A 72,089-nucleotide genomic window follows, 5' to 3' on the forward strand; every position below is an offset into this window, starting at 1 on the left:
ATGATTTTTTGGGTGTGTGGTATTGATAAGCTATGGTATTGGCCCATGGTATTCTAACAAAATTTATTTACACAAAAAAAATCTTTATGGTAAAGTAGAGATAAATCTTCATCATTACGAATTTGACTATATGTGTGTGTGTTTTTTAAATTTATATATAATTGGCCTATTTATTAATTATTTTTATAATTAATTATAATAATAATAATAAAATAACTTAAAATAAAGTTATGATTTTTTTTTGTTTATTTTTAATTTTAACAATATGAGATGTATCATAATTAAGTATTTTGATGCTTGTCATGAATTAACATGTATTGGGTTTTACCAACAATTTACTTAAATGACTCTTCTAGTTACGTAATAATCACAACTAACTATTATTACAAAGTATTTATTTATTTATTATTTTATTTTATTTTCTCAGAATTTTGTAATATTACACTCACATACAACATATCTTCTCTATATTAACTTGTAAATTGTAATTCTTAACACACACATATATACTCTCACATAGAAAATACCTTTTTATATTTCATATAAGGAATATGCTTGTTCAACGTTTTTGGGTTATTTATTAATTTGTAAGATGTATCAATGACTATCCATTAATTTGTTATATATATGTGTGTGAGAGAAAATATATTTATGTTTTAGGCATTATTCATTCTCAATAAGGTTTAATGCTATTACATCAAAGTTCATCATATTATTTGTGAGAATTGAATTTGTGTAAGAAATTACCCAAATTGAACAAGCCTTAAAGCTATTACATCAAAGTTCATCATATTATTTGTGGGAATTGAATTTAAGTGAGAAATAACCCAAATTTTTAAGTGAATTAAAGCATCATCTCAATCATTCTTAATAATTGCGCCGAGAGGAGGCGCTCTACAACCCAGTGTACGAGGGAGATGTTGTCACGTAAAAAAATAAAAAAAAATATGAAGGAGATGTTGTCATGTAAAGTAACTTTACATTAAAAAAAAAAAATGTGTCGGCTAATATATTGTATACGTTGAAGATATGTGTAACATTACTATATATGTGTCGCTAGTACATATTGTATACGCTGAAGATATGTGTAACGTTACTTTAAAATTTAAAAAATAATAATAATTAAAATAACAAAGAAAATTAGGTAAAGGAAGTGGATGATTAGATTGGGCATATCATGTAATAATAACTAGGCAAATTTCATGGCGTTTAGGTTTTCTGTTGTGTGATTTCTATAATATTAATAACCCCGTAAATTTATATTTCGTTGCGTTCTAAGTTTTCGGTTGTGTGATTTATGTAATATTGTAATAATAATAATTAGGTAAATTTTAGGTTTTGGGTTGTAGGAAGGTAAGCTCAATATAATGGAAGGTGATTAATAAAATTAGTAGGAGTGAGGAGAAATATTGAGTAGAATGTAATATTTAGAGTGGGGTGTGACCTAAAATATTATGTCAAATTTAATAATATTACATTTTAATTAGTATTTCTCCCCACCCCTCCCACTATTTATTAGGTGGGGTGGTTATAAATATTGGGCAACATATAATATTTTAATATTATATTTTATGTAATCAATATATTTGTAACAATTAATATAGATGTGTTCCATCTATAAATTTAATTAATAAGCGTATAAAAACTTAATATTTACAATATGACAAGATTTTTAATCATGAATATTTACCATGGATATTATTAACTTCTAAGTAGGCTTTTTTACAATACCATGGGCCAATACCCACAAGAGAAAGATAGAGAGGGAGAGGAGGGAAGAAAATTATAATACCATGGGCTACTACCATGATTTATCAATACCATGGGTCATCTAGACTTTTGATTATTATGTTATGGATCTAAGATTTTAATTGTTACAATACCATGTCTTATCAATACCGCATGCCCAAAAACAATCACTTATTTAAAATTAAAAAATATTTTACAAATACTTTATTTTAATTTAATTTTATAACATTTTTTAATTAAATCTAAGAGCAAATTGGTTATAATTACTGTTGAGGTATATCTAAACCCTCCATCCTCACAACTACTAACAATATTTTCATAGATATTAAATGGAGCTTTTAAAAAATTAAAAAATGAGAATACTTTTATATATACATATGTGAAATTTATATAATATAAATAATATTATAATGAACTAGAATAGATGCACCTTAACCAAGGATCCAAGTGAAGTGAGAAAGCAAAGTGATTGATCCGAATCGGATCCATAAACGACTGTCAAAGAACCATGACTGAATCAGGTCGAACAAATCCTTGAAGAATCTAAAACAGCAATCGAAAACACCCTGAACCAGTGGCCATGGCAGCCGGCGTGGAACGACGAGGACCTCGGTCAAAGCGCGCTGACCGAGGCCCATGGAGACTACGCGGGATGCCAAAATAGCCCCTGGGAGCCCTAGATCGGGAAAAGGAGCTGATTTTCGATGCGCCATTAGCGCTAATCGCGCATTGCTGGGCGAACAGGGCCAAAATGGGAAAACCTGAGCACCCGGTCGCGTGGGGGGGGGGGGGGGGACCAGAAAACCGCAGGCGGAGAAACGAAAAGTGCCAACATACGAAGGTGGGACCCATGACCTGGAAACCGGCGGTTTTGATCGGGGCACCCTTGAACGATAAGAGGTTTTGGACAGGAGAGGAGCGATCCCATACACCGAGTGACGCGTGGCGGTGGAGGAGAGAGAAAAACCGTTGTTGATCGCGCGCTATCGGTCGAGCAAGTCAACCGCGCTCAACGTGCGTATGACGTCGGATCTTGAGGAGCCCATATCGGACAGCTGAAGATTTCGCCCGATAGAAAGAAGCGGAATCGACACAGAATTAAGTCACGTTCTAAAGGGATTGGGAATCCGTTTGACCGCCGCGGTGGAGAAAGAACGTATCCACGACATAACTAAAAAAACGAATCGACGAGCAGGCTGGCGTTGTTTCGATGGGGACACGTGGCTACTGCCTAAGCGTTCGTGCTGATGCCGAACAAGGAATTCCAAGCGCAGCTGTAGAAGGCGAATCGCCGCAGGTGGGAGAGGAACTGAACAGGCATAGGGATCGAACAACTAAAAGCCATGAACAGAGACAATCGGAAGGGAGATCAAGTGGTAAGAGACAAAGAGAAGATAAGAGTTAATTGGAAACCTGAATTGAGAGGAGTCCAAGCAATTAAGGGAGACAGTGAACATAGAGAGCAGTAAATCCAAGCAGAGGAGACAGAGGGCCGAGCTGACCACAGGTAGCATCGAGCACCAAAGAGCTTGAAGATTCAAGCCTTCCCATAGAGGAATCTATCCGGACTGAGCATCACAGTTAGCTCTTTCCACTGTAGACCAAGGGTCACAGAGCTGGTAAGAAGAAAAAGAGTCTGTGAACTCCGAGTGGCTTGGGGAATCCAAGAACCACCCTACCAAGCAAAATCTGCTTCAGGAGAACTCACATTGAGTCCCTGTATTGTAATTTCTCTGCTGTAAGACACAATAAAACAAGGCCACCACTGAAGCTGGACCGGAGACGTAGCCCTAGAGAATAGGGTGAACTCCTTATTAAAAACTGTTTGTGTCTTTGTGTTGCTTACTATATTTCTCTGCTGTCTTTCCACTTATTTTCTGTGTATTGGCAATCTGATCGATCTGTTGCTTAAATAACACAAAACACACACCATCACATGAGTCTGTAATACCTTTTGTTTAATAAATTTTCAACTGAGGTCACTCATAGGGTGATTATCATATCAAGTGGTATCAGAGCTCTAGGCTATAAGGTTAGACAAGCTTTGTGTTGGTTTAGCTGTGAATGCTCACTAGATCAAAGCTCAAACTAGGAGAAGGAGAGTTGGTGGAAACTAATCATGAAATTTGGAGAGTTTATTCTCGGAAGACAATGTCAGAAGAAGGTTCTATAGGGCCAGACCCTCAATTCATAGAAAGTTTCCTAGCTATAAAGTCTATGGTAGAAGAAATGTATAAGGACTTTAGAAAGCATAGGGATGAAGATTCATCAGGCTCTAAACAAGATAAAGAGGAAGATAAGTCTCATTGCCATGATCACTCCAAAGGAAAGGGGAAAAAGGAAAGCTTTCTCACACCTCCTAATAGCCCTATGCATAATAAGAAAGCATCTTTGATTAAACTAGATGTTAAATTTGATTTGCCTATATATGATGGAGAGCTAAATGCTGAAAAGTTGGACAATTGGATTAGACAAATTGATGTGTATTGCAGGGTACAAAACATAGACTCATACAAGAGTAAGATTCAGCTGGCAAACCTATGCCTAGGAGGCACTGCCTTGTTTTGGTGGGAAGGCAGAACCCAAGCTGATATGAAGAAGCATGGTAAGACCATCTCTGTCTGGAGTGAATTTGTTGTTGCATTCAAAAAGTAGTTCTATCCATTGGCCTACATACAACAAGCCATGATGAGTTGGCAAACTCTTCGGCAATTGAAAGGGCAAAGTGTACAAGGGTATACTCAAGAGTTCAGAAAGAGAGCATTGATGTTGGGTATCTCATTAGACTCACCAGAGACTCTTTTGAAGTACATTGGTGGTCTACACAGCTACATGAGGCATACCATCCTCATGTTTAATCTCACTAGTATAGATGAGGTATCTGTACAAGCTACTCATCTAGAAGCCAGAGGAAAGAATGGAAATCCAGAAGTTGGGGGACCATCCCAACCCACTGTAAGCAAGAGCAAGGAGAAAAGAAAGCAAAAGTGGAAAGCAAGGAAGGCTAGCACTGCACAAAAAGGCAAAGCTTCATGCACTCACTGTAAAGAGGAGGGGCATGATGATGAGCACTGTTGGATTCTTCATCCAGAGCTGAGGCCTAAGAAGTCCGAGGGCAAGAAGAAGAAGACTGCTCCAGCTATTTAGAAAGATTTGGGGTCAGACTCGGGAGATGAAACAATCATTGTAGCCACAGGTATAAAAGGTAAGAATTCTGAAGCATCTACTAGTAATTCTGCTCAATCTGTTATTGATAAAGAACATGAGAGAAAAAGGCATGAGCTTTTCCATATTCGAGTTGTTTCCAAAAATCAAAAGATTGATACTTTGTTTGATAGTGGCTCACAAGTAAATTTGATTTCTGAAGCAATTGTAAAGAAATTGGGATTAGCAACTACACCTCATAAAGAACCATACCCATTAGGATGGTTGAATGATAAAGCACAACTACAAGTGACTAGACAGTGCAAACTCAAGCTTTCTTTTGGGTCAGCATTTGTAGATGAGGTTGAGTTAGATGTAATTCCTTTGGATATATGTGGAATTGTTTTAGGAAGTCCTTACTTGTATGATAGAAAGGCTATTTTCTATAGAGCTGAGAACAAGTATCTACTTGTTAAAGAGGGAATCAAATACTTTGTAAGAGCTCATAAGCTCAAGAATAATTATACTCATAAACTCAGGACAGATGAAAAGAATGATAAATTCATGCAAACAGTTCTTACTAATGGTTGTAAAGGAAAGGAAAACTGATAAAACCAATGTATTTGAGGGTTGTAATTCTGATCAGCAAGCTGATATAGAAAAGATTGTTTCAGAGTATGATGTCTTATTTCAAGAACCTAAAGGTCTGCCACCCCAAAAGGGAATAGTACATGATATTATTTTGCAGCAAGATGTTCCTTTGCCTAACATTGGGATGTACAGGTTATCTGCTTTAGAGAATGCTGAAATCAAAAGGCAGGTGCAGGAGTTGCTCGAGAAAAGGTTCATCAGGCCTAGCACATCACCATGTGGGTCACCAATCGTTCTGGTGAGAAAGAAAAATGGCTCGTGGAGAATGTGCATTGACTACCGAGCACTAAATAAAATAACAATAAAAAATCGTTATCCCCTTCCTCGCATAGATGATCTTTTAGATCAATTGAAAGAAGCTGTTTATTTCACCAAGTTGGATTTGCACAGTGGATACCATCAGGTCAGAGTTGCAGAGCAAGATGCATGGAAGATTGCTTTCAAAACAAAGCAGGGATTGTATGAATGGCTGGTTATGCCTTTTGGCCTAACTAATGCTCCTGCTACTTTCATGAGATTAATGAATGGTGTACTTAGACCTTCTCTTGATGATTTTGTTATTGTGTATTTGGATGACATTCTGATTTTTAGTAAAACATGGGAAGAACATTTAAAGCATGTTAAGCAGACATTAGATGTTTTGAGAAGAGAAAAACTTTATGTTAAACTCTCCAAATGTGAATTTGGCAAAGCCTCTCTAAATTATTTGGGTCATATAGTAGGGGGAGGTGAATTGAAAATAAATCCCTCTAAAGTGGCAGTCATCATAAACTGGCCTAAATGCAAGTCTGCTACAGAAGTGAGAAGCTTCTTAGGAGCAGCATAGTGTTGGAGGAAGTTCATTTCAAATTTTTCCTCAATTGCAGCTCCCTTACATGCTTTGACAGGATTGAACAAGGTGTTTCAGTGGGGAGGCAAACAGCCGAAAGCCTTCGACACCTTGAAAGACAAGATTAGTACAACACATGTACTAGCACTGCTAGATCTACAAAGACCATTTGAGATCCAAACTGATGCTAGTGACTATGCCATGGGAGAAGTGTTGACACAGAACAACAAACCCATATGTTATCATTCTGAGACTTTTAATCCTGCAGTAGTTAACTATCCTACATATGATAAGGAATTGTATGCATTAGTTCAGAGTGTGAAAAAGTGGAAACATTATTTAGTGGGCAAAGAAACAGTAATACATACTGATCATCAGCCACTTCATTACCTACACTCCCAAACTAAATTGCAGCAATCAAGACATTATAGATGGATGGGTTTTCTACAACAGTTCCATTTAGTCATCAGATATAAAAAGGGCATACATAACAAGGTTGCAGACATGTTATCTAGACCCATTATAAATGCATCTACCATACTTAAGCATAATTCTATGTTGCATGAAAGCTACATAGAACAGTATGCTCAGGACATGGACTTTAAAGATGTATACGCAACTTTGAGTCAAGGCAAAAGAGTAGAAGAATTGGACTATCATGTGAAGGACCGACTCTTATATCATTGTGGGAAACTCTGCATTCCACAAACTGAGAGAGCAAAGATAATTAGGGAAGCACACACTTCTCTAATATCAGGTCACTTTGGGGTAAGTAAAACAGTTGCACAGCTGCAAAGGTTCTGCTATTGGCCAAGAATGAGTGAGACAGTTTCTAGATATGTAAAGGGGTGTGCTATGTGTGCTAAAAGCAAGCCCAACAACAGAAAACTAGGCTTATACACTCCCTTGCCAATTCCTTCTCACCCTTGGGAAAGCATTTCCATGGATTTCGTGGGAGGACTGCCTAAATCTAGGAAAGGTCATGATTATCTATATGTTGTTGTGGATAGGTTCAGCAAAATGTGTATTTTGATACCCTGTAGTAAACAGATTACCGCTGAACAAACTGCAAAATTATTCTTTGAACATGTATGGTTTCATTTTGGATTACCCACTTCTATTATATCTTATCGAGACACCCGATTTGTGGGAAAGTTTTGGTCTAGTCTGTGGGAAGTAATGGACACCAAGTTAAAGAAAAGCACAGCTTTTCATCCACAAACAGACGGCCAGACAGAAGTAGTTAACAGGACAGTGATCCAGTTACTGAGAGGATATTGCAGCAAACACCCTAAGCTTTGGGATGAACACTTGTGTTATGTAAAGCATGCTTACAATAGAGCCAAACACTCTTCTACACAGAGATCTCCTTTTGAGACCTGCTTTGGTTTCGTACCAAGGTCTCCTTTGGATTTTGTATTTGGTAAAGATACCATGGTTGATAGACACAATGATGTGGACAAGGCAACTAGGTTCATTGAACAGATCCAGGAGATCCACCAGGCAGTACAGGAACAACTGGAAAAGAGCCAGGCCAAGTACAAGGCTAGGCATGATAAGCATCGGATGGAGCATAGTTTTCAAGTTGGAGACCAAGTCTGGCTGTATATCAGCAAGGACAGGATGCAAGGTGAAGGTAAAAAGCTAAAACCTATTAGGTATGGACCCTTCAAGATACTTGAGAGGATTGGTGAAAATGATTTTTGCCTTGATCTACCAGCTTACATGCACATCTACTCAGTCGTGAATGCAGATTGCTTGAGGTTGTTTGAGCCTTCAATGATTGAGGACCCTGAAGAGCAGAGTCAATTACCTTCTATTGATGACCTGCTATGTGAATACCTTAATGAGTTATAGGAAGACACAGTGCTGGATAGGAAGGTAAGGATGACGCGCAATGGACAAGTGGAGTACCTCAAGATTGGGCTTAAAGGTTCGAAGCCGAGCAGTGCGAAGTGGATTGAGATTGGACAAGTGAGACAGCAGTTTCCTCACTTAGTCGATGCTCGAAGAAAACCAACTTTTGGTGGTCCAAAAGCTTTTTCAGTAGGGAGGCCGTGATCCGAATCAGATCCATAAACGACTGTTAAAGAACAGCAATCGAAAACGCCCTGAACCAGTGGCCATGGCAGCCGGTGTGGAACGACGAGGACCTCGGTCAAAGCACATTGACCGAGGCCCATAGAGACCGTGCGGGATGCCAAAATAGCCCCTGGGAGCCCCGAATCGGGAAAAGGAGTTGATTTTTTATGCGTGATTAGCGGGGCGAACTGGGCCAAAATGGGACAGCCCAAGCACCCGATCGCGTGGGGGGGACCAGAGGACCGCGGGCGGAGAAACGAAAAGCGCCAACGTACGAAGGTGGGACGCACGACCTGGAAATCGACGGTTTTGATCGGGGCGCCCTTGAACGGTAAGAGGTTTTGGATAGGAGCGGAGCGATCCCATACACCGAGCGACGCGTGGCGGCGGAGGAGAGAGAAAAACCATTGTTGATCGCGCGCTATCGATCGAGCAAATCAACCGTGCTCAACGTGCGTATGACGTCGGATCTTGAGGAGCCCAGATCAGAGGGCTGAAGATTGCGCTCGATAGAAAGAAGTGAAATCGACACAGAATTAAGCCGCGTTCTAAAGGGATTTGGAATCCGTTTGACCGCCACGGTAGAGAAAGAACGTATCCACGACATAACCGAAGAAATGAATTGACGAGTAGGCTAGCGCTATTCCGATGGGGACACGTGGCTACTGCGTGAGCATTCGTGCTGATGCCGAACAAGGAATTCCAAGCGCAGCTGCAGAAGGCGAATCGCCGCAGGTGGGAGAGGAACCGAACAAGCATAGGGATCGAATGACTAAAAGCCATGAACGGAGACAATCGGAAGGGAGATCAAGTGGTAAGAGACAGAGAGAATATAAGAGTTAATTGGAAACCCGAATTGAGAGGAGTCCAAGCAACTAAGGGAGACAGTGAACACAGAGAGCAGTAAAGCCAAGCAGAGGAGACAGAGGGCCGAGCTGACCACAGGCAGCATTGAGCACCAGAGAGCTTGAAGATTCAAGCCTTCCCATAAAGGAATCTGTTCGGATTGAGCATCACAGTTGGCTCTTTCCACTGTAGACCAAGGGTCACAGAGCTGGTAGGAAGAAAAAGAGTCTGTGAACTCCGAGTGGCTTGGGGAATCCAAGAACCACCCTACCAAGCAAAATCTGCTTCAGGAGAACTCACATTGAGTCCCTGTATTGTAATTTCTCTGCTGTAAGACACAATAAAACAAGGCCACCATTGAAGCTAGACCGGAGACGTAGCCCTAGAGAATAGGGTGAACTCCTTATTAAAAATTGTTTTTGTCTTTGTGTTGCTTACTGTATTTCTCTGTTGTCTTTCCACTTATTTTCTGTGTATTGGAAATCTGATCGATCCGTTGCTTAAATAACACAGAACACACACCATCACATGAGTCTGTAATACCTTTTGTTTAATAAATTTTCAAACTGAGGTCACTCGTAGGGTGATTATCAGATCAATGATTAACAATGATAGAGAAAATATAGTGTGTGATTCTTTTAATTTTTTTATTATTGTATTTTCTTTAACATGATTGATCCAAAATATAGGTTTAATATTTTACAACCAATTATGTTTTTTATTAATTTAGATACTTTATTAAATACAATACAATGGGATGATATTTAAGAAAGAGAGTGAGATGGAAGGGGGAATAGAATGTGGGAGACAGACATAGAGGTGAGAAACACAATGAGAGAGAGAAAGGAAGAGAGAGAGGAGGGGGAGAGAGGGAGGGAGAGAGACGGATTTGGAGGGGGAAAGAGAGGGAGTGACAAGGGAGAGATGAAGATGGAATGAGGGAGAGGGGAGACGAGGGAAGAGAGAGAAAAAGGGAGGATAAAGATAGGGAAAGAAGGGGAAGAGAGAGATAGGGAGACATAGATATGGAGGGGGGAGAGAGGGGGAAAGGGAGGGAGATTGTGACAGAGTTGGAGGGTGGAGAGAGAGTGTGTGTATGATGGGGGGAGAGATGGAGGGAGGAAAAAGAGAGAGGAGAGAGAGAAAGGTGGAGAGGGAGCTGCAAGGGAGAGAGAGAGAGAGTGTATGTTTTTGGGGTGAGAAGGAGAGACAATGGGAGATAGAGATATAGATGGGACGGAGGATGGAGTAGACGAGAGAGGCAAAGAGAGGGAGGGAGGAAGAGGGATAGATGGGATATATATATATATATAGCGAGAGAGAGAGAGAGAGAGAGAGAGAGAGAGAGAGATCTTTAGGGGGTTGAGATAGAGAGACAGATAAGGAGAGATGGAGGGAGGTATAAACATAGATGGAAGGGGGAGAGAGGAAGGAAGAGAAAGATAGAGAAAGTTAGGGAGAGGCAAATAGAGTGAGACGTGGGAGAGAGGGAGTGGAAGAGAGAGAAGGAGAGGGGGAGGTAGATAGACACAGAATGGAAGGTAGAGAGAGAGGAGAAAAAAGAGTCTCATAGAGACAAATATAGACATAGAAGCTAAATCTAGAAAGTCATAAATATTTCAGATTTTCACTAAATTAGATGTATTGATTTCAATGTAGTTGTTGATTTCTAATCCTATTTGATCACATGCGCTATATGCATTGATTTCTTTTTTTTTGGTCAAATAAGAGTGGAGCCTTCTATTAACTGCATGAAAGATTACATATGTTACATGGCTTTACAATGTGAGGACCAACAAGGGCTATCCCTATGAAGGGTAACCAAATACACAGCCCAACGTAAACCCTCAACCCTCAACCCGAGGCTTACAAAAAAAAAAATCTCCAACCAAGATCCCGAGAGATCCGACGGTCACGAAACTATCGTCTCGGCAAACATGCACCCCTTTTACTCGGTTCACGGACCTGATAAGGATTGTGAGCCAAAGTTTATAAATGTTCGGGTCCAGTTTGAGGCTTAAGATTCGATCACTTTTAGAACCCGAAAACTAAACGAAAAAGTCCCTGTTGATCTGACGGTCCTCCGAGATATCAGAGCAGGAACCTACATGTTCTTTACTTTCCATTTCGGACCCGATGAGGATTGTAAACCACTTAACTAAAAAGCATCGGGTCCGCTTTGGTGGTTAACCTCCGCTTACTTTTCCCCTCGATGGCCATTTGATTACAAAGGTTGTCAGGATCCGTGGCCGACGACCTCCTTAGAGGCCTACCGTTTACCAAGTGCCTCTCCCCTGTGGAAAGCTCTGTTTTAAGCATTTATCTTCTCCCTTTTTTTCTTTTTTTAAAATCAACGGTTAAGAATGACTTACACTTCCGCTTTCTCCTGCTTCCATTAGTATTCCTTCTTGTCCAGTCCTGATAGTTTGGAAGTTTTCCATGTCTTTGTCCACCTGTGTTTGACAATCCTCACGCAACTTCCCCGAGGGTGTTGAATCCCATGCATACCTGTTGTAGCTTTCTTTGCAAGACACTCCTTCATTCGCTAGACGATCAACTAGCATATTGGCTTTTCTTCGCACATGAAAAAAGCTGGCCGTTCTCAAGGTTTGTAGGTGGGAATGAATGCGCTGAAAGACCTGCAAAAGTTGCCAATGTTTTGAAACTTTTCCAAGTTCTTTTCCATTGCAAATATTCTTGGTCGCATTAATAACCAATTCCAAGTCAGCGTCAATGATGGCATTATGGGAATTTGACTCGATTAGTATTTCCAGGGACTGCTCTAAGGCCATGAGCTCCGCCATGTTATTTGTAGCAGTTCCCAGATGACTATGAAAGATGTCCTTTATGCACCCCTGCTCATCTCTGATGACCCTGCCAAAACTAGCCATCCTTGGGTTACCTTTAGAGGCTCCATTTATGTTAACTTTCAAGAAACCATGAGGAGGAGGTTGCCAAAAGTGTTTACCACCATTTATTTGGCTCACATCCTTGTGTATGCTCTGGGGAACTAGCAAATGGAGACCCAACTGCAGTAGTATACGAGTGTCCTGGGGCAGAGTTGGGTTCTCAGGAGGTCTCCCTAACATGGCACCAACAATATCTTTGAGCTATCTTAATATCTGTGCAATAGTGTTTTGGGTTGAGCCAGTTTTGCTCTTGAAAATCCTGCGACGTCCGAGATTAAGAAGCCTGGAACCAGAGTCCAAGTGTTGTTGATGAGCCCATTGCCTGAGAAGTTTCTTCTCCAATTCCTCAAAGTGTTGGTAATACTGAGGCCATCCCGGTCAGTTTGCCCGAAGACTGAGGCCACCCAATCCCACAAGGTTGAGGTGAAAGGGCAAAAGTTGAGTACGTGTTCCATCGTCTCCTCTTGTGTACCACGCATATAGCATTTGGATGGGCCAACAAAACCTTTCTTCAGAAGATTTTCCCAAGTTAGAATTTTCTTTTGTTGAACCATCCACATGAACAACTTTATTTTCATCTAATGCGGGTTCTGCCAAAGGTCCTTCCATGCCTTATCAGGGTTTTGATAATCATACCCTATGGGTATTTGTTTGGCTTCTTTGAGGTTAAAGCTGCCTTCTGTATTTCTTCCCCATCTTAGTTGGTCAGACGAGGATGAAACCAAAATCTTCCTTTGTTCCAAGTCCATAGCAAGAGAGTTTGCCTAAGCTTTCAAAGGGCTCTCTTCCCTGTAGCCTAGATCCTTCCATGTTCTCCATTTGCCATTGTTCCTTGCTTGATCCCAGAAGTCACTTACCATGCATAAACCTTTGTTGTCAGTGTCATTCTTGAGATCGGTTAGTTCTTCCCTAAACAGGTTTGGTTCTTGCTGCCAGTTATCCTCCCAGAATCTTGCTATGTTCCCATCTCGGATCTCCCAGAAGCTGTGCTGCTAGACAATGCCTCTATTTTCCCAAGCAAGATTCCAAATGTGGGAGCCCTTGATAAGCCCAGACATTCGAATATGATCCCTCTCCTGCCAATTGTTTGCATATTTCTATTTCCAAAGCTTGGCCCATGGGGTTGCCAATTCCTTGAGCCACCTCCACCAAAGCTTTGCACCCGAAACTCTGCTGAGGGTTTCGGGGTCATGAAGCCCCAAACCTCCATGGGCCTTAGGTTTGCAGAGCTTATCCCAAGCTACCAAAGCCCATTTCTTTTTCTCTTCCCCTTTGCCCCAAAGAAAATCTCTTTGAATGTTCCTGATCTATTGCAAAACTCCTTTAGGAACAGGAAGAGCTGACATCATGAAAATGGGTATGGCCTGTAGGACAGCTTTTGTGAGCACAAGGCACCCTGCTAAATTCAAAGATCTGCATGTCCATTTCCTGATCCTATCCTGAAGTTTGTTAATAACTGGCTCCCACACTCCCCTACTTAGAGGATTGTCAGTAAGGGGAATTCCAAGGTACTTAGAGGGTAACTGATCCCTTTGGAACCCTAGAATTCTGGTAAAATTTCTCTGAATAGCAATGTCAGGGTTCAAAAATAAAACTTTTGATTTGTCAAGGCTTACCTCTGTACTAGCGGCCATAGCAAAGTCATTCAGGATTTGTTTAAAAGCCTTCCTTGACCGTGGGAATGCCCTGCAGCATAGTGTCATCCACAAATTGTTGGTGAGTTGAAGCCGCTCCATCTGTGGTGAGTTTCAAACCCTAGATTCTTCCCTCAGCACTTGCCATTTTTATCACTTTGCCTAGCCCTTCCGTCATGAGCACAAAGAGGAAGGGGGAGAGCGGATCTCCTTGTCTTAGTCCCCTAAAAGGCATGAAGGTTCTTGAGGGTGAGTTGTTAAGTAGTATTGAAAAACTAGTCGTGGATGCAAGGGCCATGACCCATCTGATCCAATTGTGGTCAAAACCATAGGCTTTCAGCACTGCCCTAATGTAAGACCAGCTTAGCTTGTCATAACCTTTCGCTAAGTCAAGCTGTATGATCATACCAGCTTGCTTGTTGCTCTTCAGAGAGTGTACCATCTCATGAGCTTGTATGATATTGTTGAGAGTCTATCTTCCTTCCACATAACCAGTGTGCTCCTTTGAGATAAGAGCTGGAAGAAGGGGCTTGAGTCTGTTAGTGATCACTTTGGAAATAATTTTGTACACCACGTTACATAAAGCTATGGGTCTGAGTTTGTCTGGTGTGATGGCTTTTTCTTGCTTCAGAATCAAAGCTATGAAAGAGGCACTGAGAGCCTTCAAGACCGATCTAGATCTTCCACTGCATCAAGCTGTCTTGTTTGATTGTTTTCCAGCATGCTTTGAAAAAGTCCACATTGAAACCATCTGGACTAGGAGCTTTCCCATTTTGCATCTTGTTGATAACTTCCTTGACCTCATCTTCAGATACTGACCTATTGAGATTATGATTATCTTCCCTTGTTACAAGATTGGGAATGTACCTTGTGAATTTATTGATGAACTGTGACCTGTCTAAGAGAGGCTCCTTTGCAATGCTAAGGAAGTGTTGTACTAGGACAGATTCCATTTCTTTGTGGGTGATGAGCTCATTCCCTTGAGAGTTTGTGAGTTTTAGAATTTTGTTATGTGACCTGTGACTCAAAGTTGACTTATGAAAAAACTTTGTGTTTCTTTCCCCTTCTCTAATCCACTGTACTCTCGATTTCTGTCTCCAGAAAATCTCCTCTTGCCTGCACCTATCATCCCATTCCTTCTGAAGAGCATCAGCTTGAGTTTTCCTTTCCTCGGTAAAGCCATCTGTGATCATGAGCTGATTAATCCCCTGAAGTTTTTGTTCAACTTCTTTTTTGGCTTTGAAAATGTTACCAAACTGTTTTTTGTTCCAATCTTTGAGTCTGACTTTGATGTGTTTAAGTCTTTGTTGTAGCATGTACATTTTAGTGCCTTGAAAGGGAAACTCTTCCATCCACCATTTATCAATATTGCTGGTGAAGTCAGGGTGAGAGAGCCAGACATTTTCAAACCTGAAAGGTCTGTTCCTCGGTGTACCCATAAAAGTGGCTTCAAGCTGGACAGGCCAGTGGTCTGAGCCTCCAAATGGAAGGATTAAAGCTGACATGTTGATCCAGGTGGATATTGGTGGCCACCTGCCAAGTCCACCTGGACCCCCACCATTGTCTTTCTCAGCATTTTCAGTTTCCTTAATTGTAGCACAACTTACTATTTTTAGCAGTTTTTCGGGTCCTGAACTTCCGGAACCGTTTTGAGGCCCTAAACGACGTTTTTTGGGGAATCCGGGGGCAACATGGGTCCATGGGTCCATGGAATGGACCGATGTTGCCCGTTCCAACAATGGTAGTACTCGGATAGATCTTTCTAACGAGCTATTGTATGCGTCAAACGGAGATCATATGCCAAAGTTACGACCCCGGGAAGTTGATGTACCAATTTACCCCAAACGGGGCCCACAGTTTGGCGTTTCATCTCCTAGGGTTAGGTTTTGGAATGTTAAGGGTTTTCCATTGTTTCTCAACAATAAATAGGCCTTTGAGCCTCATTGTAACACAGTTCAGAGGCATGTAGCCATCACATCTCTTCTCAAAGATAAGCTACCATCGCCCTAGCTGGTTTATTTCCATTTCTGGTTGTAAGCATATTTCAGTATTTTCCATTAATGAAATGAAGTATTATTTCCGCTGCATCTTTGTGTATATGGTTATCTCTGTAATTTGTTGCGTTCTTGTTTAAATCCGGATCAGTGGTATCAGAGCGGTCTACTTTTTCTCTGTTTTTCTTTGCATGTCCCCAACAAGGTTGGGATATAAGGAGTTAGGGCTTGAACTGGTTGAACCTTTGCAAGACCAGCCTCGCAAATCCCGACGGCCTCCCATGGCGGATGAGAAGAAAGACGAGGGGGCAGGAGATCCCATCAAAATCTTGCTCGAAGAAGCCCTCGAGCGACAACGAAACGCGATGATGGACAGCTTTGCCCAGATCCTTCAGCGGCTACCCAGAAGCGATGCATCGGCTTCCAGCAGCTACTCTAGAAACGCCACACCCTTTAAGGTACAAGTTAATTGTGAAATCCCCATATTCGAGGGTCAGATAGACGCTGATGTCGTAGATAAATGGTTAAATCTGCTAGAGGGTTATTTTTCTGTTCATGAATTTTTGAGTCGGGAAAAGATTGTTTTTGCTCTTCTCAAAGCAGCCCCCCACGTCAAGGACTAGTGGGAAACCTACTGCGAGCAGAAGGATGAAAGTACTGGCTCACTATTTTCAGCCGCACCCACCTGGGATTCGTTCCGAGATGCCGTCAAGGAGCAGTACTACCCTGTTGGAAGCTATGAGGATGAATACATAAAGTGGACCACGCTGCGGCAGGGAAGGGACCAAGACATGCCGAAGTTCACCAATCTTTTCCATACCCTTCGCACAAAGTTGGGTATCAAGGATTCGGAGCAACATTTGATACTCAAATACCGTGGCTGCCTGCACAAGTACATCCAGGAAGAAATACAATTCCTAAACATCCCCTCGCTCGGCGCAGCATACCGATATGCCGTCAAGGTCGAGCAAAAGTTTAAACAAAAGAAGCGAGACTTTGGATCTGCGAATCCAAAGCAGGGGAAAGGTGCCCCGAAACCACAGAACAAAGGACAAAGCCAAGGCGGGACAACCCAAGACAACCAGCCGAAGCTGCAAGCAAAGAACAGCGCCGCGAAGCCGAGAAAGGACACTGGAAAATGGTGCGAGTTCCATAAGAGCTCCACTCACAACACAAGTGAGTGTCGGGCCAAGCAGTCACTGGTGGCTGAGCTAAAGGTTTCAGAATCAGATGCATGTTCCGACTCTGAGTCAGAACCCGATAAGGGGTATGAAAAAGGGAAGTAGATCATTGATGCGGATCCCAACGCCACTGCTGCTACCGCAAAGATCCAGAAAAATGAACCTGAAGATCCAGAGGAGGAGGAGCGTCTCTTCCACTCTCAGATGTGGGTAAAGGGCTCCCCAATACAGTTCATTGTTGATAGCGGGAGTCAAAAGAACCTCATTTCGGCAGAGGTCGTGAAGCGGTTGGGCTTACCGACCACAGCACATCCACAACCATACACCATTGGGTGGCTGCACCAAGGACGAGATCTTCGCGTGAGCCAGCAGTGTCGCCTTCCATACAACATCAAGCCCTTCACGGATGAGGTATTGTGTGACATTGCTCCCCTTGAAGTTTGTGATGTATTACTAGGACAACCATACTTGTGGAAGCGACATGCTGTGTATGAATCAAGGCCCCGTGCTGTTATTATTACATTGGGAAATAAGTTGTTCAGGATACCAGAGGGAGCACCACCTGCCGCCATCTCTTTGATTACTACAAAACAATGCAGTAAGATCATTTCCAAAACCAGGAAATTTGTTTTCCTGATGATACGCCCTCAAGGAAAGAAGAAGACAGTGGCCGCGGCCTCCAGACAGGGTCCCTCTGCACGACAACTACAGATGGACAAGATTGTGGAGGAGTACGAGGACATCTTCACCTCCCCGGCAGGGGTTCCTCTGCACTGTCAAGTCAAGCACTCCATCGATCTGACCCCAGGTGCGCCGCTACCCAATGGACCAATTTATCGGCGCTCCGTTCTAGAGAACAATGAAATCAAGAGGCAGATTCAGGAGCTCCTGCAGAAAGGTCACATTCGTCCGAGTTCATCGCCCTGTGGGAGCCCAATCGTGTTGGTACAGAAGAAGGATGGGACGTGGAGACTCTGTATTGACTATCGGGCGCTGAACAAGATCACTGTCCGTAATAGGTACCCGATCCCGCGGATTGATGACCTCCTAGACCAACTAAAGGGGGCGAAATATTTCAGCAAGATCGATCTGAAGTCAGGATATCACCAGGTACCAATCGAACCCTCTGATGTGTGGAAGACTGCCTTCAAATCCAAGGAGGGCCTCTTCGAATGGTTGGTCATGCCTTTCGGATTGACGAATGCTCCTGCAACCTTTATGAGGCTAATGGATGACATCTTGCGGCCATTCACCAACTCCTTTGTAGTAGTATACTTGGATGACATTCTGATCTTCAGCCAGAGTTGGGAAGAGCACCTCCACCACATCCGACAGGTTCTCCAAACACTGCGGCAACACAAGCTATGTGCCAATTTGGAGAAATGCACTTTTGGCATGACCCAGGTTCAGTATCTGGGATACATCATTGATGAACAGGGGGTGCATGTCGATCCAGCCAAGATCCAAGTCATTCGGGATTGGCCCTCTCCAACCACTCTGACAGAGCTCCGCAGCTTTCTAGGTCTTGCCAACTTCTACCGCAGGTTTGTGTTGGGGTTTTCTCATATTTCTTGGCCCTTGAGTCAAGTCACCAAGGGAGGGGCGAAAGCAAGATTCCTTTGGTCTGAATCTCAACAGAAGGCATTCATGGAGTTGAAGGATCGCCTCTGCACGGCACCAGTGCTCGCGTTACCAGATTTACAACAACCATTTGAGGTCGAGACAGATGCCTCTGACTATGCTATTGGGGCAGTCCTTACTCAACATGGACATCCAGTGGCATATCACAGTGAAACACTTTCAGACACAGTCCGGAAGTACCCCACTTATGATAAAGAGATGTATTCCATTGTACAGGCCTGCCGACAATGGAAGCATTACATTTTGGGGAAGGAAACGGTCATCCACACAGACCACCGACCCCTGCAGTTCATACAGACCCAAGGGAAATTGCAGAATGATCGCCATCAGAAGTGGTCTACATACCTGCAACAGTTCCACTTGAATATCAAGTATAAGAAGGGCAGCACCAATAATGTTGCAGATTGCCTCAGTCGACCACCGATCATGGTGTTAACCACCGTGCTCAACTCTTGTGGGCACGAGACTTCTGATTGGCCACTTCTCTACAAAAGCGACCCAGAATTCGGCCACACATCCCAGACACTCTTGGAGGGTCGGCGTGTTGCATATTTTCACCTCCAGGATGCCCTATTATGCCACCTCGGTCACCTTTGTGTTCCTTCAAGCGAGCGTTCCAAGATGATTTGGGAAGCACGTTACAGTCGGGCTGCTGGACATTTCGGGGTCGAGAAAACAGTGGCAGTACTGCAAAATTATTTCTATTGGCCGAATCTTCGACAGGATGTTGGGAAGTACATCAGATCATGTACTGCCTGTGCCATTGCCAAACCGACCATTAAGAAGCATGGCCTCTATACCCCGTTGCCTACCCCTAGTCGACCTTGGGAATCCATCTCCATGGATTACATGTCAGGCCTTCCTTCCACTAAGCATGGAAATGACTGTGTTTTTGTGGTCGTTGACAGGTTCTCAAAGATGGCCATTATGGTGGCCTGCAAGAAGAATATCACAGCAGAAGCCACTGCTAAACTCTTCTTTGAACGAGTGTGGGTGCACTTTGGGATCCCACAGTCTATCATCTCAGATCGGGACAGTCGGTTTCTCAGCACATTTTGGTCCAGTCTCTGGTCAATGCTGGACACCAAACTCACGAAGTCCACAGCCTTCCATCCTCAAACTGATGGCCAGATAGAGGTTGTCAATAGGATGATTGTGCAGATTCTGCGCATGTATAACTCAAAGCATCCACGCACATGGGACGAGAGCCTCCCCTATGTTCAACACAGCTACAACCGAGCTCTTCACAGCTCCACTGGCCATAGCCCTTTCAGGTGGGTTTGGGATTCCAGCCACTATGCCCCATTGATGTGGCCATGCCACTTGCAGCTACTCACATGAATTCAGCTCATGTCCAGTCCGAAACAGATAAGGCCACCAGCTTCATTGAGCGCATCCAACATATTCGCCACCAGGTCCATGACATTCTTGAGAAATCAAATGCCAAGTACAAGCAGCGACATGATCAACATCGGGTGCCACACAAGTTTCAGGTGGGCGACAAAGTCTGGTTGCATTTGCAAAAGGAACGCCTTACTGGAGCCTATCGGAAATTGAGACCACTCCGATATGGTCCTTACACCATTACTAAGGCTATGGGAGACAATGCATTTGAGCTCAGCATTCCCCCATTCCTTGGCCTGCACCGAGTGTTCAATGTGGACCGCCTTCGGCCATACTTTCCACCATTGCTAGACACATCCGACATTGCAGAACAGCTCAAACCCACAGAATTAAATCCAGATTGCATGGAACAAGCTGCAACTGATCGGATCATGGACACACAGATCAAGAACACTCGCCAACAGAATATCCAATTGTATCGAGTTGTCAAAGCAGGCCAACTCCTTCAGCAGGGCAAGTGGCTCACCAGGGAACAAGTTCAGCAAAAGTTTCCTCATCTCATGGAGGAGCTCAACGCAATGGGGACCATTACTTCCTAAGGGGGGAGGAATGATCCAGGTGGATATTGGTGGCCACCTGCCAAGTCCACCTAGACCCCCACCATTGTCTTTCTCAGCATTTTCAGTTTCCTTAATTGTAGCACAACTTACTATTTTTAGCAGTTTTTCGGGTCCTGAACTTCCGGAGCCGTTTTGAGGCCCTAAACGACGTTTTTTGGGGAATCCGGGGGCAAAATAGGTCCATGGAATGGACCATGTTGCCCGTTCCAACAATGGTAGTACTCGGATAGATCTTTCTAACGAGCTATTGTATGCGTCAAATGGAGATCATATGCCAAAGTTACGACCCCGGGAAGTTGATGTACCAATTTACCCCAAACGGGGCCCACAGTTTGGTGTTTCATCTCCTAGGGTTAGGTTTTGGAATGTTAAGGGTTTTCCATTGTTTCTCAACAATAAATAGGCCTTCGAGCCTCATTGTAACACAGTTCAGAGGCATGTAGCCATCACATCTCTTCTCAGAGATAAGCTACCATCGCCCTAGCTGGTTTATTTCCATTTCTGGTTGTAAGCATATTTCAGTATTTTCCATTAATGAAATGAAGTATTATTTCCGCTGCATCTTTGTGTATATGGTTATCTCTGTAATTTGTTGCGTTCCTGTTTAAATCCAGATCACATGTCAGGGCCTGTGAGAAATAGGTCTCTAACTTCATGAATCTATCTAGTTCAGAGGCAACTTGAGAAGCCCCTCCTCTCTTGTTGTTCCAAGTGAAAGTGCCATTTATTGTTTCAGCATCCACTAATCTCATGTTATTTATGAAGTTTTGGAAGGCAATGGAGTCTTTGCCTAGTGTTCTGGTGCCTCCTTTTTTCTCTGTAAGAGATTTGATCATATTGAAATCTCCTGCCAGGATCCAGGGCATATCAGGATATCTCTCCCTTAGCTCCTCAAGGGAAGTGAGAAGCTTGAGTTTGTCTTCTAGTTTTTGAGGACCGTAGACATTTGTAATCATGTAAATCTCCTTATCACCCACAGGTTGTATTACCAGCGAAATATAGTTCCTGGATGCTTCCGCGTCCAGGATTCCAAGTTTTTGGGGATCACAAAGCGTAAGAATCCCTCCTGCCGAGCTGTCTGCCTTAACCTCTAGATACTCATACCTGCTTAGCCACTTACTATGTATTTCTTTGATTTTATCCATCAAGCACTTTGTTTCCTGAATGAAAACCAAGTCTAGTTTTTATTCTTTTATTCTACTGCTGAGATTTCTTTGTTTCCTTTTACTTCCTAGGCCCCTAATATTCCAGGTTGTAAACTTCATTAAGATAGGTTTTTAAAAGAGTAACTGGTGAGATCTTTCATCTTACCTGAGTTGATCATGAGTTTTCCACATTTTGCCAGCAACTCATTATGTCGTTTCCTTCCTCTTTTCCTACCCGGGTTCTTCGAAGAGTGCCCTGGTGTTTCCTCCATTGTTTTCATTCCTCTATTTTCCTGGCTGTCATGGTTTCTTTTGACTCCAGAACTCTTCGATTGGGATCTCCATAGGAAGAGTTGTTAAACCCTGTCAAACTCCTCTTTGGCCAGGGAGTCAACTCCTTTGGTAATACCTTGCTCCATAAACTTTTCTAGATCCAAGTTTTCCTTCTCAAGAATCTTCGGTAGTTCATGGTCCTTTGTTCTTGCCTCACTTGGGGTTATCCCATGGTCCCTGCTGATCTCCACAATGCTCGGTAGATCATCCTGTTGTTGGTTGTTCTCTGGTATGTCCTCCATGCTAGTATCCCTATCCTTCTCATTGGTTTTAGTCTCCGATTTCTAGTTTTCCCCGTTGTTTCCAATTTCTTCTTCTAAGATTTTGAAACTATTGTGGCTCAGTTGTCCATTCTCGTTATTTTTTTTTGGTGCCACTTTCCTCCTTTCCCCTTACCCCACACCTTAGTGAAACCCTCAGGATCTTTGCTTGTGGTGGTTTTTTTGTTGCTTTCTAGTTTGTTTGATGGGCAGTCTTTGTATAGGTGCCCATGTTCATGGCACTTACGACATCTAAATGGGACATGCTCATAGTCCACTGCCTGCACCCATTCTTCATCATAAACTTCTAAAATGATCTCGTCTAGGAGCGCCCCAGATAGGTCCATTTCCACACAGATCCGGACAAAGGAAGTGTATTTGCCTCTTAATGTTGCATCTAATGTCTTTATAAAATGCCCTAGTTTATTGCCGATAGCTTTTAGAGACTCCAACAACCAATAATCTAAAGGAAGGGAGTATAGTCTTATCCATACCGATACTGAAGTGAACATTTCTTGTTCTAGGACAAAGTTCATCACCCAAGGTCGCATGTAAAGGCCCGCAACAATGTAAAATTAGGGTCCTCCCTCGAACACTCTGTCTTTATCTTCTAAGCTTGTGAACACCATTGTAAAGAAACCCTTGGATCGAAGGTGAAGGTTTATTTCCCCCTTAGGTTTCCAGTTGTTTCTTATCCATGCAAGTAAGGCCTTCTCCGTCAGCCAGATCCCCATAAATTTGCATATGATCGCGTGTTCCGCCATGTGATCTCTGTGCAGCTATAGCGCTAGGTCACTTAAAACGACCCGAAGAGTGATGGTCGACTTGGGTTTGTAGATGCCTATTGCCCTCAGAGGTGCAACTTTATGATTGTTTCCCTCTTTCCTCTTCTCCATGCTATCTTCCTCGAGATTTATTCTCTGTTCGTGAGGTTTGATATTTCCTGTGTTAGTATCCTTAGTTGTCCCCTCTGTTGGTTTCTTGAAGTGATGCAGATCAGTTTCCTTGTTTCTGTTCGCGGCTATTTGACTGTAGGAGGAAGCAGAACTCCCTCCTCTCTGACCCGCCATGGTTACCAGCGCCAAACCGTGACTCAAACCCTAGATCAGATTGTAGAGCCTTCTTACCACCTCGCTATATGCATTGATTTCAATGTAGATGTCGATTTATAATTCTATTTAATAATTTACACTAGATGCATTGATTTCAATGTCAATGTTGATTTCTACTCCTATTTGATTGCTTGCACACGATGCATTGGTTTCAGTGTAGATATTGATTTCTAATCCTATTTGATTTCTTGCACTAGATGCATTGATTTTAGTGTAGATGTTGATTTCTAATCATATTTAATACCTTACATTAGATGCATTGATTTCAGCGTAGATGTTGATTTCTACTCATATTTGATTGCTTGCATTAGATGCATTGGTTTCAGTGTAGATATTGATTTCTACTCCTATTTGATTGCTTGCACATGATGCATTGGTTTCAGTGTAGATATTGATTTATAATCCTATTTAATTGTTTGCACTAGATGCATTGATTTCAGTGTAGATGTCGATTTCTAATCATATTTAATACCTTACACTAGATGCATTGATTTCAACGTAGATGTTGATTTCTACTCATATTTGATTTCTTGCATTAGATGCATTGGTTTCAATGTAGATATTGATTTCTAATCCTATTTGATTTCTTGCACTAGATGCATTGATTTCAGCATAGATGTTGACTTCTAATCCTATTTGATTGTTTTCACTAGATGTATTGATTTTAGTGTAGATGTTGATTTCTGATTTGATGCAACAAGATGTATGATGTACATTAATTTTAGTGTAAGCACATCTCTACCTCCTCCATCTATATCTCTATCTCCCATTGTCTCTCCTTCTCTATCTCTTTATCTCAGCCCCTAAACATACACAATCTCTCTCTATATCTATTTATCTCTCTCTCTGTACCTCCCTTCCCCTCCCCTTCTCACTCTCTTTAACATTTCTCTCTCCATATATATATATATATACATATCTTCCTCCCTCCCTGTCTTTGCCTCTCTCTTCTTCCCTCTGCCCGCCCCATCTATACCCTATCTCTCATTGTCTCTCCTTCTCACCCCCAAAACACACACACGCTCTCTCAATGTAAGCACATAAGAATTATTCAACCATAAATACAATACATGAATTTTCATCCTAAATAAAATGTCTGCTTCTTGAAACTATAAACTATTTATAAATGGGTACATTCTTATTATTCCCATTTTCCATCATTCAACATTGTTAATTACTTTGCATTCAAATACAGTAATAGAAAATAACTATCATTGAAAATTATTTGGGGTTTAACACTCCATAAGTCACAATGATTGACTTTGGAGAAAACTACTATTAATATTGGAGAGCAACAGAGACAAGGTATGTTGTTTACTACCATAGCTTGAGTTAAATATTTGCATGGTCTATGATTCCAACTACTCTTTTCATATGATCGATATGAGAAAATGGAACAAATAATAGGTGTGACAATAGGAATAGTGGAAGAAAATAATTTCAGATTGAGGTGTGAAAATAGGAACAGTAGAAGAAAATAGTTTTAGATTGATTACAATGAAGATTTTTTGTAATTGACTATATTCTTAGTATTCACATTTTCTATCTATTAAAATTGTTACATTGATACTTTGAACTCAAAATTTGTATTTCATCATTTTTCATCATTCAAGTTACTAACAGTGTCTCTCATCTCAACGCACTGAGGTAACTAAGCACACTTTAAATTAAATTGACCAAATTAATCTTCGAAATATTTAGCATATTTAAAATGATCAAAATAATTAGATGTTCAACATGTCTCTCTCATTTCAACGCAATGAGGTAACTAAGCAAACTTTAAATTAAATTGACCAAATTAATCTTAGAAATATTTAGCATATTTAAAATGATCAAAATAATTAGATGTTCAACATATTTTGTATGACGGCACTCGACTTAAACTAGACTAGATCCATCTTAACACAAGATCTATCAAGTGCAAACCTATTTTTTGAGTACAAAATTTGTGGAAAAGTTTGCACCTCAAGAGATTTGATCCCTTTGGGCGCTTGATAGATCCAATGTTAAAATGGATCTAGACTGATAACTTATGATAAATCCAATTAACAACTCTTAATATACATCATTATTCAATATAAAAATAATTTATATAATACTATTATTCAAATATAAATATTTAAATTAATACGATAAGATTCACACGTGTTGTTTCAATGATACCATTGTCGAAAGGTTTGAAGAAAAGCCTTGTTTTTATTTTTTATTTATAACTGCACAGGATTTTTAATATAATCTCTTTAATATTAATTTTCTTCCTGCTATGATTTCGTTCCATTCCATTTTTTAAAAATTTGAAAATATTAATCCTCTAATTCACCAGATTAGCTGATTTGATTTTACAATCGAAGTTTTTTATTTTCGAAATTTAAATTTTAAATGCTAGTGTAAAGCGATAACTATTTTCGAAATTTAAATTTTAAATGCTAGTGTAGAGTGATAATGCTTTAATGGAACCATGAAATCACAAATTTGCAACTTAACCAACCTTGGTGTTAACCATTAAACCATAACCTACCTTGAATGTGAGTCATTAATGTAACTACGCCCACAGCCGACGCGTCGAACGCAGTGTAAAATCGAATTGCAAACAAGATAAGGCCGAATTAGAACTCGAGTGTTGTCCAACCCATATTTTATTTAGTGATTAGAAGTAAAATTAATCGGAGAGCCCATATTTTATTTAGTGATTAGAAGTAAAATTGATCGGAGAGCGGGCTGAACATTAAAAATATTGTGCACCACTGCCAGAAAAAGAGAAATAAAAGCACGATGAGATTGAGGCCGACGGACTCTTGGGCTTTATTGTTTTGTAAGCGGGAACCTACACAAGCCGAGAGCAGCTGCACTGATAAACAGGTATGAATGTTAACCCCCTCAAGGGTTTTGTACTTCATCCACATGGATTTATGCGCAAACTGCCGTTCATTCATCAGTATTTTCAGTCTTCGAAATATATATATAAATCCTTGGGCTGTACAGCGCTAGTTTTGCACTGAGAGGGGCTTAGGGTTTCAAGGTAGAAGCTAAGATTCCGGGGTTTCTGCAGATCTAGGGTTTTTGAGGTTCTGATGATACGGAAAAAAGTTCAGAGCATGGTCACGGCGGGGGAAATTAGAGGAGACAGCGAAGAGACGTCTTCGAGGGAGGAAAACCGGGTTTTAGAAAATCCGGGGCCTGAAAATTTCAGTACTCGGGCGGGGGTCCCGGAAGCACTTTCAGATATGGCAGAGAGCGAGGATGTGCCAAATGGAGGGCCTGAAGGAAGAGGATCGGCTGAAAAACAGGTTTTTGTGGAGACTACGGTGGAAAAATCTGGTGCGCGTATGAAGAAAAAGAGGCGCAGGGTGCTCAGGTTATCGGACGATGAGGACGAGGATGATGATCTGGGTTTTGCTGTGATGGGGGTTAATATGCAGGAGCCTAAAAGCTCGAATATGGAGAACATTGGGGTTGAAACTGAAGGAAGCTTTCTAGACAAGAGCGGATTCGGCTCTGAATTAAAGTCCGATGATGAGGTTAAAGTGAAGCCTGATGGTGGGATAGCGACTTCTTCTCGGCTTGATGCCGCTGAAAAGATTCCGGCGCCACCAACGCCAGTGGAGGGGGATGTCAGAGATAATGCTGTTGTAGGGGCGGTCGCAAAGTCTCAGGAGAAGAAGGATTTGCTTTCGTCTCGGGATAAGGAGTCAGCCAGGTTGCACGATAGTGACGACGAGAGTGCACAATTTGAATTAGAGAGAAAGAAGAGGAGGAGGTTGAATGATGATCTAGCTCAAAGCAAAAAGGGTGTTAATGCAGTTTGGATAAAGCGTGCAGCTGATAGTAAAATCGACAGGCCGATTGCCCTTTCATTAGATAGGAAGCATGTTCATAAGATGTCCAGAGATTCAGCTAGTGAGTCATCAAAGAGGGACGAGGTCTATAGCCGTAAAACAGCTGGTAATTCGGCAAAGATTTATACTAGGAGCAAATTTGACAGGGACACAGTGAAGAGCAATGCGGATGGTGTATTGCCATCTGCTCCGGTAGTAGAGAAGTCTGAGCCGAGGATGGCCAACGGTGCTGCTATTGAAAAATTGAAACAGGGCATCGTATTAAAGCACAACGAGAGAGGCTATTCGAAAAAGAGTGGTAGTCCTATCAGGTATGAGAGAAAGAAATCACTTCAGAGGGCTGCAGCTTCAGTATTGGATGACAACCTTGAGATCAGAAGCTTGCCACATGAAAAGAAAAACAGTGGTGGTGCCCTGGCGGTTGAATCTGGGAGGAAATCACTGGGTCAAAATGGCTTTGACAAGATTGAGTCAGATGGTCGTCAAAAGAAGAATGCTGCTTTTGTGTGCCCAGAAAAAGATAGTTTTTCTTCACCGCTCAAGCGAAAGGATAGTTTTTCTTCAACGCTCAAGCGAAAGAAGATGGCCAAGAGTTTGCCAAGCCCAGAAAGAGATAGTTTTTCTTCTCCGCACAAGCGAAAGAAGATGGCCAAGAGTTTGCCAAGCCCAGAAAGAGATAGTTTTTCTTCTCCGCATAGGCGAAAGAAGATGGCCAAGAGTTTGCCACCTGTGATAAACGAAACACCAATTCCAAAGTCCCCACCTTCTATGGGCAGAGTGACAAAAACTACATTGAGACTTGTACGGTCAGAGGAACGCAGGCAATTGCGCGAACGTCTTAAGCATTGTCTTTTGGATGCAGGGTGGGCTATCGATTTAAGGCCTAGAAAGGGTAAAAATTACGACGATAATGTATATATCTCACCTGCAGGAACATCTTTCTGGTCTCTTCCTAAAGCATGGGATGCCCTGAAAAAAAACGGAGCAAAATATGAAAGTATTCAAAGCTCATTGAGAGCTGGTGCAAGTCCAGAGGCAGAGACCTCAAAATCAGCAGACAGAGGTAGTCAAGGTTGTGCTGATGATGGAAACAAGCTTATGGCCATGGTAGGCACAGAAGACCTCAGTTTATTGAAGCGGAAAAGGAGGAAACAGAAAAATGACCAAAAAGGTGTAGCCATGAAAAAAAACAAGAAAGCAGTTAAGGCCATGAAAAATGAAAGAGGTTTTGACAAAGCAGGCAAGAACAAAAATGTTGCAACTGATGTGAGATCCGCAGAAGAAAGGGAAAAGGTCAAAGTAAATAGAATAGATGTTTTGGGTCGAAAACTTAAGGGATCAGAGAAAGACAAGATTAATGGAAAGTTGATCAAGCGAACTAAAGTTGCTGATTTTGAAATTCGGAAAGAGCATGCCAATGGAAAGCTCATGCAGCGGCCTAAAATTGCCGATAATGAGATGAAGAAAGAGTATGGCAGTGGAAAGTTGATCCAGCGACCTAGGGTTGTTGATTCTGATGTGCATAAAGATCATCACAATGGAAAGCTGTTACAGCGGCTTAAAGTTACTGATCCTGCTTCCCAGAAAGAGTGGGACAATAAAGGGCATTTGAAAATCGCCAGTTCAGTTCAAACTATGAAATTCAATTCCAAAACTGGTCAACGCCATTTGACCAAAAAATTGCATGGGGACCATGGAAGGAAGCATAGGATACCGAAGCCAGTATCGGACATGGTACAAAATAGTTCATCCAAGGTATTAACTGACATGATAAAAGGTAGATCATCCAAGGCTGCATCTGATGTGGTAAAGAGTAGTTCATCAAAGGCAATATCTGACACGGGAAAAGGTATATCATCACAAGGTAAAAAAAACAAAAGGCGGGGTGGGGGTTATGGTTTGTTGGTTCGTAGCTCTGGTAAAGGTGACACACATTCAGGTGATGAGGTGGTAGTATCTGCGGCCAAACGGACTGTTTTGTCATGGTTAGTAGATGTTGGTGTTGTGCCTGAGAATGAATGCCTGCAATATTGGAACAAAAAAGGCACCCGAGTCATGCTGGAAGGATTCGTGTCAAGGGAGGGAGTCCGTTGTGAATGTTGCAAACGTGTGATTTCAGTATCAGAGTTTGAAACTCATGCAGGTGGTACACGTCGTCAACCTTTTGAAAATATCTACCTTCAGTCTGGTAAGTCATTAACACAGTGTCAAATGGAGGCTTGGGACACACAAGACGAGTCTAGAAAATCTGGCAAGTATGTTGTAGAAATTGATGAGGATGATCAAAATGATGATACGTGTGGTCTCTGTGGTGATGGGGGAGACTTGATCTGTTGTGACAAATGCCCCTCAACGTTCCATCAAGATTGTTTGGGATTCAAGGTAGGTATGGATTAGTTCTTCTTATTTGTATGTGATTCTTTACATGCCTGTCCAAATGGTATAGGGAATAAATGCCACCTTATTTAGTCAAGAACTATATACGTTATTTCTTCTGCCTCTTCAAATTTGCAGGTTTTTTTTTCAATTTAATGAAATTTAATACCGTTGGTACTTAAAAATGTTCTTGCAGAGTGTGCCTGAAGGTGACTGGTACTGTCTGAATTGCACATGTGGGATTTGTAGAAGTGTTGGGTATGTTGGTGAAAATCCAAGTAGCAAAAGCACAGATGTTCTTTTCTGTGAACAGTGCGAACATGAATGTGTGTGAGCTTCTCTAGTCCATCTTTAAATCAAACACAGCTTTTTAGGTTATTTATCAATCTAGCTTATGTGGAATCCTAAGTATCTGTAGATTTTCTAAACAGGCATGTATAAGAAAAATCTAGCGGGTGTTGAACACTGAAGTCAATGCATATCTTTTTGTTTTCAGATCACAAAAAGTGTCTTCATATGAGAGGCATCGAATCAGAAAGCTATTTTTCAATGAGCTCTTCCTTTTGTGGACAGGCCTGTGAGAAGGTATCATTTTATAATTTATAATTTTTTTATGTTGATAGCTAGATATAAGATGTGCTTGAGTCATGGTAAAATATCTGCATTAAAATTTTGAAATATCCTTGATTTTCAACATAAAAAAATCACATTGTCAACCAAGGTTTATTTAGTAGATTCTATGCCAGCTGTAGTAACTCGCTTTGAAAATCTGATTTATCCTTTGCTTTGTTGAGCAATCTGGAAATGTGTAAACGTGAGATTCCAATTATCACAGAAACTGTTTGTTGTCAATCTGGAATGTATTTCCAGCTTTTGGAATGTGTCCAGATGGTTGACATGGCTTGTGTATTAGTCCATTGGCGAAAAGGTCATTTCAGCTGTGTGCTTCTTCCCACAGCAAGGGCAGATTTTACTTGAAAAATTTCTTCCCATTTCTGCAAATCATTTCCTAGTGTTTTTCCTCTGGTTTCCTAAGATGTCTATCCCAAGTTTCTTCTCGTTGCTAGATCCTTGTCATACTTTTTTAGAAGTTCGCTTCCTGCTGTTTCCCATTGTTTCTGACAATAGTTGGGAACATCTAGGTTAGAATTTGCTTGCAGTTTGTTCATTTCACCTCTTGATTGTTTCAGGGAACGACAAGCTGTTAATGAATGCATTTTTTTCAATTTGCATCGTGTAATGATTGTTTCCCCATTTTTGTGACGCAGGTTTCTGCAGGCCTGGAGTCCCTCCTTGGGGTTTCAAATGCCCTTGAAGGGGGCTTTTCCTGGAGTCTTCTTAAGCGTTTTGATGAAGATCAACAAATGTCACCGACTCAGAGGCTGAGCGTAGCTAAGATGGCAGATTGCAATGCAAAGCTGGCTGTTGCTCATATTGTTATGGATGAATGCTTTGTACCTATAATAGATCCAAGGACAAACATAGACATGGTCTCACATGTTGTGTTTAGCTGCTGGTGAGTTCTTTATTAAATTTAACTCTAACATTCTGCTTGCTAATAATTTACAGGCTATTGATATCAATGGTTCCCATTCGTCATCTTAGGATCACAAACTCAGAATTAATGCTTTCCAACAAGCTACATTCTAGCATTGTAACATTGATACTATCAATGTTCATATTGCAATATAATATGAAACGGTCATCTCTGTTTGTCTTTATATAACAAAATAATTTTTTACAGGTCAAATTTCAATCGATTGAACTATAAAGGCTTCTACACTGTGGTATTGGAAAAAGATGATGAATTTATTTCTGTTGCATCAATCAGGTATCTGGGTTTGCTGGAATCTGAAGGTTTAATTTAATCATTTTGTGTTATTAGTTATGTTAATTTCTGTGAACAAAGATCATATGATTTGCTTCATAATGCATGTAGTAAGAGTTATCTTTGGAATATGCATGGTGATGATTATTGAGTGTCTGACCTGATGCACATTTTACAGAATTTATGGAAGACGCTTAGCAGAGATGCCTCTTATTGGAACTCGTCATCATTTTCGACGCCAAGGGATGTGTCGCCGCTTGGTGAATGCAATTGAGCAGGTATGCTATAATCATTGCTTAGAGGATATATCTATTATTTTTATGGCTAGCAAGTTTGATTCAATATTTGAAGTCAAATCTCTGATAGCATACCAGGAAATTTACATTATCAGAAATTAGGAAAGTTTGCATAACACTTGTGCTGTAAATGCATATAACCCTTATTCTGTCATTAGGTTCTGAAGAGATCAAATCTCTGAATGTTGTGTGAAATCTCTGATTGTTTCTTAAAGTGCTTCTTTTGAACTCAAATCATTACAATTGGCCTGCATATTATGTCATTTGCAACAATTGATCAATTTTCATGTGTAAAATGGTGCATAGTTGGTGAACTCTTAATAAAAAATGGTTATATTTGGTTAAGCTGCTGTGACGGCAGAGTGCTCGTCCATCAAAACCACCCAGGAATTGCATCTGTTCTCACCCCTTTATTTCTGCCTCCAGGAGAATTGAACCTTTCTTTCTTTTTGGTACTCTGACCTTTCTTGCAACAACCTTTGAGGTAAAATCTCATGAAGCATAATTGAAACTTAACAATGTGTAACTTGTCCCTGCTGTGTTCTTATAGTGATTTCAATTCAGAACTGGCATGTCTGTGTTGGGCCTTTTTCTGCCTGTTTGTAATTTTCCTCATCCACTTTATATGGAATTGAGGACTTCTTGTCAGGCAAATCACTGTGGACTTTTGGCAGAAAGCTGATTTGTTCTCTGTTCATCTGTTTGATTCATTGTTGGTTGCAATTTCTGCTGCTACAAAACTTCCTTGATCTGAATCGCAGTAATGTGCTCATTGCTCAAACCTAATAAGCCTAGTAGTACCTTCTTTGTTCTATTGGATACTCATTAAAGCTTCTTTGATGAATTGTTTGACATTAACCGCCATTATTGAGGGCTGGTGCTTTGACAGTGTGATGGTTTAAGCTAATTCTCTGAGATGATGCCAGTGGTCAGCCACTTCTTTGGGGGATTGAACCCTGCTGGGGGTTGTAGGACTACCCTGCTTTTACTCACTTGTTGTCCTATTGTTGCTATCTCTCCCCTATTTGCCAGAAATACGGCTTTAGCTACCCTAAGACACATCTTTCTGATAACACATGATATGAATAATGATATAAGATTCCATCCTTTTTAGTTATATAAATTTTGTTACTTTTTTGGTGTGGATTGTGCTTTTATATTAGCAATAAGTATATCTTGTTTCTTCAGATATTCAACTTCTTTTCTACATGCATTTAACTTGTTTAGTTTATATTTCAGATGTTAGCATCACTTCAAGTGGAAAAGCTGGTTTTACCAGCAATACCTGATCTTTTGCCAACATGGACTACAGCCTTTGGCTTCAAACCCCTGGAAGATTCAGATCAGCAGGAAATTAGAAATCTCAATCTGATGGTCTTTCCAGGAACTGATCTGTTACAGAAGCAGCTATGCAAGATAGAAATACCAAAGGATGAAGTCACAGGTCATTTAAGATAGCCATCTTTTATTTTGGTTTTCTTTGTTTAGACTTTTTGCTATGCTGTGGAATGTATAATTTTGGCACTGTAGTGAATTGCTTTCCATTTTGAATTGGAACGAATGCATTGCGAAGCAATAGGCTCTTTCATTGAGCGTCACATATGTTGAATACATGTGTTGAATGTGGATATCATTTGTTAGATCATATATCTGATGTTCATAGTTAAACTAATCAACACAATGCCCTTGCAGGATCAAAAGAATGTACACATAGACAGTCTGTCACCTGCACAGAAGATATGCAACATCAGACTGAATTTGGAGTAAAAGAGAAAGTAATTTCAGATAATGATTTGTCTATCTCTGGTGGTGGAGCTATAAGTTGCAACAAAATTGCTGAAGATTGTGCTAGTGAGCCAGCACATATTGATAATATGGAGAGTGATTCTGATATTAAACTGGGCGAGTGCTCGTAAACTTGTATGTAAGTATCGTGTTTTTTGTACTCTTCATTTAGCAATAACATCCAGTGTATTTGCATTCTGTAAATGGTATTCATACATGGTTTGATTGCACAGTAAATTATATTAGGTTAAATCTATAATTCCTTGTTGCACTATCAGGTTTAAGACAAATTCATTGCTCCACCAAGTTACAGGGATGAGGGGATGTGTGAAAAGATCCCCGACAAATTCCACGGGACATTATAGGGGACATCATTCTGTCTGATATAAGGGACCCAACCACAAGTAATAATATATCAAAAAACATAGTTTTTTTAAGATGTAACCATATTGTTTTTTGATCCTGTTTAATAATGAATTTATACAATTAAGGAAACATCTATTTTCCAGTTGGTAATATCACAATTTGGAAATTCAAATATAAACTGGGGGAGTTATTGCATTTTTCATTATAAAATCACCAATGCCAAATCAAAATGATATTATTATTCAAGAAAAAATGGTATATGATGTGTCCTTTTGATAAACCCGAGGACTGTGTCACCTTCCCATATTCCAGTAGAAGAGGAGCTATTTAATTGCTTTCTTCACTCTGTACTTGTGACAGTTTATAATACATATATTAATATATTAAGATGTAATAAATTATATTGTTTTATGATCCTAATTAATCATAACTTTATACAATTAAAGCAACATTCATGTTCCAGTTCTGAATATCACAATCTGGAAATCGGAATTTAAAAGAGGGGAGTTATTGCATTTTAGAAAATCATTAATGTCCAAATCAAAATGATATTTTTTCAAGAGACAATTGAAGAATCCCCATGCATTTTAGAAATATGTATCAGGTTGATTGATTTGTTTTCCCATTTGTAACCTTCATTGCAACTCAAATACTGGACTTTGTGCCCTGTAATAGCGTATTTGATTTGCACCATAGTTGTTTAGCTATCTCCACAATAAGTGATGATGACCACAAGCCCTCCTTTTATTCTCCAACAGCAAAGAAACACAAATGAAAAAAAGGAAACCCAAAATTGCCTAAGGCTCATGGGTTCTACTAGTTCGGTGATTTTTTCACAAAGAGCACAATGTTTTGTTTATGAATAAATTGTATTTTTTTTGGGCTGAAAAATCAGCTGGGTTAAAAAATCATGATTTTTTGGCACATGACCAAAAATTTGGCGATGTTATCAACACCAATCCCAAGCAAAAACTCTGTTAAAGCTAGAAGGAAATTCTTGTCATTAGGGATCATTTTGGCCTCCACATGTGTTAATTTTAGATAACAATGGTATGTTCTATGCTTGCAACAATTATGTCAATTTCCTTTTACTAACTTAATGTCAATTCCACTTTAATTTCCAATAGCAATCGCATAAACCAATTAATTCACAGCAACAGTAACTGTAGATAAACAATAAATGCAGAAGACAAGTCAAGACAAGAGAACACCAAGGTCCCGATTTGGGTGGCTGCTATTTTTCCCCTCCGTTGTTGGAACGATGCCACATTTAGGAAGTTCGAGAATGCCCTTGGGAAGTATGTCGACTATGTTAAGCCAAAAGATGGTTTGTTTTCTTGTGCCAGGGTTTGTGTCGAAGTAGATCTGGAAAAAAGGTTTCCATGCAATAGTAAATTTAAATCTGGATAGCGGGTCGCACATTCAAGAAGTGGACTATGATCAACGCCATTTCAAATGCAAATCTGTCATGATTATGGCCATTGTGCTAGACATTGCCCGAAGAAACAAGAAGACCTGGAGAAGCATACTGAGCAAGGATACCAATGGCAACAAGCGAAGAGAAGAAGACACTTTCAAAGGACAAACCCTTCTCCTCCATAGGCGCAGACTCAAGGTCTAGAAATCCAAGCCCCCCTTAACTCAGTGGGCAATGGAGTAGGTTCAAGTAGATCAACCGATAGATGAAGCTCGGGTAATTTGTAGTAAGTGCTAGCACATGAGGAAGAAGGGGAGATTCGATAGGAAAATCCCCCATGCGCTAAGAAGATCCCTGCCCTTGTCTCCCCCCATCACCCTATTGGTGAATTATCGACAACTAATACGAGGAAGACCCAAAGCCAATGATAGTCGAATCGTCAGGGGCCGAAGACAAATTCCTATCTCCAAGAGAAGGTAACACCAACGCTCCCTTCACCAGCTCAGCATATGAAAAGTTGGAAGTGGATAAGGCTTGAGAGATAGAACGCAAAAGATGAAGATAAGGCAGAAAACGAATAGAGAAATTCGCAATGAACAAACAGAAATAGAAAAAGAATTAGGTCATCAAGCCACTCTCAAAAACATTCAGATGGAGGATCAAGGTGGAAAAGCAAATAATAGATTAGTTGGAATGACATCGTGCAAGGGGCCCACCCAAAACAAAAGCAAGTGATGATAATCTTGTCCTGGAATTGTAGGGACTTAAGGTCTAAGAAAAGGAGATCAGGAGCTAGATCCCTCATCAAAAAGGAAAAGCCCTCTGTAGCCCTTCTCCAGGAAATGAAACTTGAAGACAATGAAATGTCAACTCATCACCTCCAAGTCTGGAATGGAAGCGGAAATTTCTTTAGTAAGTTCTCGAGGTGCGTCAGGAGGCCTATGCATCGTTTGGGACCAATCTCAAGTTCTTCTACACTCCAAAAGTGTCCATTGGCTGGTAACCACTTTCTGAGACTTAGCCTCTAATAAAGTATGTATAGTATAGTCAACATTTATATGCCTGTGAATTTTAGGGAGAAATAAGAATGTTGGGCCTCTCTTCATTCTCTGGTGGACTCGGTATCTGGAACCTATGGAATATTTAGAGGTGACTTTAATACTATTCTTCATAACTGTGAAAAGAGAGGAGGGTCGATTGTCAAAGACCCCTTTCAAGAACAAATGGAAGACTTCATCTCTCATGATCACTTGATGGATGTCAAACTAGTGGGGCTAAAATACACCTGGATCAATAAAAGGGTTGGTCCCAACCACATAGCAGCCGGATTAGACTGCTTCCTTGTCTCTGATGACTTTCTCCGCAACAATATCCTGGCGAAATCCTATATCTTAGCCTGGAATGGCTCAGATCACTGCCTGGATTTTCCCCTCCTATTAACTATAACCCCATCACCTTCAGATTCAACCCGATCTGGAACCAAAACCCTGAATTTTATGAAGTGGTTGATCAGTCTTGGCATACTAGGGTGGAAGGTAGCCCCATCCGAATATGGGAGGTCAAGATCAAAAGACTGAAATCTCACATTAAAACCTGGGTAAAATCCTCTAGGCAAGCTGGTCAGGCCCCCATCCATGAAATAGAAAAATCCATTGAAATCCTCCAATTCTCCATGGAGACCAATCCAATCTCTCTGAAGAATCCCTGTCTTAGGACAAATTCCTCTTTGACAAATACCATTCCCTCTTGAAAAATGAAGAAGAACAGTGGCGTCACAAATCCCACAGCTTGTGGCTTCAGGGAGGAGATCGAAACGCTAAATTCTTCCAAAAACAAGCAAAAAATCAGGAGAGGTAACTAAACATACAGGAGATTGAACTTCTGAAGTGAATGGCAAGATAAAGGAATTCCAACAAATAAAAGAAGTGGTGGAATTTTTTAAAAACCTCTATGCCCATCAAGCCCATGACTCGGAGGAGGCCGAGACCTATATGCTGGAGCATATGTCCCATGTTATCAATGAGGAAATGAACATGAGATTCGTGCTTCTTCCATCTGAAGATGAGATCCAAAGAACTGTCTTTTCTTTTCACCTGGATAAAGCCATGGCCTGGATGGCTTCTTGGCAAAGTTTTACCATAAATACTGAGACATCATTAAAAAGGACTTCAACAGAATGATAGGCTATTCTTTGAAGAACAGGGTGCATGGGCGGAGGAATAAATTTGTCATTTCTGGCCTTAATCCCCAAAGAACACAACCCTGTGCAATGTCTCCTACAAGGTGATATCCGAAATCCTAGCAGACAGGTTAAAGAACTCGTTCCAAGGATCATAAGAGAAAATCAAGGTGGACTTGTCCCGGGCAGACAAATATTTGATAATATAATTCTAGTACAAGAGGCCATATTTTCCATCAGAGAAAGGGGAGACAAGGGAATGGCCATTAAGTTGGACATAGCAAATGCTCCCGATCGTGTTAGTCACAGGTTCCTCTTCAACAGTACTTTTATTCAGTGGATTTCGCTTTGCATCAATTCTCCATGGATTGCTCCTCTAATTAATGTCAGGGCCACTGAATTCTTTTAGGTTTCCAGGGGTCTCCGACAAGGATGCCCATTTTCACCCTTCCTGTACATTATAGTAGCGGATTTGCTGAAGAAAAGATTAGAGCATGAATGCAGCATTGGGGTGGCTCCCTGGTCTGTGTTTCACGTCTTCAACCAAAAATTGTGAACCATGCTCAATTCTTAGACGACACCATTTTGCTGGGTGGAGCCTCGGTGACTACAGCAAGGAGATTTAAAAAAGTTCTGGACAAATTTATGGAAGCCACAGGGGGGCTAACTAAGTCAACTAAATATTTGATATTTTCTTGGAACATATTAGCAGGCTTGTGCCTTCAAGTGGGAGCATTTTTTGGTTTCAATGTCATAGAGGGAATCCCAATTAGCTACAAATCGCTCTCCTCTCAAGCTTGGAATTTGTTCTTGACAAGGTCAAAAAGAACTTAGAGTCGTGGGGGGCCAGATGTATCACTATTGTGGGAATTGTTCTTATTAAATCAGTTCTGTCAGCTATCCCCCTTTATTAGTTTTCGGCCTTGCTAGCCTCTCTCTCCATCCAACAAACCCTTGGGAAGATCATTCACAAATTTCTTTGGGAAGGTAGTAAAAACACAACCAAAAGTTGCATTTGATAAACTGGAGCACAATCCATGCCCCCAAAGAGCATGGTGGCTTGGGAATCAGAGACCCAGCTCTAATGAACCAGGCGATGGGTGCAAAGCTAACCTGGAAAGTCAGAACGGATAAGGAACCCTGGTGGGTCAAAGTCCTCTCTAGCAAGTATGAACAGCCGATCAGAGGACAGGGTAATTCTCCTCGCCTCTACTGATTTTATTTCAAATCACCTCAGCTGGACTCTTGGAAATGGCTCCTCAATTCGATTATGGGTAGATCTTATACTTAACTGTCCCCCTCTTCTCAGATCTGAAGAACTACGACCCCTACATTAGTTCACCCAGGAAAAGACACTTGCAGGCATCTCAAAATGGAAGGGGGATGGAACATGGGAAGACTGACATCTAGAGAATGTTCCTCCAAATCTTGAGTACCTGGTGGATATCCTCAAAGTTAAACTGTCGGGCTGTGCTCCAATAAATTGATCGCAGAGTGACAAGCTAGGATGGAAAGCTCACTCCTATATTGTAAAGGCCGGGTATGAAGAACTGCTCTTTTCTTTCCAGATTCCGCTAAGATCTCCATGTGGAAAAAGCTTTGGGTCAACAATGCCATCCCAAAGGTAGATACATTCTGCTGGATCCTCCTTCACAAAAATATTTTGACCAGAAAATCTTAGGAAGAGAGGTATATATGGATCCTCATGATGCTCTCTGTGTAAGCACCATGAATAGACTGTTCCCCGTCTTTTCCTGTTCTGCCCCTTCTCTTCTCGAGTATGGAGCTTGGCTCTTGGCCCCCTGTTTCCCTGGCTAAAAAAGCTCTCTGCCATTGAGGTTTCATTAAGGGTTGGCACAAGCAATACCATGGGTCCTTTGAAGGGAAGCCTGGCCTGAAATGGATCTAGACCTCACTCCCAAAATTTATATGTTGGCAAATTTGGCTATAAAGAAACAATGCAATTTTTAAAGATGTCTGTATTTTTGATTGGGTCACAGCCATGAAAACGCTCTCTCTATGTTTATAATTTAACAGTCTTAAGCTTAAGGATTGAGACACATCTTTGGATGCTGAAGAAAATTGCTGGATCGACCTCCTTATAGGCCCTCAAGTCATTCCTTGCCAGATAAGGCAGATAGAAGGCACAACATCTAGGAATTGCAAACTTAGACTCTCGGATCAAGAATTTGTAGCTTGACCCTCCAAACAAAATTCATGGACACTCTTTTGTGATGAGCTTCAAAAAGGAACCCACCGATGGCAGGAGGGGGAACAATAACCTTGCGGAGTTGTATGCACTATATGGCGCCTACAAATAGCCAAGACACTGAGGATTTCTTCTATATTAAATTATTGACGATTCTCTCATTGCTATCCAGCACCTCTTCAAAGGCTGTAATCCAGAGAACAACCAAATCTCACTCCTTTGTAGAATCTAGGCCTTGTTGAATGATTTCTCTTCAAAATCTTATTTCCATGTACTGAGAGGACAGAATAAGGAGGTTGACTTGCAAGCCAACAGGGCATGCCAACTAGATGACATGCAATGGGAGATGAAGGGGTCAATTGAACAGCATGTTATTCCATGAAGAGGTTAATAAAACATGTTGGATCCCTTTCCCCCAGAGAAGGTAGTCCCTGTCCCTCTCAATTCCAATGTATCACATTTTCAGCACCACCTCAAGCCGATGGCGTAATGTCTACCTCATGCTTTGCAGGAATGATGGATGTAGAAATTTCTCATTTCCCACCCCGGTTTTCAGTTTCTCCTTATTTCTCCCATATAGTTAAATGCCCTTTCCCATAACCATACATTTAACAAGCTGGAAAAAATAAATTTGCTGAAAACACAAATTCTGGAAATTTTACAGAATGCTGGAAATTGCAGAAATAAAAATCAGCAGTAATAAACAGCCATTAAAACACATTTAAACACTGATATTTTTGGTCAATGTGACCCTGGAAAAACCCCCTACAACTCTTGGGGAAAATCAGTTTGAGAGTTCTTCTTTACTTTTGGAAAATGCCTTTTTACAGTAAGAGAAATATTCAACAAAAATCAGCAAGCAAACTTTTACAACTTATCTTAGCCTTGCTGAAACTCAGCCTTGCTGAAACTCCGCTGCTGATACTCCGCTGCTGAAACTCCGCTGTTGAAACTCCGCTGCTGAAACTCCGCTGTTGAAACTCCGCTGCTGATACTCCGCTACTGAAACTCCGCTGCTGATACTCCGCAGCTCACTGTCCAGAAATCTCCCTTGCTCTCTTGCTCTCCTTCTCTCAATCTGCTCATGAAAGAATGAATAACCCCAAGTGACTTTTGGGTGATCCAAGTGACTTTTGGGTGATCCCTAAATCCAATCGCTGAAATAGATTGAGATCTAAGGCTGAGATTAAATGCTCATTTAAATCTCACTTTTTATTTTTTAATTCACCCCTTTAATAAAGACTCACTTAGTCATTTATTTCCAAAGTCACTTTTCTTTTCTAATTTTTCAACACTCCATCTTACCGAGGAAGGTGTTCCTCACCACACCCATCTTGTCTTTGAAGTAGACATGCTTGCCCCGTGGTAAGGCTTTGGTAAGAATATCTGCAACCGGCTCATCAGTGGAAATATACTCAAGCTTCACAGCTCCCTTCTGAACATAGTCTCTGATGAAATGATATCTGATCCCGATATGCTTTGACCTGTCATGAAATACTGGATTCTCCGTGAGTTTAATGCAACTCTGATTATCACAATAAATCACTGAAGGTTTCAACGGTCTCAACGGCTGACCAAATAAGCCAAACAACATCTTGCGAAGCTAGATAGCCTCACAACTAGCTAGACTGGCTGCCATATACTCTGCTTCCGCTGAACTCAGTGCTACTGACTGCTGCTTCCGGCTGAACCATGACACTACTGCTGAACCCAACCCAAAACAGCACCCTGAAGTGCTCTTCCTATCAGAAGCACAACCTGCCCAATCATAATCAGTGTATCCTGCCAATCTCACTCCATCTCCCTGCCTGTAGTCCAGACCATAATCCACTATCCCCTGCAAGTACCGCAAAATGTGTTTTGCAGCCACCCAGTGAACCTTCCTAGGCTCACACATAAACTGACTCATCGTGTTGACCGCAAAACATATATTTGGTCTAGTGTTGACCAAATACATCAAGGAACCAATCAGCTGCCTGTAGAATGTGGGATCCACCAACTCGGAATCCGAAGCATAAAGCTTCTTCCAGTTGGTGATCATCGGTGTCGACATGGGTCTACAATCCTCCATGTGGAATCTGCTAAGGATGTCCACAATATACTTCCTCCGCCCCAGGAAGAAATGCCCCTCCTCCTGCCACACCTCCAAGCCCAAAAAGTAATGCATCAAGCCGATGTCCTTCATCTCAAACTCCGTCGCAAGATCTCTCTTGCAGTGCTCTATGAGTCTCTCTGCATTTGTAATGACTAAGTCATCCACATACAACACCAAAATGAGAGGCTCCTCACCAATCACAATAAAGTAAAGGTTCGCATCTGCCTCACTCTTTGTGAAACCCATCCCTTGCAAATATGTATCTATCTTGGAGTACCAAGCTCTGGGAGCTTGCTTCAGGCCATAAAGGGCCTTCTTCAGTCTGCACACATGGGACTCCTTCCCATGCATCTCAAAGCCCTGTGGCTGCTCAATGTACACCTCCTCCTGTATGAAGCCATTGAGAAATGCAGTCTTCACATCCATTTAGTAGATCTTCCAACCCATCTCTGCTGCTATCGATATAATGGAGCAGATCGAAGTATATCGAGCCACGGGAGCGAAGGTCTCCTCATAATCAACTCCCTCTACCTGGGAGAACCCTCTAGCCACAAACCTTGCTTTGAATTTCTTAATGCTGCCATCTGCAGCATGCTTTACCTTGTAAAGCCATCTGGAAGTAACCACGGATTTGCCCTCAGGCCTCGGCACCACCTCCTAAACATCATTCTTCATGATAGAAGAATACTCCTCCTGCATAGCCTCTCTCCAGACTTGCTGGCTAGCTGCCTCCTCATAGCTAGAAGGCTCAGAGTCAAGGATGCTGGTAACCATCGCCATATGGCTACAAAACCTCTCAGGTGGTCTACTCTCTCTGACCGGCCTCTTCGACTCAGCAACAGATGAGGCATCTCTCAAGGTCTCTTGAAGCCACTTGGGCTTCCTCTTCCCTGAGCGCACTTCTCCCATCAGAGAATGAAACTCCTCCTCCTCATCATCATCAGGAGCCTGAACTCTTGACTGTCTGTCTGCTGTCCTCCTGCCTGCACCTGAACCTGTAGAAGCCGAGGTACCGTGTGAACTGTCCATCAGTGGACTCCCTAGTGAATTGCTCTGTGAACTGTTTTGCATGCTGCCCGGAGCACCACCCCTTTGGCTCTGTGAGCCACTGCTCACTGACGGACCTGACATCCTCATAGATGTACCTCCTGGATCCCACTGGATCCCTGCGACTGACTCAACTGCTGCTGAGGGTCTGGCTGATCTAGATACTCTAACTCCCGTGACCTCCTAAAGGCCCTGTCCTCTTCAAACTTCACATCCCGTCTGAAACAACTCTCCTCTGTGCAGGAATGTAAATCCGAAAGGCCTTTGAGGTCTCACTGTAGCCCACAAAGATACCCTTCTCTGCGGTGGGCTCTAGTTTGGTCCTCTTCTCCTTGGGTATATAGGAGTATGTAATGCATCCAAAGACATGAAGATGACCAATATCAGGCTTCTTCCCAGAGAAAGCCTCCTCCGGAGTCATGTGCCCCAAGGCACGATGCGGACTCCTGTTCTGCAAGTAAACAGTTGTGTTGCAAGCCTCTGCCCACAAGAACAATGGCAACCCCTGATCATGTAACATGGCTTTGGCAACCCCTATGATGGATCTGTTCTTCTTCTCTGCAACCCCGTTCTGCTGGGGGTTGTAAGGAGCAGTGAACTCCCTCCTAATGCCTGCCTCCGCACAATAGTCAACAAACTCTCCAAGGGTGTACTCTCCTCCATTGTCCGATCTCAGGGACTTGATCTTTCGACCTGTCTGTGTCTCCACAAGAGCTCTGAACTCCTAAAACCGCTTGAAGACCTCACTCTTGGTCTTCAAAAAATAAATCCTGGTCCTCCTGGAGTGATCATCAATGAATAAAACATAATACTCATATCCACTCAAGGAAACATGAGACATTCGACCGCTCACATCGGAATGAATCAAATCAAGTATCCCAGTCGCTCTGCTGTCACTGCTGGGAAAAGGGGATTTGGCAAACTTGCCCATCGCACAACCTCTGCAAGTATCAAAGTGATCAATACTGAAATTTGGCACACCTGTAGTGATCTCCCACAATGTCCTCAAGGCTCCATGATACATATGTCCCATCCTGCGGTGCCAAATCTCACACAGCTCAAAACTGCTAGCTCTGCTGTCGGTACTACTGCTCAATGCCAAAAGGGGTTGGAATGCAAACTTGTACACCTTTGCATGGCGTACACCTATCACTCTAGCTGAATCAGCGGGAGTGCCCCTGGGATACATCAACACCTGTCCTCCCCTGAACAGTACCTCATATCCTCTGTCCTCCAAAGCTGAGACGGATATGAGGTTCTTCCTCATCCCTGGCACATAAAGAACATCTGACACTTTCAAGGGAGGTTTGGACTCCCTCTGAAATGTCAGTGTCCCCACCTCGACTGCTCTAACAACTCTGTCATCACCGAGTACTACCTCTATATCAATGTCACTCTCTGAAAGCTTTGAGAAGTACTCACGGACTCCTGTCATGTGACGTGAAGCCCCACTGTCCACATACCAGATACCTGAAGATGCTCCACTAATCGAGGGAAAAGCATGCTCCCTCTGAACCTATGTGGCATGTGATCCTGCACAAGAGGACTCACACGTAGTGAATGCAAACTCCCGGTCAAAACGACCTGCAAAGTCCTCAATCTCTGCTGAAGCTGCCACGTCTTGGTTCTTCCCCTTCTTCTTCTTCTTCTTCTTCTCCGGACACACAACTGCATAGTGTCCCATCTTTTGACAATTCCAACACTTCACCTTGGAATAGTCCTTCTGTGTGTTCCCCTGTTTACCTTTACCTTTGCCTTTGCCCCCACCACTGCTTGTGGAAGCCTGCTTCTTCCCTTTGCCTTTCTTGCCTCCTGCCACCAGTGCTACATCCTCATCTTGCTCAACTGGGTTGGCTGCCCCAAGTCGACCTTTCTTAATCTCTGTCTGCATGCAATCATTCCAAAACCTCTCCCATGTGGGAAGGGTCTCACGTGCACAAACCCCATCAGCAAAGTTCAACCATGAACGGGGGAGACCATTCACTGCAATCCGCACCAACTCAGTGGGTGGAATGGCTTCTCCAATCGCTGCCAACTCATCTACAACATTAGTAATCTTTGTGAGATATCCAGCTGCACCATCATTACCCATCTTAATGTTCTTCAGCGTCTCCTTCAGGACCATCTTTCGGTTCTCATTGGTACTCTGGTAGAGATTGGACAATGCTGTCCACATCTCATGGGCATTGCTCTTTCCTCTCACATGAGGAATGCAATGATCTTTGATTCCGTCTAGAATCAGCCTCTTACCTTTGTTGTTCTTTTTATTATAAGCTGTCAACTGAGTAGCATCAGTAGGCATAACAACAGGGTTCTGTGTGGTATGCACCATGATATCCCAGAGTTTTGCCTCTTCAAAGATACTTTGCATTCTCTCCTTCCAAACGCTGTAATTTGTATGCCCATCCAGACTATCCTCCACCCTCAATCCCAATGACATCTCGCTGTCTTAAAACTGAAAAATAGCACTGCTGTAGTAAAGATAAAACTGCTGTTTATGAAAAAAATCAGCTTGCTGGAATTTTCTGAGTGAAAAATCAGCAGCTGTAATTTTTCCTTTTGCTGTCCCAAACTGTCCTTCAGCACTCAAGCTCTGATACCATGTAGAAATTTCTCATTTCCCACCCCGGTTTTCAGTTTCTCCTTATTTCAGGAAATTTTACAGAATGCTGGAAATTGCAGAAATAAAAATCAGCAGTAATAAATAGCCATCAAAAAACATTTAAACACAGATTTTTGGTCAATGTGACCCTGGAAAAACCCCCTACAACTCTTGGGGAAAACCAGTTTGAGAGCTCTTCTTTATTTCTGAAAAATGCCTTTTTACAGTAAGAGAAATATTCAGCAAAAATCAGCAAGCAAACTTTTACAACTTATCTCAGCCTTGCTGAAACTTCGCCCTGCTGAAACTCCGCTGCTAATACTTCGCTGCTGAAACTCCGCTGCTGATACTCCGCTGTTGAAACTTCGCTGCTAATACTCTGCTGCTCACTGTCTAGAAATCTCCCTTGCTCTTTTGCTCTCCTTCTCTCAATCTGCTCATGAAAGAATGAATGACCTTTTCCTCTTTTTCCTCCTTTAATCTAACCCCAAGTGACTTTTGGGTGATCCCTAAATCCAATGGCTGAAATAGATTGAGATCTAAGGCTGAGATGAAATGCTCATTTAAATCTCACTTTTTATTTTTTTAATTCACCCCACTTTAATAAAGACCCACTTAGTCATTTATTTCCAAAGTCACTTTTCTTTTTTAATTTTTCATTGACTTTATAAAAGTCACTTTAAAATTAGACTTAGTAACTTTATCACTTAAAGTCACTTTTAAATTAGATTTAACTTTATAAAATTATAAAGTCACTTTAGGAGAAAAATTAAATTCTTTTGGACACTTTTCCCTAGGCCAAAGATCAAAGCCTAAGGGAACCACCTGTCCTCCGGTACCAAATTTCAACAATGGAATGCTTGAAGTCTAGCCATTTGCAGGATGAGGTCACTAGGGTTGCAAGGACAGATATAGGTTAATATGTAATCTTCTCCCACGCAGTTGCCATTAATCAGAGGCAGACTGAACTGTCCACTCCCATCTCAAGAGGGATTGAAGGACATCTTATAGCGTGGGAATTGATCTGCATGGCGACAACATTTATGGACAGATCAGAAGCATGGCACCGGGTTCATTTGGGTCGAAATTTCGAGAAGGAGAGCATTCAATTTAAATTAACAGGTAATGTGAATAGACACCATAGTAGACAGGTCTTTGGCGTAAGAATCCTGTGGTGTGCCTACCTTTCGTTTCCAGGGGTGGCTCTGGACGAGGCAGGTTGAACTCACCTCCTCTGAATTTGAAGGCGCAATGATTCCTCTCTCACAGGCTAGAGATGAGTAGGCTATCCATCTGAAGGTGAGCACGCCTGCACAGGGGATAGGAGCAATGGTCACCGGCCAAGAAAAACAGTGTGGAAAGATTGCAATCCTATCTCTCTCTGCCATGGATGAAGGCTGGCATGAGGAGGGATATCCTCTCTTGATAAATTTTGGTATTCTGTGGACTTTTCCTCTGAGTAATATCGACCCCTTGGGAAGAGCCTGAGCCCCCTCCAAACATGGCCCTCATGCAGTCAGGAGGAAATCGTTCTCAGCATTAATTCCCCTGTTGGAGAGTATTGCACAGTGTGTCTGGCATATTGATTGCTGGGAAGGAATGACAAGCAGAGACGTCCCCTCCTCAAGCTCTGGGGGTCCATATCAGTGCACTGTTTGTCCTCACCCCCCAATTGCAGGAAATCCAGATATAAACAAAAGCAAACAGAAGATGAACCAGCAGACAGAACACATTCTCTTTCTCCATGAAGAGCTCTTGAAGCAGAAAGTGCAGATAGCCTAGGTTGTAGATGAACTGGTTCTGCCGCCACTATGTGAATTTACAAGCTCAGAGAAATGCAGACGAGGATCACAGCACAGCTAGTAGTGTGCCAGATAGACCCTCTGACAAGATGTCTACCGATCCGCCAAGTTGATCCATGACAGCACCATGTAAATGTATTTTGGTTGGTGGTATTTTTTGCAGAATCAATAGTTGCAACAATTTTTGTTTCATGTATGAAGAGTAAGCATGTAGCGAAATTTTTTGAATCTACCTCAAGGATATACTCAGAACAGATAGCATCTCTGTACCTCATGTATACTTCTCCCGGATTTTCAGATGCATTCCAGGTGCAGATTTTATAAAAAGCTTACTCATTTTTGTTAATTTTTTTTTGAAGACACCCTTGGTGCTGTGAACTATAGAAAGTATACTGGTATTGCTTCCAGAACTGATTTCATTAGTGTTAATTCCCCCCCACTCTAAAGCCTAGACAACCTTTTGTTGCAGTGGTTTGTCGTTCTCTTTGTTGCTGTGGTTTGAACTTTGCCACCCAATTTTTTCGTTTAGATGTAGGCAGTCACTGAATGTGTAGTCATTTGGTTTTAGTTTAAAAACAAGATATTGTACCCTGTTATCAGAGGTAAAGTATATACATATGTAACGATATATTAGTGATAACCAGTTCACTATTTGTATGCTCATGCCTATATGTGCAACAGGACTAAGTCGCTTGGTTCCAGTTTGAGTTCGAAAAAGACAACCTTGAATTTCGACAAAAAATCAACAAGAAAAATCTTAGTAAGAATTTGGTATGAAATTCAGTAGACTGTAAAATTTGAAAATCAAAAACTATACATTATAAAATTTAATACACATTATATATGCATATGAGAGATGTGAAAATAAAAATGAATTAGCAATTTAAATGAAATAAAATTAAAATTTGAAAATTTGTAATTAAAATTATGAAATAATAATAATAAAATATAAAATATAAGATGTAAAATTATATTACAAAATATAAGTAATAATAAAATTTTAGTGATATAACATATATATTAGTGATATACAATAAAATTTTAAATGTATGTTCATTTGAAAATTAGAAAACCAAGAAATTTGAGGTTCAAATCCCCTGTGGGTCAAACCAACAGAAAAAAGAAAATTAGAGGAGTTGCAAATTGGGTCGTGCCTGCAGAAGAACTCTAAACCTGGGTTCTTAGTGGTCACCTAAGAAATCGGATTCGCTGAAAACCCCTGCTATGTCCGGAATCCCACGATCAGACATGATTCAATGGGATATGTGTCCTCCGAGCGTGCCCAGTGTGTCCCCTGGAAATGCGTGTTGCGCAGCCCATAAAGCCAAGTTTGGGCTCATTTCTCCCTCATTATTTTGTGTCTCTCTTGTCATGGGTGTGTGGGAGCGACTAGCAAAGGGTTTGGTAGCATTTTGGAGGTGATTCAAGCAACAGGGAAGTGCATTTTGCTTCTAATTTTTTGCATTTTTATTATAGTTGTTTGCATGTGCATTTTTTTTACAAGTTGGTGCATTTTTTTTTACAGCATTCATGGCTCATTCAAGGGTGGCAGGGAAGGGACAAAGGAAGGGGAAAAATGCCCCCATTGGAGATGCCCCTCCTATTCCAATTTCATCCGGGTCTGTAAGTGTTCCCTCTATTGGAAGTGGAGCTGCAACAGTAGTTTCAAATGTTGAGGGGAGAATTAGTTTAGAAAGACAGCAGGATCAAGAAAACAAATATCCTTTGTGGAAGTATATCACAAGAGAGCAAGGGCCATGAAAAAGTGGAAGGGAGGAGACAATGTTGCTTGGAAATGCAACTATTGCAACAATCATTTCATGAGCATTTATTACCGTGTGAAAGCTCATTTGTTGGCTTTACTAGGTTGTGGAATTGAAGCATGTACACGTGTCTTTAGCTAATTGGAAAGAAATGGGAAAAGAGGCCAATGTTGGTGTGGCAAAGGTGGTTGTATCATCTAAAAAAAAATGATGATCCCCTTCCATTCTTGAGGAAAAGCAACAACAAATTTCCATTTGATAGTTTTGGTGGGGGTCAAGTAGCAAAAAAAGGGCAAGGATACTTGGTCCAATGGACAAGATTTTTCAGAAAGAGAAACAAGAAGAGCTTGATCTCACCATTGCATTCTTTTTCTATCAAAACTTCATATCTTTTAATGTTGCACGCTTACCTTTATTTATTGAGATGTGCCGAGCTCTAACTTAAGGGGCTCCATCAGGATATGTGCCTCCTGGGCCATAGAAGCTTAGAATCACATTGTTGAGTAAGGCAAAGAAAGAGGGAAAGAGGTGGACAACATGCTTGAGCCTGTTAAATCAACATGGCCAACATCTGGGGTTAGTATTGTTTCTAATGGATGGAGAGATCCAACGCGCCACCCACTCATCAACTTCATGTTGTCTTCCTTGAATGGACCAGTGTTTTTGAAATCAATGAATGCACTTGGACAATACAAGGACGCACAATATATGGGTGAGTTGTTCATTAAAGTTATTGAAGATGTATGTGTTGATTCTTGTGTGCAAATCATTACAGATAATGCACTTGTTTGCAAGGTTTTCGACATGATTGTGGAAGCTAAATATCCACAAGTATTTTTGACACCTTGCATTGTCCATTCCTTGAATTTAGCACCTAAATCTATTGCTTCTAATGTGCCTTGGATTGGAAGTATTATTGAGGATGCACGGCATATCCACAACTTTGTATAAAATCATACAAATGCGCTCACAATCTACAAGGAGTACACCAATCTATCATTGTACAAGGAGTACACCAATCTATCATTGTTGAAGATTGCAGATACATGGTTTGCCTCTTCATTCATCATGTTGAAGAGGTTGAGGGAGGTCAAGACCACTCTTCGGGCCATGGTTATTTCAGAGTTTGTCTTTTTGGAGAAAGACGGATCAAGTAGCCTCAAACAGAGTGAATGACACAATGTTAGATGATGCTTGCTTTCCTATGATTTATAGATAAAAACCAACCCATCTTAGGAGAGATTTATGAGGGATGGGATTCCATGGTTGAGTCTGAGGAACATTATTTTACAGAGTGAGTGCCCCGAGTATGAGACATCATCAGAGGCCTTATTCACCACCATACATGGTATTCTTGTCAGCAGATGGGACAAGAATTGCACACCATTGCATTATTTGGCTCACTCATTGAACCCAAAATACTACAACCATGAGCGGCTGGATGGTGGACCTACCCACCGATTCCCTTCTCACATGGATGGTGAAATTTCACAAGGGAGGAAGGATGCATTGAGGCGGATTTTTTAGGATAGAGCATCCCTTGATGAGGTGGAGGATGCCTTTGCAAAGTTTTCCACTGGCATTGGTCGATTTGCAAGATATGATGTGATTATTTTTGGAGGGAAACTGATGGGGAAACAAGACCTTCTCTACGGTGGTTAGCCATGCGGCTCATCTCTCAGGGGACTTCATCTTCTTGTTGTGAGAGGAATCAAAGCACATATGGGAATTTGTATAGTGTCAAGAAGAGCAGGCTTGAGCAGTCAAGGGCAGAGACAATGGTGTATGTGCACACCAACTTTTGTCTTATTTAAACGCAGAGAGATGAGTGGTTGAAGGGAAAGCCAAAGATGTGGGATGTCCACACCAACAGATGCATAGATGACATTGGATACATAGGAGGATGCAGCCGAGGAGAGTAGTGGTGACCATGACAGTGATGCTGATTTTGAGGATGATGATGATTGATGACTAATGAGCTACGTTGTACTTTTAGTTGTTTTGTATTTTCTATTTCTATTTGCCATTGGCATTGCTACTACCTATGTAACACATTTTGATTTTGATGAGTTAATGAAAAAACTGCAGTTTTTTGTCTTTCTCCTATTGGATCATTGATGAATCTGTCACAATTGTATTTGTATGCATAATGTTACTTTGTAAAATTTACAAATTTTAAATCTAAAATGTAGAATCTAGATCTATGTATGAATTTGTATCGTGAATGAGAATTTGTGTAAGAAATATCTAATTTTTAATATATATATATATATGTATGTCAGTTGTCTTAGGTGGTCACCTATGATTCAGGAATGAACCCAGGCCTTTAAGTATATTGTCTCACTTGCATTTAGATTCGGCTAACAGTCATGAAACTACTTGCTGCTTGCTTGGAGGATGGGATTGTGGATTGGCGTTGATTGAAAAGAATGATACCATATGTGGACAGACTGGGAAGTCTGTCAGCTGCTGGGTTCTTTATTTTTTAATTAATTTTGGACCCTCCAAAACAAACCCCTCATTATTTGAGGTTCACTTGACTAAGATTTGGCTTCAAATTCACTGAACCTCGAATGATTTTGTTCTATTTATTTTGAGATGTGCAAGTTTTGAATTTGGACCTTGAAGTTCGCTGAATCCAGGGACTTAGCAAAAGATGTAACCAGTTCCAGTTTGCTTACCAAAACCCATATCCTTTACATCAACTGAATGTAATCCTTCTTGGTCTGTAATTGCATCATGAATTTGTTTATTGTGAAGGAACCCAAGTTGTTCGTCAGATATTTTTTGCTTTTGAGAGAATACCTTTGAGCCTGTTTGCTATTATTTTTGAAATAATTTTATAAACAGTGTTACAAAGCGAGCTAGGCCTGTGGTCATCCAGTGTTTTAGGATCATTCCTTTTGGGAATTAATGCTATGAATGAGTCATTCAAGGCCTCTATGACTTCGTGATATTTTGGACTATTCAATTACCTTTAACAGTCCTCTAGCAAATTCATATAAGATCATGTAAAATTCCACTGTCGACCTATGTGTGCTTGGACTTTTTGCTTGCTTGAAACATTGAAGAGTAGTTTTCAGTTCTTCCTTTGTTACATCAGCATTCAGTTCCTCATTCTGCTGGTCATTCACAAACCTAGGGAAATTTGAGCCCACCTTAAGAATATCAGTATGTTGCATCTTCGTTAATCTTGGAACTTGGACACTAAATGATTGACATTTTCTTCTGATATTTCCTGAGAGTCTTTTATGGGTGCCCCTTGCCCATCTTGATCTGACATTCAAGGAGAGAATAATTGACAGCCTAGAGGCTTTCCCTGCTCTGTCGCTCCCCTTGATTATGAGGTTCTACCTTTCTTAACCTCTTTAATGGCCTCCTTTTTTAGTTTGGGAGAGAAGTGATTTCTGACCTACTTAAGAGACTTTTCCTTCTTCCATCCCTACATACTTTTAGGTAGTACATCCTCTGGACTCAAGGTTGTATATTGGGCCATTAATCCCATCACTTTCCATTGAGAAGCACATAATCCTGGGATGGAGAGGCAGCTGGAGAATTGGATAGGATAGTTTTATTAGCAGGAACAATATTTCTAGGAATATCTGTAGAAGGGATTCTGGCAGATTCCAAAATTTTAAACGGTTCCTTCTGGATATCTAGTCCATCTACATTCCGATAAGAGTCACTGAAGAAGGGAGCTATTCTTTCTCTTGAGATATTAAGCAATTGAAAGGGATTGAGAATTGTGGTTCATCATGGAATTATCCATACCTTTTGCGGGCACCCTTGTTTCTTCTGGCTTTGGCATGACCTTACATCTTACAAGCCTCTGACTTGATTCCTTTGTCACGTGGTTGCTGTGTCTTCCACTGCATCGATAGCTTGATCAGATTGCGAACCCTCTTCTTTTGTTGATGTTCCTAGGGATTTCTATAATAAGTATAGTCCTTCTAGACATGACCAATTTCATGGCACCTTGAGCACCTGAAGGGGATCTCTCATTAGCATGAAACTTGCACAAAATGCCATTTTCTTCACTCATTTTCCGGTTCCACTAGAGGTCCCTCTGTTAGACCAATCTCATCCAGAATTTTTACTATTTTCTTATCAATTTTTGAATGGAATCCTATTCTATCCATTGTGACTTTGAAAATGGATTATCTACATCTGATTCTGATCTGAGCTTGAATCCAGGCCATCCCCTTATTGAGGTGAGGTATTTTGTAATGTAGCCCAGGGATTGAACCAATTCTGCCCCATCTATCTCTCTAGCCTGCCTTCTGAAACAAATTTATCCATGAAGCGACCAGACTACGAGTAAGGGTTGTTTTCCTTCGAGACCTAATGGGTGGTGTTACTCACATCCATAATGTTATCTGGCCTTATGTAGTAGTGACTGTACAATGCACATGCATAGTTGTTGCTTTTGATATTATGCTCTGCCCCAAATGAAAAATGAAATACAATGATATAACATGTTATATTTATAATCTTTGAAATAATACTCTAGTCTGTCATTACAAAAAATAACAAAAAAACTGAACAAGGCTGGAGGCACAAGTTCTGTTCAATTTTCTGGTTTATCATAATGGTATCATCCGATGTGCTGCCTAATCTTCTCGTTTGTCATGATTTATATACCATCAGTTTCTGAGGATTAATTTCTATTTGTTTTAGGGGTCACTGCATGACCTTTGTAACTAGGCACATAGCACATTTTATTAAAATTTTGAAAAACCCAAGCGATTGGAAATTTGTTCAGTGTAATATATATGATGTGATATATAGCATATATCTTGATTTGTAGGACATGTTATGCTAGTTAGGTGTGATTTCTGTCCTTTTAGTCTACGAGTTATTTGTTTGGACTCCACGATGTAGTTGAGTTTTTCCTCTTATGCTTGACATCGGGCTTGTTATGGTGGACTTTAAACATAAATGCAACAAGTCCACTCGAATGAATTGACGTCATCTTTTCATCCATTTGGTATTGCATATGAACTGTGAACTAATAGCTGCTAATGTTGTGCAGGCTGGAGTCTTTGTCTAAATCGGCTATGACTTGTAGCATGTTATGGATTATTCCATTATTGATCTGTGGTCTATCTGGCAGTGAGATGCATTTTCAGTTTGCTGAGGGTTTGAAAGTCAGCACTTGTTCTGACATTTCTGAAAATCTTACACTTGCCACGGCAAAATTGCCAGAGATGGTTGCCACAGTAACAAGGAATGCAGTGTTTTTTAAAGACAGGACACCTTGGAAGTTTGGAACTCCTTTTCGGTTGTTGAATTTTACAGGTATAAGAGGTTCTCTCTACGGTACCACAGGGTTCATTCTGGTGGTTGTCTTTTACTATGTTGTATAAAAGGTTGAAAGATGGTTGGGTTTCGATCATGTCAGGTTATATTGGGATTCCTGTTGATAGAATTCGTCTAGAGTGGTATTTTTTACCATTTTTCTTCCCAGACAGTTTTCCTGAGATGGGGCATTGTACTAGAGCTTGTTTATGCAGACGAACCCTTTGTGAATATCACATGGTGATAAAGAAATATGAATCTAAAGAATTATAGCAGCCATCTCACGATAAATTGCAACTGACCTGGCAATAGGTTAATGTGTTTACATGATCACAAAGACTACCATCAATGGGTGTAAGTAGCAGCGTGCTTAAGTTCATAACTGGCTGATATTGCTAGGTTTGACAATGATCAACATTATGACAAATTTCAGGGGAGGTAATGGCTCCCTCTACCTAGCATTTCTGTATGACACATTGCTAAAAAATAACATCGATTTTGATTTGCTATTGCATACCTCTTTCTATGCTCTTTGTAATTCTCAAGAAACCTTAATTGTTCTTGAAATTTTCATGACAATTTAGACAGATGCAAGATATGATAACTCGACCAGCATTGCTATTTTTAGTCCATAAAAGTTTGGATGAATAGCTTTCGGGCTTTAAATAACTATGTTTATATTTACATAACAATGAAATGGTTTGAAATTTCTGGCCGAACTCTGCAATTATGCTGGTTACAATGAAGGTTGATGTGGTATATGTCCATGTGAAGGCAGACTTGCACTTGTTTGTGCTGGTGATGCTATTCAATTATTTGATACAAGTTCTCGATAGCAAAGTTTTTGTTCAATTGCATCCGCAGGTGAACCTGAATATGGAAATTGAAGCCCATGTATAAAGAAGAATTGAAGTGGATACATTTATCCAATCTCAGGTAATATTAGGGATGGCATGGATAGAAGTTCTGCTTATAGGGAGATGGCATTGATAAAAATGAACAAACTAGTGGTATTATATATTAGTACGAAAGTGGTTTCATATGGCATTTCAAACTCTTTTCTAATCTGTAGGATGTAATTTATTGTCTCTCAATTGTAGGGTTGTTGCAGCCTGCAGTTGTTTAGGGCATCAAGCTGCATGTACATTTCTATTCTAAAATAACAAGTTGAAAAAAGATTCGAACAGAAAATAAATTGTGGGCAAGATGGTAGGTCACCAATGCAGATGTGTGTAAAGCATTAGGACTTTATGAGTCAAAAACTGAACGGATGAATGTCCATCCTATTATCTAAGACTGTTTTGGGGAGATCACCCTAATTGCAATACTGCTTTTGATGGCGTGCAGGGTCAGCTAATGATGATTCTTGGAGACCAGTTCTGGCACAAATATCCCTCAGCTTGAGAACAGATTATTAATTTTTATTTTCGTCTTCGTCTTAAGAAACAAGTATCACATCTTGGTCCGCACAAAGACCCCTGTTGAGTCTGTATGAAGATCATATAAAAAATGTATTTGGCTGCGTCATTGCTGCATAGAACATCGACAGTCGAGGGCATTCGCATGAGTTGAGCTAAATTACAATGTTATTATTTTTAATATCTGTACAATTATCAAATTTTATTATTATGAAGGAATTATTTGTTTGTAATAACCTATTTCAAAATGATTCTTTTGGGAAATTATTACTAATGGGCGGTATCTCATTCTTAACAAAGAGAACATACATGGGAGATATTTCATTCCCAACAAAGAGAACTAAAGCTAGATAATCATTACTGCAACTAAATATTTCAGCAACTACAGCAACTACAAAGTGACTAAAGTTGAGAATTAATAAACAACCACAAACTTCATTCATTAAAGAAGTTACAAACCACGAATTTCATTCATTAAAAAAATGATTGACGGCTTCTATGGAAAGTGATGTTGGCTGGTTTATTGCAAATGGGAAAAAACTAAAATATCGATTCCTGAACTTCATGGTTAAGATTAGAGAAACCCAATCATCTGAAAAAATAGGTTTGTTGAAGGAGGGGATGTTAGAATGCACAAATTTTGAGGTTGTGCGTATATAAACTTGAGGTTTACAATAACATTCACCCAAATCTAAAGGTCAATAGAACACACAAATATCTGAGGTATATGTACAGTTTTGACCCAGTCTTCAGACAATAAAACACAAAATTGTGGTACAAATTAGTGAGGTACGTGTACAGTTAAATATTATTGGGAAACACGTACTGTTCAATAGTGTACTAGTGTTCTACAGTCGTTTTTCTGGGCATGTTTTATTAGTGTTGACTGAATGTATAGCAAACTCTCGTTTCCTGGCAGGACTTGGGCATGTTTTATTAGTGGACTGAATGTATAGCAAACTCTTTTTCGCTGTCAGGATTTGGTGATATAAGAGTTATGATTCTGTTTGTTTTTTGTAGCATCTGGGCATTGATTTGGAATTTTGATGGATTTTTTGCAACTGGGTGGGTATAAAATGAGACAAAACCCTTCCGGGTAAAGTTTTGTCATGCACAGAGCTTGAATTATTGTAGAGTGCTGATGATGGGCAAAGATTTTGTCGGATTTTGTCTCATTCAGTTCCAATTAGTTGTTGGAATGCGGATCTGTTTTTTTCATGTTTGGTTTATTATGATTTTGTGAACTAGTGTTGAAAAAATCGACCTCTGCAACAAATTTTAGAGGGTCCAGAAAACATCTTTTTGGAAACATCAGCCAAAAAATTGATAAACAATTTTTTTGCTAGGTTGAGTCCTGAGATGACTGATCTGCCTAATCTATGACTTGAGTAGCTGTGACCCAGGGACATCTAAGCCGTCAAAACTATGAGGGATTACCCCTCTACTGGGCCACACCGGCCTTTGGCACGGCTGGATTTCTGTCCATGGAATTTTGAATTGGTGACCTTTATACCACGGAGTGCTTTACAACTTATCACTATCTTCTTTATGTCCCATGAGTGTAAACCATTGTAAATATTAAGAAATACAAAATATATTCATTTTTTCAAAATTGGAAAAAGTTGGCGAATATTGGAAAAAATAAAATCAGGCTGGAAAAATTGTGATTTTTTTCGGCAAAAAAATCCCAGCTTGCCCAAAAAAAACAGCGATTTATGATTTTTTTTTTTTTTCCATTTTCAGTTTTTTCAATGTAAAATATTTTTACTTTTTCCAACGTTGTAGGAGTTCTCGAACATAGATACGGATTTTTAATGAGAAAACTTAAAAGTAAGTTGGCATTTATTTGTTTCAATGCAGATTTTGATGGACAGTATTCTTTTTAATGAAATTTCTGAATAGAGTCCGCTTTGTGGAGTGTTTTCATGAGATTATGACCATGGATCACAGTAAGTGAGTAGCTGGCGTGATAAGATAACAACGGGGATGTCAAAAGGTGCTGACATATTACATTAAAAAGGCTAGGCTCAGAACTAGGCTAAAATATAAGTGAAGACCAGAATGTATGTACGATATTGATTAGATTAATATACAAAATTGTGACAAGAGGACGTGAGATGGTAAACCACACATTTGAAATCCATAAAAATAAAGTTGTCTCATAATATTACATGATAAAATATTTGGCAAAATAATGTCATACGAGAGTCGAATATGTGATTGGGGATGACAATGTTTGCTGGCATCAAAGTGTGGGTAAACATTGGATAACCTTGACCCTGCGTCATTTACATTAAAAAAAACCTTGACAATAGTGACTAACATTGAAATTCATAGCATGAAGTGTAATGTCAATGTATATTACTCTTCTACTTAATTCTTGGTTCTTAATATAACTATTCGATGCAACTTTAGACCTTAAAATCAAATTTATATAACTCATTGAGTTTATAGAGTATATATAACTCATTGAGTTTATAGAGTATATATAGTGATTGTGCCTATCTAGTGTTTTAATTCTTTATCGAGTGCATTTAACAAAATCTCTTTTAAATAACATTGTATAATATTGATTATTGTTCTAAATATATCTATTCAGTGTAATTTATGACTTTTACATCAAATTAATAATATGTTGGGTTTATATAATATATATAACTAGTCTAGATCCATCTTAACTTCAAATCTATCAAGCGTCGAGCGGGACCAAATATTTTGAGGTGCAAATCTCTTTTAGAGTGAAGAGATTTGATCCCTCTAGGCGCTTCATAGATATGGAGTTAAGATGGATCTAGCCTGGTTCGATTATTAGTAACTGATCATTATAATTATTTATTTTTAATTGTATTTTATTTTTATGTTTTATTGTTATGTAACATGTTCTTATAACATAACATAATATTACATAACATAAGATATCATTACAACATCTCTTCCATAATGGGTTGGAGAGCGTCTCTCGGCACAATGATTGTGCAAGTCCAACATTTTAAACTATGTGCCAAGTGCATTTAATAGTTATTTTCTCCAAATGACATTGTATAAAATGTTCATTCCAAATTTACATTGTACAACTAACTGCCCAGCATTGTGTTGACTCACTTACAAATTAAATACCCAATTTGATTTCAGATGAACCACAAAATTTAACTAAACTAAAAAATAAAGTGCTTTAATAGTTAATTATTTAACAACAAATCATGACTATTTTTTTTTTAACAAGAACGGTTAGTATATTTATTGCCAAAAGTGGAGCATGCTCCTATTATAATCGACAAAAGCTTTTAAAAATTGAGCAATGAGAATAAGCTGTGGACGTAGTCCCTTCTCCTATGCTTAAATTCAAAAATTCATTGGATTCTTTGGCTTTTTTTTCCTTTTTTTTTGTCTGTCTTATATATTGTCTTTGGAAGAGCATATTTTGTGTCATTTTCCTTGTGTTTTTCCTTACGCTGTTCCTTAAGTTTGCAGTTCCTTCTGCTGATGTTCTTCCTACTTACTGTTCCTTCCACTGTTGTTCCTTCGGCGTGTTGTAACTTCGGAAGCTGTTCCTTTTGCTTGCTGTTCCTTCTGGTGCCGTTCCTTCTTGTCGCTGTTCTCTCTGCTGCTGTTCCTTCGGCCTGTTGTTCCTTCGGACGCTGTTCCCTCTGCTTGCTATTCTTTCTGGTGTTGTTCCTTCTGGTTGCTGTTCCTTCTGGTTGCTGTTCCTTTTGCGGCAGTGCCTGCTACCATATGATGTTGTTCCTTCTGGTGTTGTTCCTTATGCTTTATATTCCTTCTACGCGCTGTTCCATCTGCTTGCAGCTTGGCGATCTTGAATGTGACTTTTAGAGTTCCAATTACCACTCTCAATCTGAAAATTGGGGCCATGCAGAGCGCCTTCTGTAGATTGTCTAAGGCAAAGGATGAATCGAGCAGGTTCCTCCATTAATGCTAAGTTTTCCTTGAGACCACAGGCAACCTTTATTTGCCAGCGAGTTTGCTCGCTTGTTTAAATCTCGCAGAATATGGTATGAGTCTACTGTGTCGAAGTCTTTCAGTGTATTTCGAATTCTCTGCAAAGTTTTGTTTAAAGTTGGGTTACGAAAATAATCTTTGGAGTTTAAGAGATTAATCAATAGCTTCGATTCTCCGAATATTTGGATTATTTTATAACCTAACTCCTTCGCAATCTGGCAAGCTTTTAAGAGGTTGTAACTATCTGCTTGGTTATTCGAACTTATGCCTAGGCACAAACTGTAGCTGGTTTTATTCGATCTATCTAGGGAAAGAATCAATCCTCCTGCTCCTACAATGCCTGGATTCCCCTTGGACACTCCATCAAAGAAAATAATGGCTTTTGAGGTCCCCTGCCACCACGTAAGAAAGTCACCTTCAGTGAGATGCAGCCGCCAAGTAGGAGCTTTCATTGGTTTGCTGATTGATTCTTTCCTTTCTCCTGTCACACAGGGTCTTAGCCACACAAAGACTTTTGCAGATAAAATAAAGGCAAAATTTGATTTATTTACTATTTCCAACAAGAGAGCTTTTACTTTGGTAGCCACTTCCATTGAATTCGGGAGCCTGTTTTTGAAAACACATTCATTTCGAGCCAACCACACTTTACACCAAAGGCATTTTGGAATAGCTTGCCAAATGTTTTTCCAGCTTGCGATTTTAGTTTTTTTTCTTAGGGTTTTGATCTGCCCAGGAGGTGTAGAGAGAAACCACTGATATCTGGGAGGCAGTGGGTACACTAAGTCCGTGGAGGACCATCTTCCAGACTTCTTGTGTGAAAACACAGTCAACCGATAAGTGGTCAGAGGTTTCGATAGCAAAAGTGCATAGGTAGCATCTAAAGGGGCCACATAACCCTCTTTTGTTCAAATTTTCCCCTCTTAGTGCCTTTTTATGCATGAGTAACCAAGTGAAGAAATTCACCTTTGGAAGGTAGAAGGGGGACCAGACGGATTTCCAATGCTTCGGTGTCAGCAATGATGCGTGTGTAGCTTGTAGGGAGGAGAATCCTTGAGTTGCTGTATAAATTCCAATTCTTCCCCACCCCCATTTATCTTTGGATGAACGATGGACAGGGGTGAGGCCAGAGAGAGCTGCACAGAGCAAGTTTTTTTGTGATTCCAGAGGGTCAGGAACCCCTGGAAAAGTCCAACCTGTCCAATTCCCTTTGTTATCCCAAGAGCATATGTCTGCCAGTCGGAGGAGGCCCTTGTTCACTAGCCAGATCTTTAAATTGTTACAGGCGTTTAGGGTGGCCAATGGGGCATTCCCTTGAATGGTATCCTCCCACAGTAATGTTCTCTGACCATTGCCTGGAATTTTGTATAAATGCTGTTGAATATGGTCGATGCTTCTTCTGACTAAATTCCATATTGCTGTTCCTGTTGGAGTAGAAGTTGTTGTGAGGTTTCTTAGGGAACCTCCCTTAAGGTATTTCTTCCAGAGGATCTTGCTGACTGGATGATTTTTATCTGCATACAATTGCCATATGATTTTTCCTCCGAGAGCTAGATTTGCTAAGCCTGGATCCCGTATTTGTAACCCACCTTGTTGGAGTGGTCTATTGAGGATATCCCATCTTACCAGATGAAACTTGCTCTAGTTTCCCTTGCCCTCGTTCCATAGGAAGTCCCGAAGGAGTTTGGAGATCTGTTCCGTGGTAGACTTAGGAGCTAGCAGGAAGGAAGACCGGAAGATGGGAAGGGCAGAGAGGATTGCCTTTATCAAAACCAACTTCCCTGCTTTTGTTAGCCATTGGCCTCCCCAATATGCTATTTTTGCTTTTATCTTGCTTATTACTTCAGTCCAAAGGGAGGGAGGGCTTGGTCCCAAGGTTAAGGGAAGGCCTAGATATTTGATCTTTTCCCATTTGTCATACCTAGGGAATCCCAATATGCAGGCAATTCGCAAAATAGTTGGGTGATCTACATTCCAAGCATAAATCACACTTTTTCTTTTATTGATCAAGGCTCTTGTGATCAAGCAGAAGTGTTGAAGGATTTCTTTGAAAGCCTTTGCTTTCTTAATCGAGGCCCCTCCCAATCGAAGAGAGTCATCCGCAAAGAGGGCGTGGTTTCTAGGTTCCACCCTTCTTGCTGCCTTGATACCTGGAATAGTGCCTACTTCCATTTCCGTTGTCAACGTTTTGCTTAGGGTTTCTGCCAACAAGATATAAAGAAAGGGTGATAATGGGTATCCTTGGCGGAGCCCTCTAGAAGCTTGGGAGAAGTCAGACGACCTTCCATTGACTAGGGGGGCTATCCAAGGTTTGTGTGTGCAGGCTTTTATCAAATTGACAAATTTAGCACTAAAACCGAAGGAGAGGAGTATTTTATAGAGAAATGAAAGTTTAACCCGGTCAAAAGCATTTGACATATCCAACTTGATGAGCATGCCTTTTTCCTTCCGAGTGTGGCTAGAGTGGAGGGCTTCTTGCACTTGGATCACATTGTCTATGAGGTGCCTTCCTTTAACGAAACCGCCCTGTAGAGGGGAGATCGGGTTCCCTAACAGAGGCTTGAGTCTATTGGCTAAGAGTTTGGCAAGGATCTTGTAGGAGGCGTTGTAGAGAGAGATTGGTCAGAACCTGTCGAAAGTCTCAGGATTGACTTCTTTCGGGATTAGGGCGAGGAAGGTGGAGTTGGTGCACCCTCCCACTTTGGCTTTCTTTTGGAAGGATTTTACCATTTTGAGAAGATCAATTTTTATTACATTCTAGCAAGCTCTGTAGAAATGGATGGTGAAGTCGTCCCGCCCAGGTGCTTTATCTGGCTGCATTGACCAAATGACTTCAACTATTTCTTTTTTAGAAAAAGGAATTATTAACCCAACGTTTACATCTGCAGTGACAAAAGAGGGGATGTTTGACAAAAAATCGGCAGCCAGTTCTTCGTCGAAGGAACCATCCTCCTAAAACAGATGCTGAAAATGGGTTGTGGTTGCCTGTTTTAAGAGAGGCTGTCCTTTGATGATTTCCCCCTCCTTGGTGAATATTTCGGAAATGTGATTCCAAGAGAGATGGGCTATGCATTGTCTGTGAGAAAGCTATATTTCTATCTCCAGCTTGGAGCCAGAGGCTGCGAGACTTTAGGCGCCAGTATTCCTCCTCCTGTCGAAAGGAAAGGAAAGAGTAGAGTTGAACTGGGCACTCTGTTTGATGAGAAGTTGAGCTTTCGTGATTTCAGATCCTTCCATGCCTAACTGAATCTTAGCTAGAGCCTGAATTGTCTTTTGTCTATGGCTCGTTGGAGTGGAAAGGGGTTTTTTCTTTGGCCAGTCTTTTAATGCAGACTTAGTGTATTTGAGTTTCTGTTCCCACACAACGTTGGGGGCCCATCAACTGGTTGCGACCAAACGTGAGCCACTATGTCCATAAAGCCCTCTCTCGATACCCAAAGAGGGTTAAATCTAAAGGGAATAGGGCCCAAGTCCTCCTCTTAGTGTATTTGAGTTTCTGTTAAGTAATGATAAAATAAAACAATTCCAATGTTTGAATCATATAAATTGTATAAATATTTGAAGTCAACAATTTATCAACCATACTTGAGACAACATATATGTTTCATAATTCAAACACCACATATAGGTAATGACAGTCGCATACTAACAAATACTAATTAGGATCAATATTAAAATATTTTCAATTTAATATGAACTAAACTAATATTTGAAGTTCAATAATAAAAGTATACAACTAAGGCCAAAATATAATCGAGAGCCAACCCAACACTAGGATCCATAAAGGCAACATATGGTAGCGTAACAATCATGCAAGAATGAGTATGTCACATCATCCATATGAGTGACCAACACCATATACAAGAAATTCCATTTAAATAATGTAGATGTATATATAAAAAACTAACTAGCTAGGATGATCAAGTACAAAAGCATATCTATACTCAGAGGGGTAAATTTGTTTCATTCTAGTTGGAGATAAGAGGGGCATTTTCTTTGAAATTGAATTTATGGTCTTTGTCCAACATTTTCTAAAAAAATTAAATGAAAGTTTGTTAATTCTATAAACTTAGTTTTTCATATTGTATAAATAGTAATTTGCATCAAATTATGTATTTGTGAATCATCTATAAGTGGCACACTAATATTGATGTGCTCCATGTTATTTGACGAGAAGTTTGCTCCATGTTAATTTATGGTTGGGCATGTCGAACATTTCATTGAATAGGCAAGTGTTGAGGCCCTCAACTAACACCAATGCATCAGGGCTATGATCTACTTATTTTTTTTAAAGCTTCATTGAACTTAATTCCCTAGCTCTTAGAAAATCTGCTTAGGAAAAATGGTCAAGAAAACCCATCAAACTAAGGAATTTCAATGAGAGAGCATCAACAAGCATCTCCTCTAAGGCAATATGTCTCTTCTTCTATTTCACTTCAACACGTAAAACCTAGGGTTTTAGCACAAAACTCTAATCATAAGGTCTCTAGGGGATGAACTTTGGCCCTAATAATCAAGATGCTCCAAGAAACCCTAGTGACTTCAAGTTGAGAGATAAAGTACAAAAATAATGCAAGAGAGAGGGAGACCAATTCACTACATTTAGTGACATTTCTAAGTCACAAGTGATAAGAATGAATGAATGTGAAAGGATTATCTCCTTTATATATATATATATATATATATATATATATATATATATATATATATATATATATATGAGAGATTATGGAACGTAATGATACATATGTAGGCCTATTCCCTTATAAACAACTTATGAAGACAAGTAGGCTCATGCACGTGGACTGCTACACGCCTGAAGGGTGTGTATGTTGAGGTCCAAGTATAACGACCCAAAATTTAAATTTACAAAAATAAATACATCAACTGTGCAATTATTATTCAACATACCTACTGAGTTAATTACCATAAGATTTGAAAGAACAACAAATGTGTGGGGTGAAGATAGACCTTACTAGTGATTATGAACTTGTCTTGCTATCCAAATCCCGCTAATCGCAACAAAGTGTTGGGGATGACTCTCCACCCAACCTTAAATAAGCTGCAACTAATATTTCTTGCAACTGTCACCCCGAGGCTTCAATCAACTTACTACTGCCATTGCCTTTTGTCTCGCAACATTCCCTTCCTCAAAGAATGAGCGAATGAATGAATGCTTCTCATCTTCCTTTTCCTCCATTTAAATAGAACAAACCATTCCAAAAATGGTAAGGGAATTTGAAAGGGATTCACATGTACACAATCCACGTGTCATCATGCCAACTTTTATTTATTTTTATTTATTATTATCTTTTCCATTGTTCTATGTTATTTTTTTTTCTTTATTATTACCTTTTCTTCGTTGTTTGTTGTTTTATTAATTTATTATTATCTTTTCTTCGTTATTTGTTGTTTGATTAACTTATTATTATCTTTTCTTAGTTACTCATTTTTTTGTTAATTTATATATTAATATATTTCATTTATTAGTATTATTATTATTATTAGTACAGACATTACACTAAGCTTCAAGGGGATGTTGTCTACAAGAAATGATTCGAGTGGAAAGGCACTCCATGAGATGTGTCTAATGCTCCTTCTTCAAGCCTCTAATGACTCAAATAAACCTCTCAAGCCATGTATTCAAATGGGTCCCATCTCCCTACATGAATACTATCATAAACATGGTCATCCCCAAGTTAACTCCAGGCTTCCATGCAAGCATCCAAGAAACCTATACTATCTAGGACTCAATGCCCTTCTCCAAGATTCCAAACTCTCCTCCAAACCAAGGTGTACTCAAAGCAAGAAACCTCCTCCATGTGGCCAACATTTAGAATGTCAACAAGCTATTTGAATATTTCTGATGCCTTAAGGAAGAATGTCATTCAAGCCCTCAATTGAGGTCGAGCAATTATTTAATAAGCTATCTTCAATATGCATATCCATCACATATCATCTTCAATGTGCACATCCATCATGTACCACCAAGGCATTAATCATACACCATGTACCCCAAATTTCATGAAGCTCCCCCAAACATGGTGTAAATACTTTTAGAATAACCCTAAAAGCCAACACTCCCTCTTTACAAGAAAAAATGTTTTCACCAATGCCTATTGAATCCATCTACAACTCCACCAAATCTACCACTTGCAAATATGTACTTGTGGTTTTCTTGGAATTAATCACTATCTCATGAAAGGGAATTGTCACACATGATATCCATTTGTTTTGATCCTATACAGAAGCAAACTGTGAAATGTTGACATCCCTCAAGTTAACATCATGGGTCAAATTTTGTACACTACAACATATACTGTTTAGGGCATCCCACAAAGATAATCCTATCTCCATACAATATTAGGACTCAAGAATCACACTTATGAAATTCACAAAGATAGAAATTTGAGAAAGTCAACTTATTGACCTTGAGATATGAAGCTTGTGGTATACGTAACAACTTGAACTAGGCTAGCTCCCTCTTCCTAAAGGAAGAGTATCATGGAAAAATCCCATTTGTCTGAGAGAATCCAACAACATTGTCCTTGAAATACCACTGCCGGCTGTAAACATGGAATCAATCGTAACATCATTCTCCATCAAGGTATCGTATCTCTCCTCCTCAAGACAACTAGAAGGCTCAAAGATGCAGGAAACCAATGCAATATGACTACAATATCTCCAAGGAGGCGTACTTGCCCTCATGGGAGATTTGTGCGCTCCTACATGATCTTGTGCTTCGTATAATGTTTGGGTGAGCCATCTTGATCTCTTGCACACTAGAGTAGAGGGCGAGGGAATATTCAAACCTATTCTCACCTCATCCACCCCTGAATTTGACTCAACATGAGTATTTGAATTGATCTTTGGAAAAATAACTTCCTCATTCTCTTTAACCATAGAGGGAGAATCTTGAGAACTTGAGGACTTGATATCTTCATTAAAAGTCATGTCTATGCTTACCATGTCTTCAATTGCATAGAAATATAGACCTTGTAAGCCTCTAAAGTCTTACTAAATCCAACAAAAAGTATCCTTCATACTTGAGGGTTCCAACATTGTTCTCTCCTCCTTAGGTGCATGAATATGATTTGGATAAACAAACATAAAAATGTGATACACTTTGTTTTTTTTTTGTAAGTCAGATGTCTCCTCCCAACACATATGCTCAGTAGCCCAGTGAGGTTTGGACACATGCCGCCTTACTAATGAAACCATTTCTCAACCGGTTGTACTACTGGGACTTCACAAAAATGTGATACACTTGGTTTCATTCTACTAAATGTATTCTTTGGTGTCATAACCTTCAAGATATAGTGAGGATACTTGTTTAAGATATACATTTTTGTATGAGAAGCCTCAATGCAAAAATACATGGGCAAATCCATGTCATGAATAAGATACTTAGAAATCTCAACAATGGACTTGTTCTTCCTCTTAGTGACCTCATTTTTTGATGGGATGTATTGGATTGTCAAATCCCTCTTCTTCCTTGCTTCCTTAAACAAAAAATCAAACTTCATGGAGGTAATACCATCGTCCATTATTTGAGAGAAGTACTTTGATCTTTGTTCTTGCTTGGTTTTCAGCCAAGGTATTAAACTCTAAGAACTCTAAGAACTCATTGAACAATTCATCTTTAGTCTTCAAAAAATAGATATAGGACCATCCTGCAAGAGAAATCATTAATAATAATGCCATACTATAACAATATGTTTAGGAGTTGGAAGACTTAGGTCCCCACACAACTCAGTGGATTAGATCAAGGTTCTTCTTGATCTATACTCACTGTTAGGAAACATAATCTTGATGTGTTTACAACGAATCACATCCTTTGTAGACACCTTCTTTTTCTATCTTGAAGCTAGGGAATCCATGCAACAAATTCTTCAATATAGGGTGTGCTTTGTAATGCAAATGAATAAGACACCTCTAACGCAACTCACACAACTTGGTACTACCATGCACCAAAGCACCATGCTTCAGGTGATGTTCCTATACCTTGTACAAACCTCCAACTTGCAACCTTTTTGCCACATGGGTTATTCTTTTAAATATAACTACCTAATTATTAAAATAATGATACAATGAAGATCTATCATAAAGGACATAAGGATAAGACTCTTTTGTCAAATTATGAATAAACAAAAAATACTCAACTCAAGAAGAACTCTTGTCTTCGCTAAAGATTTAGGTGCTCCTATATGCTATCAAGCCTCTTGCAATGTTTGGGTGAGTGATCTTAGTCTCTTGAATGCTAGGGTAGAAATCAAACACATATTCAAACCTATTCTCACCTCATCCTTTCTTGATTTTGACTCATCATGTCTTTGAATAAGTCTTTGGAATAATAACATGTTCATCCTCTTCAACATATAGGAGAGACTCTTTAAAAATTGAAGACTTCATATCTTCATCAAATTTCCATGTATTTGCTTACCAATATCTTATGCTATGATGGAATATAGATCTTGTAAGCCTCGAAAGTCTCGATCTCACAATATCCGACAAAAATACCCTTTTTACTTGAGGGTTTCAACTTTCCTCGTCTCCTTAGGCACTCGAATATAAACTAAACAAGAAAACACATGAAAATGTGAGACACCTAATTGGTGAGCTCCAGTATTGTAGCAATAATGCTACAACTCCTGGGGCTTCCTGTCTCTCATTTTATCAACCCGGTAGTTCGTACAAACTTGGAAGCGACGGTGCTATATGCACAAGTACTAGCTCTTGTCGCAGCTGTCACTTGGTCAGCTGGCACAAGTCCGCTAGGGCTCAAGCCAACTTCTATAGGCTCTCAGAAGAAGCTTGCTAATTGATGGACGAAAGCTATTCTCAAAGGAAAACTACTCTACTTGACAAAATGGACTGAAAGCAAATCAAAGCATGTAAACCTAGGAAACCATAATTTAACTAGTCTAACCTCTACAATGCAAGAAATGTGAATGAAACTTCTACCAATGCTGCTGTTACCTCTAATAAGTGCAAATGCATGGATCTAAACTACTTGCATCATGAAAGATATGTTTTTGTATTTTTCCTTTAAGTGTGTGGAATGATTGTGATCTTGTGCTAACTAGGGTTTGGTTGTGCAGATGGGATGGAGAAGGAAGGAAAGCGTGGGACAGGTTGGGGAGGCTAGGAGAGGTCCCTAGGGATCCTTAGCATCCATCCACAGAGGTTCCTCACATTCAGAAGCTCGGCAACCGAGTGAGTGGCCTCCTACAGGAAGTCTGCAGGGGATCCTACAGGATACTCTGGTTTCTACAGGATGTCTACAAACGGCTACAGGATGACCTACCGTGAGTGTTTGGTGTGATGAAATGGTAGGGGGAGATGTGTAAGGTAGGAATGAGGCTGGTGATGGCTGTAGAAGTGAAGGAATAGGATAGGGAGTGAATGTAGGGAGTAGGTTGGAAGATAGAGGGCTAGGTCAACGAAAGGGCTAAAGAATGGAAGTACGTGAGGAGTGAAAGACTTTGGGAGATAACAGAGCGGAGCAGAGGTCAAAGATGTGTTTGCATGTGTGATCAAGATGGAGGACGAAGTAATGGAATGAGAGAAAGCAGTGTAAATGGAACAAATGCTTGTGACTATCACCAAACCGAAAATGCATTAACTTAGACTACCTGTGCTTATAAATTCAATGAACAGCAATCTAAACGCGAAGGAGAATGAGCATGAAGCTGTGGTAAGGGAGTGTGGTGCGGGTGTGAATCATGTGGAAGCATCTAACATAACGTGACTGTATTTGCAGCAATCATGGAATAAAGAAATGCGTATTTTTGGTGGCTAGTCATGGACTGCACTCCAATCCCAGATGAGACGGCAGTGAGCCTTAACAACCTTTTTGTTGGAGCTCCAATAGATTGTATCTATCCTCTTCTAACCTAAGCAACTGTAAACCAATTCACCATAAGCAAATCCTATCTAAACTCATGAAAACAACTAAATTAGCAACCTGTAATTCGAATTGCATGTGAAAAGGGAAACTCAAAGTGTTGAAACGAAATGGAAACAACACTACAGCAAAGGGGATCTATGGCTCTCAGGTTGGGCCCTAACCTGAGAGCTATAGACTCCTTAAGAATACTCAGAACCAGATCAGAATCTGCCTTCTTTATTCATAATCTGATATCATGCCAAATTGGCTTACAAAAAGGAACAAAAACTGAGCTGTGCGCCAAAATTACAATAGCAATACGAGAGTTTCAACAACCTATCCAAGGCTAAGGCCTCTATACTTATACAAAAACGATGATCCAACAAGTGTCCTTGATTTTAGGAGCTCGACTGTCCAACTAGAGTTTAACTGCTGATCCTGTAGGACGGTCATAACTGCTGTTCCTGTAGAGCAGTTTATAACTGCTGTTCCTGTAGAACAGCTGGCTGCTTCTAAGCTCGGAGGGGAGATGGATTGGAGCTCGGAGTTCTTGGTGGGAATCACGAGGAATGTCCCCAAGACCGTGGACATCCTCTCCTAAAAGTCAGCAGTGCCACCTCATTGTCTCATTGTCTCCTTTTTCGTTGTCTTTTGCTCCCTTTTAATGCCAAAACCTGGAATCACAATGCATTAGTCACGTAGATAGAGTGCCTACCCTTCTTCCTACAAACAACATGAATAAACTAAGAAATGCATGCATAAGCAGTAAAAAATGAATGGTTTGAGCAAGTAGAATAGGCCAAAATGAGCCCAAATTGTACCAAAATTGGGGCTCATCATCACCCCCCAGCTGAACCATTTGCTCATCCTTGAGCAACCTTGCTCCTGCTCCTTGTCCTTGGCCGAGGACTTGGGACCGGAACAAGCTCTTTCTTTTCTGCTTTTGATGGCCCTGCCTTCTCTGCCCCTGGTGGTGACGAGGGTGATGCTTCGTTCCCTTTTTCTATTTCCTTGAGTCGGGCTTCGGAAGGCGACTGGCCTATCTTTCGTGTCCAGGAAGTTATTTTTGGGCTCCCCTTTTCGGGGGTAGCTGATGTTTTAGAGGGGGTCCTTGCACTGGGTGAAGTAGGGACATCCCCTGAAGTGGTTTGGCTGCTGGGTGGAGGCTGTGGCTTGCCCGCGGTCATCCTCTTGCTTCTCCTGGCTTCAGGTGGTAGAGGGGTCTCCCTCTCCCTTTTCTCTTTCGGTTTTGGAGGTGTGCTGAGGGCAGCCAGTGCCGCTGCTGCCTCCTTTTCGAGAATGCCAACCTTCTCTTTCTTACGTTTTGCTCTCTCGGAGCTCCTTGTAGAGGGCCCCTCCTTTTTAGATTTCGGGCTTCCTGTGGAAGATTCTTTCTTTGTCTTCGGACTCTCTATAGGAGGCTGTTTCTCAATGACCTTCGGGCCTCTTGTAGAAGCCCCTCTTTCCAATCTCGGGCTTCTTGTAGAAGCCCCTGTCTCTGTCTTCGGGCTTCCTGTAGAAGCCTGTGGTTGCACTTTCGGGCTTCCTGTAGAAGCCTATTCTCCAACGATTTTCGGGCTTCCTGTAGAAGCCTTGGTCGTTGCTCTTGGGCTTCCTGTAGAAGCCTGCTCCTTATTGATCTTCGGGCTTCCTGTAGAAGCCTTTGTCTTTGTTTTCGGGCTTCCTGTAGAAGCCTGTGTTTGTGTTTTCGGGCTTCCTGTAGAAGCCAGTTTTTGCGTTCCTGCAGATGAAACTCTCACCACCTTTTCTTGCTTGGCTGCATGGATTTTGCTTTTGGCTTTGACTGCAGGAGCTGACGAGGTGCTTGGGCTGGCAAGGACCACCACAGTTTTGACTGCCCTGCTTTTCAACCTCTTTTCCCTTGCTGACAGGATGGGGGTGTCCTCTTTTGCTCTGTCATCCTTTCCCTCCTCCTTCTCCTTTCGTTCTTTCTTCTGTGTTGGAGTCGGGACCTTTTGGCTTTTCCCTTTCTTACTCTCGGCTACTGGCTCTTCTTCTTCACCGCTAGAGGATTCCGTTTCTTCAAGCAACATTTTTATGTTCCCTTCTCTTGTTAAATTCCTAAATGATTCCCAAGCGAGGGGGACTTTATATGAGTGGAGAGCATCCTCCACAAGAAGCTTGACTAGCCCATGGTGGGCTACCTGATCCGGAATTCCGTCCTTGAGCTTTGTGGAGCACTCCATCAAGGACTGCAGTAAAAAGTAAGGAATGCTCAGCCTCTGTGCTGCAGGGAGGTCAATCTGGTGTCTTAATTCATTGAGCAGCCTGAAGTGATACGCATATACGATGCTGTAACGACCCTCACAGGTGATATATTTCATAATTTGCAAACTGACTTCGTTCCATGGTGGCAACAGGCTTGTCCTTTTCACCCCATTTTTGTCCTCTGTGAATGATTCTTCAGGTGGGAAGAACTCCTTCTTTGCTTGCT

General features: G+C 40.6%; 1 protein-coding gene across 7 annotated transcripts; it reads left to right on the forward strand.

Moving 5' to 3' along the window:
- The first annotated feature begins 26,136 nt into the window (after positions 1–26,136).
- Positions 26,137–56,027, forward strand: LOC149205567 (uncharacterized). 7 transcript variants are annotated; one of them, XR_016252475.1, is made up of 13 exons: positions 26,137–26,333; positions 26,524–29,692; positions 29,883–30,012; positions 30,183–30,271; positions 30,955–31,202; positions 31,431–31,517; positions 31,693–31,792; positions 33,050–33,254; positions 33,503–33,734; positions 54,108–54,811; positions 55,238–55,309; positions 55,474–55,582; positions 55,721–56,027. XR_016252475.1 is itself a non-coding variant. In XM_089395119.1 (9 exons), exons 1-8 carry the CDS (start codon positions 26,546–26,548, stop codon positions 33,724–33,726), a joined length of 4,230 nt encoding a protein of 1,409 aa, XP_089251245.1. In that variant the 5' UTR covers positions 26,137–26,545; the 3' UTR covers positions 33,727–33,734; positions 54,108–54,982. The 7 variants fall into 7 exon arrangements, 1 of the variants encoding a protein (XP_089251245.1); XR_016252472.1 differs by having other exon boundaries at positions 26,137–29,692; XR_016252476.1 differs by having other exon boundaries at positions 26,137–29,692; positions 54,108–54,373.
- The last annotated feature ends 16,062 nt before the right edge of the window (positions 56,028–72,089 follow it).

The sequence above is a fragment of the Pinus tabuliformis genome, chromosome 1_2 (genome assembly GCF_031772625.1).
Source record: "Pinus tabuliformis cultivar Carrire ecotype Pingquan chromosome 1_2, CPIR1, whole genome shotgun sequence".
In the NCBI taxonomy this organism is placed as follows: Eukaryota; Viridiplantae; Streptophyta; class Pinopsida; order Pinales; family Pinaceae; genus Pinus; species Pinus tabuliformis.

Coding starts and splice junctions, on each gene's coding strand:
- LOC149205567 (XM_089395119.1), top strand. CDS start 26,546: ATGATACGGAAAAAAGTTCAGAGCATGGTCACGGCGGGGGAAATTAGA. Junction 31,203..31,430: donor CATGTTGTGTTTAGCTGCTG/GTGAGTTCTTTA, acceptor AATTTTTTACAG/GTCAAATTTCAATCGATTGA. Junction 31,793..33,049: donor TGGTGAATGCAATTGAGCAG/GTATGCTATAAT, acceptor TTTATATTTCAG/ATGTTAGCATCACTTCAAGT.